The sequence below is a fragment of the Homalodisca vitripennis genome, chromosome 6, assembly GCF_021130785.1.
Source record: "Homalodisca vitripennis isolate AUS2020 chromosome 6, UT_GWSS_2.1, whole genome shotgun sequence".
Lineage (NCBI taxonomy): Eukaryota > Metazoa > Arthropoda > Insecta > Hemiptera > Cicadellidae > Homalodisca > Homalodisca vitripennis.
In genome coordinates this window covers 54,586,352-54,658,440 of record NC_060212.1, presented here as the reverse complement: position 1 = coordinate 54,658,440, position 72,089 = coordinate 54,586,352, and the positions used below count along the sequence as shown (strand labels likewise).

Sequence of the window (72,089 nt, the reverse complement as noted above, 5' to 3'; positions counted from 1 at the left end):
CATAACAAGAACAGTCTGGGCATGCCTGATGCTGATAAGATAAGACGTCGTCAAGGAAAACAAACAGTGTCTATCTAGTTTAGTACCTCCGTACTCATCTATGATCATAAATAGTTAAAACAATCAATTCCGTGGCTATAGTAGCGATTTAAAAACATGGGGTGAAATAACGGAACCTGACCGTTTATAATACTATATAACCCTAAGACACCGGATAGAACAGCCGAGAGGGATAAAATCCATGGTTCGAAAGAGAGAGGTAGTTTCGATGTTCAGCTCAGACCCGAATTAATGGAAAACCAAAAGCCGAGGCAAATACAGCACCGATGACCAACGGATCAACAGGCTTTCATCATTGCCGACTCGGAAACGAAAGAGAATAAAGGAAAGGCGTCATCATTTGCTTTAGGATGACTTTTCTCTTAACTAAACGTTCCCTAACACGACAGTGACTAGTTCAACTGAAGCTCGAAAATGAGGAACGCTGGTGCCAACGTTACGTCCCAACGACCCAACGGCCTCGAAAAGAAAGGTTAAACTAAATAAAGGATAAACTAAATTACGTCTAGTCCGAAGCTAAGGCACGCTGGTGTCAACGTACGTCAAGGGACCCAGCGCCCTCGAAAAGAAACGATAATCTAAATAAAAACTAAATGCGAGCACTAGTTGGCTGGAAATCGCGCCTAGCTCGATTTGTGCTCGGAACTAAGGAACACTGGTGCCAACGTACATCAAGCGACCCAGCAGCCTCGAAAATAAACGATAAACTAAATAAAAACTAATTATATCACGCCTAGTCCGAAACTAAGAAACGCTGGTGCCAACGTACGTCAAGCGACCCAGAGAACTCAAAAAGAAGCGATAAACTAAATAAAAACTAATTATATCACGCCTAGTCCGAAACTAAGGAACGCTGGTGCCAACGTACGTCAAGCGACCCAGCAGCCTCGAAAATAAACGATAAAACTAAATAAAAACTAATTATATCACGCCTAGTCCTAAACTAAGGAACGCTGGTGCCAACGTACGTCAAGCGACCTAGAGAACTCAAAAAGAAGCGATAAACTAAATAAAAACTCAATTCAAACTCCTCGCTGCTAGTAATAAAATGTTGTCCAATTTGTACTAATTTAATTTCTTGCTATATTTTATATCTAAAATAATATTCTATTGGCAGCTTAAGTATGTAATTTCATGTACTTGTCGTATCGTTAGTGACTAGGCAAGTGCAGACAAAAACGTGTTTTAGCAGATAAATAAGTACCTACTACGGCTAGGACTTACTTGCACCGTATCGCGTCGTATGTAGTCACTGAAACCAGACTGTAGTTATTATGCCTAGATCCTGGATTTTACATTGTAGAAGCTAACTGTAATAAAGAATAAAAAGTAATATCAATATTTAACGTACCTTTGACACTAGTTTGAAAATTGCATACAATTAATACAATCAGATTCGAGCACCTGGAAACATAAGTGTATAAAAGATTTAAGTTATTAGTTTTACTGTAATATAAATCCCTAAAAGTTTTTAAAAATCATTGCTTACTTTCTTGTAATCTCTGGACTAATGTAAAAATATAATTAAATTAAATCCTTAATCTTTAGTATATATTATATTATAAAATACAGCCGAATTTTTTCAAGATAAATGTAATATTTATAACACTTAAACTATTGTACTTACATAAATTATTGTCGACATTACAAACCCCAGAGTCTCAGAGTTAACCTCATGAGACCGGATTACCCACACCTGTTATGTGTGAAGCACGTTCAGTCCTGGTGACACAATCGTGGTGTTACGTGTATATTACACCGCTAGTATCGACGTCATCAAACAGTTGTGTCACGTAAGTACAATCTTTAATCCAGTTATTTTTGTAAAAATTTTTCTTACTTAGTAATATGCCAGATATTTTAGATACTAGCAGTTACCCGTGGCTTAGCAAGCAATATACTGCTGAGTAAAAGAAACACAAGGGGAACTTATTGAAATGCATAACAAACACTCCTGAGGTAAAGTGATGTTCACTTTATATTTATATCTCATTTTGTATTTTAAAATAATCTTTTCTTTGAAATTCCTCGAGTACCCCTAAAATATCCCATGACGTTTGACTATATAGCTCTTATTTTACATCGGTTTAGAAAAAATTTTACAGTTGAAGTTTTTAGATTTCTTAGTAAAATAACTTACACTGGAGCAGATTTAGTATTTTTAAACAGAGGTAAGCAAATTTCAGGTACATATTACTTTACTGCTAAGAGTTTTTGAGGTTAAGTAAAATTAAGACTGGTAGCAGTTTTTGGTTGATCTCATGTAGTAACACAGAGAATCGCTATTCCCTCGTTGATTTATTATTCCTAAAGAAAACTGCAATTGTGTCTGGTTCTTTGCTGTAATGATCACAATCACATTGCGCTCGTTATTTCCTCAAATTCTTTCTTTAGCGAATAGTTTATTAAGTCACATTATCCTCCCTTTCTTTTGTTATATTTGTTTTGCTAATGTAAATGTGTTGTTCCAAATGCTAATGGAACTCAATTCGAGTACCTTGCGTCAACACGTTCAAGTTTATTTTATTTACACGTTACAATTTCTACTTTACATCAGTGTTTAATTAAACACATATTCAGTTGGTTCTACCTCCTGCAGCTTCCATTATAATAATGAATTATAAACATATTTACATTTCTAATGATGTCACAATAATGGAATAACGCTTCCTAACGTCACAATATTACGGAACTTTAGAATGTAAATTTATAATTCATTAGAATAAATGGTTTACATTCGTACTGCGATCATCTATATTTATATCATAGTATATTTTAGTAATACATTGCTTTTGATATTGATATTTCTAGCACGGTGACTATTAATTTTGTGTTTAAAAACGTGTGCGGCACATTGCGTTTTTGAATAGTGTTAAAAATAATACAGCAGATAGCTTTTTAGCATTTTATATTTAGTAGAAGGTTCTTTGATATGAGAGGATATATTTTAGGGCATTCTTATTCTCAAATCAGTAACTGGCGAGCTTTCCAGTAACCCTTGTACCTATCGTCCGATTTAACCACCGTCTCTCGATGGACACCTCGGTTAAGCGGATCTGTCTGTCTGTCAGGCTACCATCCAGGAGCATCCCTTAGACGCCCGAACATTCAGTCTTACCGTAGGAGCCGTTCTGGAGATATGTCTGTCTGTCAGGCTACCATCCAGGAGCATCCCTTAGACGCCCGAACATTCAGTCTTACTGTAGGAGCCGTTCTGGAGATATGTCTGTCTGTCAGGCTACCATCCAGGAGCATCCCTTAGACGCCCGAACATTCAGTCTTACTGTAGGAGCCGTTCTGGAGATATGTCTGTCTGTCAGGCTACCATCCAGGAGCATCCCTTAGACGCCCGAACATTCAGTCTTACCGTAGGAGCCGTTCTGGAGATATGGTCCGGTCGTGTTCACTCACAAAGTCTCGCTTGTAATTCTCTTTTGGAAAGAGTAGTACCGTCTAGATGTCGATGCGCTGTTTTGTCATACTAGTTAGAAGTGAATTGCATATCGTTGGAGAAGGTATGAGCGGTCTTAGTAACTTCAAAGTCTCGCAATTTGTGTTTGTTGTAATCTCGTATTGGAGCTCCCCGCGTCGTTCTCTCTTGGGCAAAGTAGTGCCGTTTTGTGTTTTTTGGGCACTATATTTTGAACTCGTTGTATAGTGTATCGTGGGCCATGGGGGGATGACATGGCCAGGTTGCAGTAGCTCATCCCTTTGTTCTCGTGGTGATTGCTCTCAAAACTTGTTCCAAATCCGTTGCCAGTATCCATTTTCAGTGAAAGTAAGTAATGCGTTCTTCTATAAATTCTACTATAGCCCTGGAAGCGCTGGCCGAGCTAGAAGGCCACCCTCGAATGAAGCGAGGTATGAATCAAGATCAACATCAGTGGGTGGCAGTATCCTCAAATATACCCTTTATACTCGTAAATCATACTTCATCCCTCTTTCCGATATTGGATGTAATTCCAATTTTAATTTCGCCCAAATGTACAGTAAATAAATGTACTTTGATTGTATCTTCTGCCTATGTACACTAGGTGTTACTTTGTAATAATCGTAAGTAATCGTAATAATATCCAAATAATGAATTTTTCAAAGTAAAATTTAGTTTTAGAAAAATGTAATTATGTGGAAATAAATTAGTATGATTTATTGTGATATATTTAGTAGAATCAATAATCAATCGAGTAAAACTTTTGGCCGAGGAGGAGATGGAAGTTACAAAGAAACTCTAGAAAGTGTGTTTACTTTCGCCAATTGTTAAAGGGAATGTATCGGTGGCACCGCTAGGTCTATATGGTCTAGCCAATCTTTACAATTGTGTTTGAAGAAATTTTTTGGGATTCAGTCAATTACAGATTATTACAGATATTTAATTCGTTTAAAACTTTTACAACAGATTGAGTGCGAGCTATAGCTCATATTATATTTTGTAAGCTTTTATTGAGTAGATGTATATTGAATGAAGCGGTAAGCTCAGCGGGCGAACGGTTTATACTTCATGTATTCTTTTACAATGTGTCCTAATAAATCAACAATAAGTAATCATTTCCAAATATTTTCATCCATTTTTAAATACATAATATACATAAACCAAGTGTTATAGGCTCAATTCTCAAGAATTCCAAATTCAAACATAGGTGTGCATAATTTAAAATTCTTTGTATACAAAGTATGGTTTCAACAACAAAAAATTAAATTAATTCTTAAAATACTTTTTTTATAAATTGTTACAAAAAAGGTATAGAAAATATAAAGTTTTCGATATTTCTGACACTAAATTTTAAACACTATTCAAAGTAATATTTTTATATATCTTATTAATAGTTTAACAAGTAAATACTAATGTTAAACTTTTACAATTTTAAAAGGTATGTAAAAGGTGTTTTAAGTAAGGTTTTGTAGGAATCTCATTAAAAAAATTATTAATTTTACAAGTTGCTTTGTGGGGTGAAAGAGAAGGTTTATCTCGTACCCAAATATGCTATTTAATTCAACTAGTGAACAAGTTTGTATTTACTGTTTCTGGTGTATAAAAGAGAAACATATATTCTTATATTTAACGTAATTCTGTTAATAGTGTTAATATTGTATATTAACGTTTCTTGCAACAGATTGAACCATCAGTGTACTTATTTATGAAGACGTAATGCTCCTTACATCCAGCAAGGATGGCCAATACTCTGTTTAATGCTTTCAAAAAATGATGTCTCACGAATCACAGTTTAGTTCCCAAAAGCTATCCTTCTGTTTGTATTAAAACACATTAAAATTCATAATATGTCTCGAATACATAAATATAAACAACTAATATATTTAGAGCAGCTCACGTAACTTGAATCGCAACGGATAAATTTATTTATTTTATCAGTGAATTATAACATAGTCATCGAACAGTTTTTTACAAACTCATAAAGAAAACACTGGGAGAACTCATTACTTCGTTTTGGTAAAACCGTGGCTAACCAAAGATGTGGCGCTGCCTTTTCCTAAGAAACAGTTAGCTATTATTTTGTCTCTCGGATCTGAGTTTCTTCGAACCTATTTTTATATCGCAGATTTTTTTATTTATCATAGTCGTTTGTTGTTGCAAAATCCTCCTAGAGCTGGAAATACGTATAGAGCTCTGCTTTGTATATATATATATATATATATATATATATATATATATATATATATATATATACACAACATAGATACAAAATGGACACTTTTCCTTCTCAGACAGACGAGTGAGAAGTATATTCAGACTAAGACAAATTATAATGAAGTAAAGCAATTGACTTTACAACCAAACGGTTAGTGCTAAATCCTGATTATAATCAAAATCAAGTTTTTGCTGTTAAATATTTATGGCCAATATATATATATATATATACATGTTTTCATATATTTTGGTAAGATCTTTACGTTTTGATGGTGTTTATTTAACAAGGAAAACTAGATTTTTGTCTATTTTTTAGTACAAACATTATTTTACTCACAATTTCGCTATTTAAAAATGCAATCAAAATATAATAATTAGTGAAAGAAGCATATCAAATTAACATTTTGACATTGGAGGTTTAGGAGGTTGACTATATTGCAATTTGCGTGTCTCTAATGTGAGAATTAGAACCACCCCCTAATAGAACATTGAAACTCCTACTGGTATATAATGAGGATAGTCACAGCTAGGGCAGATGACAGTAATAGTCTCATTTTGCCAGCCGTTCTTGCAACAGATTGAACCATCAGTGTACTTATTTATGAAGACGTAATGCTCCTTACATCCAGCAAGGTTGGCCAATACTCTGTTTAATGCTTTCAAAAATGATGTCTCACGAATCACAGTTTAGTTCCCAAAAGCTATCCTTCTGTTTGTATTAAAACACATTAGAATTCATAGTATGTCTCGAATACATAAATATAAACAACTAATATATTTAGAGCAGCTCATGTAACTTGAATCGCAACGGATAAATTTATTTATTTTATCAGTGAATTATAACATAGTCATCGAACAGTTTTTTACAAACTCATAAAGAAAACATAGGGACAACTCATAACTTCGTTTTGGTAAAACCGTGGCTAACCAAAGATGTGGCGCTGCCTTTTCCTAAGAAATAGTTAGCTATTATTTGTCTCTCGGATCTGAGTTTCTTCGAACCTATTTTTATATCGCAGATTTTTTTATTTATCATAGTCGTTTGTTGTTGCACAATCCTCCTAGAGCTGGAAATACGTATAGAGCTCTGCTTTGTAACAGATCACATTTTCTTTTTAGAAACTTGACTGAAGCTACTGCATTAATTGTTTTCGTCATATTAACTTGGTATAATACAACGTTTTATGTTTTAATTATAAGTTAGCATCTTAAGGAGAGATTACATTTAATCGTAAATATAGACAAACATTGTACGAAAGTAATTCATAATTAATCTACATTAATCAATTCCAAAAAATATTAAGAAACAAGAAGAAGTTTTGTATTGTCTTTTAGAAAGATAAATAAGCAAACTAGGTTTTATTTTATCAGATGCAATAATATTTAAACAGCATTTATCTGTATTTGTCACACTTTTCAAATCGATCTCCACGTTTTATATAAAAACTAATATTATTTATAAATCATGTATAAAATAAAGAGATTAGAAAACAATTACTTTTAGTTTTAAAATCATGCTGAGTGTATTACTTGAAATTTTAATACATCAGCAGGCGTTAGTAATTAAAACACCAGTGATATAACAGCTATTTTTTTCAAAACAACAGTTCATTATCTTGTGCTTACAAAGAAACTTTTGTTAGGCTTGTTTGAAAAGTTAAACAGAAGAAGTCACCCGAAGTGAAAACACTTGAAGATTGCTTATGTTTCTAACAATAAACCCCAACTGTTCATCGGGCGTTCTCTTGTTCTGAATATTCTATAACAAGGATCATTCTTAGGCATGTATGAGTTGAATGTAAAGTGTAATAATTTTTTTATAAGCTGCTAGTTTATAGAATTAAAATAATCTATAAGAACGCTAGTTTGTCATAGTCAAAATATATTATGTCAAAAATAACATATAGGGATATCACAAAATAGAAACATAGTATAAGTAACATATTCCGTCAGAAAAAAGTTGGTTACAAAATGTTTTGACTTATTCATCTGACAATAATACTTTTTTAAGTGAATAAGTTTAAAATATGTTTTTTTAATTTTTATTTGTTTTTTATATAAAATGTAACAAAAGTAGAATAATTTAACGTACATTCTTAAAAATAAATTTTCTCCAGGAAACAACTTATACCATGGTTTGAAATAGCCGATGGTCTAAGAATTTAAAAATATATAAATAAATTTCATCGAACCAAATACCTTGTATAATTGAACTAAATGTAGAGTTAAATTGAATGATATGTACCAAAACAAGTGTATGTCCAGACGATCTTGGTTATACAGATGGTGTGTTTTACAAGATTAGATCAGTACTCGTCATATGCCAGGTTTAAGAAGGTATTCAAACTTGTGGTCTTTAATGCTTGAAAGTCAATGCTTTCCCTACCTGCTTAGTCCTATTTACTGGTGCTTGAGATAAAATGTGACGTTTTAATCCTTAAAAAATCCTGATAAGACGATTTATAGTAATGCAACTTAGTAGTGTATTTATACTAGTAACGTTTCGCGTTTCAAACCAGACTCGGGTTGACCTTTTTTAATATAATATTCACGTCCACACCAACACTTTCATTAAACCATTTGTCACTAAATTGAAAAAATTTTCAAGTATTAACCCTGCAAAAACTTAGTGTGTCTCTGATCTATTATATATCTTTGTGTTTTACTCTTTCCATTACATAAACTTTAAGAGTACTTTTGTGTTAAACAAAAAGTCAGCGTAATACAACGGTTTAATTTTATAACTTTACGTTTATATTATACCGTTGAAGGGATACATGATCGTTTATATATTCGAGTTCCACATAGTTGGATAGGTGGATGGACTTTGTGCAATGCTTTTGACTTTAATAGTAGTTTAAGCTTTGTTTTGTTATGAGTTGTTAAAACCATTATGTGGGCCATACAGGGAGCATTTGTTATTTATATAATTATCATAAGTATATTTAAAGGATTACTTTCAATAACTAGATTTTTTAATTAATGTTTGAAGATATGTAGAATCGTATTTTTAAGGTTTTTATTTAGTAAGGCTATTTATTTGTATAGGAGAGTATTGATAAATGTGATAAGACTTCACCGAGACCGACTCCACAAGACACTGGTCTGGGCATCACTTTGACAGGTAATCTATCTGTACCTCTCTCTCTCTCTCTGCATATTGCATGAACTTCCCATATTCCTTGATCGTTGCTCTACCTGTACTTCATACTTAGCTCATCTATTCGTAGATAAAATGTATAGCAAATTCTCGTATTGTACATTTGTTATTATCACAAATTTATTAACAGTTACAAGACATATGCCAAACTATTTTTAAGATAAAAAGTAAATATAATTGTTTTCAAGCTGATATTTTAATAGACTAAGTTTTGAATCACACGATCGTAGAGTTCTCGTTCCACGATTAGAGAAGTTACACACATTCTAGATATTGTTACGGAACAAACTTTACAATTTAATAATATATCTTTGCCTTGATACAAAATAGCTTATATGGATTGATACTTTTCAGTATTACATATTTAAGCAACAATAGACAATATTTATGACACAAAATCCAATGAGTAAACAAACAAATCCATGTACATTTTGTGCACAGAGATGGTGATTTTCTCAAAACCAATAACGTGCAATGAAGCGTGGTGACATATAGTTTGGACGATTTGACCGAGTCATTGTCAATAAATGTTTAAAATTTGTACTTTTGACCAACCTTGTCCCACATACTGTGTGAGTTTTCTTTATATGAATAAGAATTACTTCTTATGATTTCTAACGCCAAAACTTATTTTAAGTTTAATTGTTTGTTTATTAAATTTTATTAATATTAAAGTAGCCAGAGAGGAGAATGAAAGTAACACGAGAGAGAACCAACTGGTTCACTATTAGATTTAATGTTTTGAGAAATAAGTATTGACCGAACGACGAATAACTATATACCATTAATTGAATAACTATCTTGAGCTAAGTTAACAGAACTGGAGATATACTACTGGCTTACTCAGCACCTATAATTTCATTACTCCAACGGTCGCCAACTTCTCAAACTATATATCCGCTTGCAGATAGTTCCTGCACTGAATAATACACTTCCTTCCTATAAGTGTAACGGTTTAGTTTGCAGTATATTACTTTACAATTTCTAATTATTTGTGTAAATGTTTATTGAAGACAGGTCTTCATGTGTAAATACACTGATATGTTTGAAGTTTTACCAGGTAAGAACACATTAAGTTCTTGAACAATTCCCTAAATCAAAAAATAATAAGAAGTAGTTGTATAGATTTAAAAAGAACTTCTTATAAGACATAAGTCCCAACTATAAATTAAAAACCACAATTAATTCCTTAACCAATTGCTAGTAATTGCTTACCTTGAAAAGAATTGTGGTAAAAGATGAATCCAGAAAAAGCAATAAGGCAGGATTACAAGTTTCTTACTAATTTGCTCCTGTAAACTCAGCTAACTATCAACATTAAGTGCACTCATTCATCAAGTGTAATCCCTGTGATTTTATTTAAACGTTTCTAAGTATACACGATGTTATTCCTTTTACATCTAGGAACCAGAAAAATAGAAATAATATGAAATAATGCCAGTGAATATTTTTTCTCAAATGAAAGTGAAAGACCAACCTGTGTTGGTTTCACGTAGTAAAATTTATTTCTAAGGTGTATAACGGTACATTTAGAACGTAAAAAGAACCAATGGACCAAATCGAACTATCTAAAGGTTAAGAGATTTTTAATATCATAATGTCCTGAGTCCGTACAAAATTAGAAAATATCCATAATCGCAAGATCAAAATCTCCTTTCTCAGCTATATATACTTGTATAAATACAGCAATACATACTCGTTGAAAAAATGTAAACCGCCGATGTTGGCCAAATATTAAAATAACCATTAGCCTAAAAACATGTTTTGGGAACGAGTTAACGTAAGACACGAGCTGATATTTGTTATCAGATATAATCAGAAGATTTACCAACTTCGACAAGTGTGGAACATTTATCGGCATTTGTGAAAGCTATCCTTGACCTAGCTCTGGTGGTCATAAATTTCGGTATTAGTAAATTAAAATAATTTATGGCACCATTTCCATTAAGCTGGGAAGGATTTCAGTCCTTAATCTGTTTCCTCAGATTTTTCATTAATACTCGGTCGGTTTACCGTGGAATGAAATGTAAATGTATTCTTAACTTAGAAATCTAGAAATGGTTTTCGTAGTATTTTAATTCAGTTAATAGATCAGGGATATTTTTAGTGACATTAAAATTTCCTAAATAAGTATGTTGAGGAAATAAAATCATGTTGACTTGGTAAATATCATGAAATATCGTATCCAAAACAAATCGGTATCGTACTGTATAGTTATTGTGTCGTGTAAAACATATTTACGTCACAATAAATTTTAAAATGATGTCTATAAAAATAAATATAATTCATGTTATGTACTTTAGAAGATGTGCAATAAAAAGCTAAGGATTGTTTGTACTATCACATGTTTCTAGGTTATGTTATGAAGTTTGAGGCTGTCATTAACATAACAAGAACCTAAGTGAAGTTAAGAAAATAATGATGAAAATTGAACAGCAAAACTAACGTTATCACTTGAAGTAAGAGTTTCCCATATTCTACTTTGTTAAAACTCGTGACTGGAGATCACCATGACAATCGACTTTCAGATTATGGACAGCAAGATATAACATTGCATATACATGAATATTTTACACGTCTAGAAGGCTGTTACAGTCTTAAGGAGGGATTTTACTTTATAAGGAGGTTGTTTTGATTAATAATTTCTCCTAAACGTGGTCACTATTATTATTTTAATGAATACAGTGACTCATAACCGTACTATGTTTAGTAGTTGGAATTAAAATATTAAGTGAATGAGTAAATACACCAGCTATTACAATTATTTTACACATTAAGTAACATTTTCGTATTTACAAATGTAATACAAATTATTTATATTAAACATACTTTATTAAACAAAACATTATTTATATAAGGGGTCTGCCCTAATTCTATAATTTACTATGGATTTTTAATACACCTTGTGTACAATTTATATTTTATTTTCCAGCTATAACATGGATAATTTTGTCCCATTACAATATAACGGCAAGGGTTTATTTTCAAACACGCATTAAACAGGGTAAAGGTGGTGTAGTCTCATTAACGCAACTTTGCGTAATTATGATTATTTGTGTCAGGTACATCATGCAGCTAGCCTAGATAGATGATGCTCTATTTTTATGGTGTGTCTAAAATATCTCATCCTCTCATCCCTAGTTACAAGAAACAGTTCGATATATTCCTACCCTGGACTAGAAAGGCGGCATGAAAACACACTACATGCACTGTACAAAGTGTCTTTCTCAGTTACTAATATCAATATAACATTGGTGAGAAAAAAACGATTATGCACTAAATTGTTTCACAAATTTGATTATTAATATATTTGAAATTGCGTTTTAAATATAGGAACTCGTTTTAAAGAAGAAACAACTTGGAAGGAAATAAACAGCAACAAGACAACTTGAGAAATGATTTGATACAGTAACAAAACTTGACAATCCACATAACAAGACATACAACTCCACTACAGCTTTAACGATGTAAGGATGTGAAATGGTAGCGTATCTTCTGAAGAATCCGTCGACCAGAGTGAGGTTTCTTATATACACCTCATATGTTTTGAAATTTGAAAAATAAAATATTATTTTGGTTACCTTTATCCTACTAATGCGCTATCATAAGGAATTTATTAATAACAAAAATATTAATTTATTGTGCTAGTAATTTTCTACTTCGAGCTTTGTCCCATTTATCTCAATATGTGCTGGTAAAAATTATTTATTTAGAGTTACTATTGTTAATTTCACAACAGATTTTCAATATTATAAGAGTAAGTCTTGAAAAATTAAACAATATACGGTATGTTTAATGCATTTGAATTAAGGCAACCATGCTAGTACAAGTTCAGAAAAATAAACAGCAAAATATTACACTGGAATAGTAATTTTAACATGAAGTCAAGTAATAATCTCAAATTTGGTACTACAATGACAATATTAAGGGGTAATAAATAGTTATAAAGACATTTATAATTTTGTAATACAAATCGATTAATCCTTAAATTATTTAAATGTTTCTAGTAAACCTAATCTCCATGTTGTCTATTTCTCAATTCTTCCCTAGAAATATTAATATAAATATTGTTTTAAAATACTTCAACTACTTTGATTTATTGTTTAAGATGATAAAAATCCCATGTTACTGACTTATTAAACAAATATTACAAACAATATACTGTTATATTACAAGATTTTAGTAGTATATCTCCATGTTTTTAAATCAAACTACAATACAATTAAATTTTCTAGTTTCTATCCTCTTAGGCTTTCTCAGTTAGTTTATAAATTTATAATTCAATCATTTAGGAACGTCCCTAAGTTTAACAACAAGCTGTTGTAATAATATATGTATTTTGAATTTGTCTTAAACAAATGTAATATTTGTACGAGTATTTTAAAAGGATTTTAATCTGCATTAAAAATTTTGATGCCTTTGGGAAATGTTATAAGACTATATGTAAATGCACAGCTTTCACACCAATATTAAATTAATAAAATACGAAATAAAACATGATATATTGAGCATTAGCGTAGCCTATCGTTTGAGGAGATATACATACAACGTGTGTAGTTCTGCTATTACACTATAGCTATAACGAGAGGGCAGACATTTCGTATGACGTTTTATTTCTATGCGGCCTATATTAGGTTTAATTATGGAGTAAATCCATGGTTTAGACTGAGCATAGCTTATCGCTGAAGAAAATATCTACTGGTGTAGGAGGTTGAAAATTCTTATGTTTATGAATGTCAGACTATTCTTAAGACATATCAAAAATAAAATGAGCTATAGGAATGACATATTGCACACAATATCAGCAAAACCTCTTACACAACTCGTGTTATAAAAAACTCATATCTCGTTACAAAAGTGTTCGAATTAGACTCAATTATTATAAAGCAATTTAAAAACTCAAATCAAATAACTGTGACAACTGTCCCTCGAACGATATTACGAGGCCCTCATGAAATAAAAGGTTCGAACTTAGTAAACATACATATTTATACTATGGAAAGACCATTATTTATCTATTAGATTACTATTATAATAGAGCATACAAATCTGAATATAGTTCCATATGTACATGGGGTCCTAAGGATGTATATATAGAAGTAAAAAAACTAGTATAATGTAAATGATTATTTACCTGGGCAGTGGACAGTATTCAAAGCATTCTATTTAATAACTGGTAGAGGTTTGTATACTTTATTATCTGTTACGGGATGAACTATATCTAAAATTATCAGCAGATAAGATAGTCAGTTGAGAGTATTTAATGAACTATGACATCAGTTAAATGATTTGCAGTAGCTGAGGATTCAAAGCTTTGAGTATATTTGAATTCGGATGATTGAATGTTTGATAGTTTTGTTTATATATGTATTTAGCCTATAGCAATAATATATTATGCATTTATTTGCTAAATAAAGGTAAGTGTAAGCTGTGCTGTGAGAATAAAATGGAAGTAATAAATCGTTTCACTTTTGTATAAGCACAATGTTTATCTTCCTGAGTCCATAGTTTACGAGATACACGCGTTTCCCCTTAGACTGTTTTATAAACTATGATAGCCCACTCCAATTCTACGTTTAATACAATAAGTATTAGTATTACTTTGAAATATCTTCCTTAAAATCTTTAATTTTGTAGAAATATTATGATGATTTGTAGAGATTTAGATACACAATACATGGTATCCCCATACTCGTGTTAATTAAGGGTAAGGAAAGATAATTGTTTTGTAAAATATAACTTAAATCAGATGAAATTTAGTGTTAAGAAACAATCAGGTCGATTTGTATAAAAAATACATTGACAAGGGACCGATTGACCTCTGTGTTAGGTACTCAACTTAAAATATACCATAGTTTACTAATATGTAATTTTTAATATAATTTAGGTTAAATCACATTTATTCTTACTATAGAACATACTTAAAATAGAAAAAAATGATAACACTATATAAAAAAATGTGCATTAATTTACAATATATCGTGTTTGAAGCTAAGTGTGGCTAACTCAAAAAGTTTCTATTAATTTTGAAATGTGAAGTATGACTATAGTACTTAAAACGCCAAGTATTTTCAGAAGGCTCCATTTATCTAATGATGAATAGGGGAGTGGTTATAGAAAGAAGAAAAATACAAAAAAATATATGTTAAAAAGGTTTTGTGTGGTTTATGTGTCAAATAAGTAGTCCTGAGGTCGAATGAGTCACGTGAATTTATAAGTGTACCCCTGTAACTAAATATATATCCTTCAAAAGGTTTTTAGTGGAATCTTTACCATTATTTCTCTATTTATGGAGGAAACAGGAACATAGAGTGGACCATTAAGTGCTTAGTATATAGTCTGAAAGTTCAGCCCTCCACTCCCGCAGACCTCCGAAACATCTGGCTCTTCCCTTCTCAGTATTCTTTTGTTTCCGATAGTTTTCTGGCCACTGTGTTGTTTACTCTTTAAGACAATCAACTTACTCGCTGCTAGTAACTCATTATTAGGAGAGCATCTACTCTCTGCACAGCTACTTGTCTCTGTATCATTCGTCTGCATTGTGTTACATTTCACACATGTATAATAGCACAGAGTAAGAAATGATCAACAACCTCTTTCTTATCGCAGGGCCACCATTAATTATCATTTCGTGGCCCTAAATTAGGAATTAATAACTCCTTTGTTTCTTGGAGTTGATATCTTGCGTAAAGCCTCACAACAAAAGCAAATGTGAAATTTATTATTATTAATATATTCATAATTAGATTTTTGCTCGATTTTTCTGAATTTAGCTGTATTACCCATCAATGATATATGGCATATAATGAATAAATGACATAACACCGTCATAATGGTAAACAAAACCTTTCGATATAGATTAAACAAAAGGGAATTATAAACAGTAGTTATGTTAGTTTTTATAATGTTTTAATGAAATTTTTGGCGCGGCTGTTTACTATTTCTTGTTTTGTTGAAGTAAATGGCATTGTTAGTTCAAAATGTTTTTATCGTTTGTTTTCAATGAACGTTTTAGATCTGAAAAAGAAAATGGAAAACAATTAAACATTGCGTTATACGAAAAATTAATATAACATAGCATTAATATTTAACTACCGTTTAGAATTTTAAATTAACTTTTGACTTCAATAGTAAGTGATATTGTATTAATTTTACAATCAATAAATCAATATTCCGTTCTAAAGAAATTAAATAGTTAACTTTATTTCACTATTCAAACTATTCATCATTATAAATTGAGTTTTCATATCAACAAACAGATAGAGTAGATATTTCTCTACATTTACTTATAAATTTAAAAGCTTCTGTTAAACCACAGTGGTATCAATAAAAACTAATCACTTTGTTACTAATTATATTGGCGAATGAATAATCCCATAATCCAATTATAATTACTTTTAGATCTCCTTAATCAGTGAAATCAGAGAAAAGTCGTTATTAAATTTGCTCTTTGACAAGCTTTTGGTGTTTTTATATTTATTTTTCGCATTTAAATTAGTTTTAACTAATACCACGTTTTCTTAGATGCAACTGATGTAATGGAATTTTAATTATTCATACTATTAAATAGCCACCAAATTTAAAAAAATGTAGCTTTCAATATTTTTGAATGAAGGTTTACTGAATGTTATATACGTACACTACAGTCATTCAGATATTGTTTTTGTAATAAAATACAAACACAATCTATATAGAGTTATTGAACAAAATATTTAATTGATCAAAAATATGTCTTTTTACAAAGATAACCATTTATAACCTCTCAAATCAGGGAGTAAAGATGTAATTGATATTTACCGAGTAAATATCATCTTTATTAGGTCTTTCTTAGGTTATTAAGGAGATAAAAGTATTAATTTTTGAAGACACTTGTGCACAACTTTTGCAACACTTAATAATAAAAAAAAGGTTTTTTTATTTATTTTCTCACTTAGGAAAAACAACGCTAAGGAAAAGGAAGGGCATGTAAAGCAAGAGTAACAACCAGGAAGTAAATAAAATGGCAATAACATATGATAAGATATTTATCGACATTAAGAAATAACCAAAATTACAATAATAGGGCTTGTTAACAATAAAAAATTAATAATTCTACAAACATAAGTGATACACAGTTAAAGATATAAAAAAGGAAGCAGACAAAAATGGCAGTGCATTGGCCCCTGGAAGATCCTCATTGTTCAAGTAATATTATAAATGTTAAATTTTAATATAAAATAACGACAAATCTCAATTAACAATAACCAATAAAACAACAAATATAAAATTTTAAAAATAAAAAATTAACTAATTTAAATTTACAAGAAAATTAATAAGAACATACGCTTTGGATAAAAATAAGTTCGGTGACAAAGAATAGATAGCAAATAAGAAAAATCAAATATTACCATTAAAAACAGGCCTATTAAATTAAAAAAGAAACAGTTTCACAATCAAGAAATTCATCAACAGAATACATAGGATGTAGTTTAATCCAATTACACAGTCTGCAGATACAATTTTATTACATGTAACTTATATCAGGCAGATTGGAAGCTTATTTATACAACTTCACAGCAAGGGCATTATAATATTTTTGTGTTCTAGTCAATCTACATCTTGTTATATCAATTTTATTTCTAAACATAGTATTGTAGACATGAACATCAGACGAAATGACACATTGAAATTTCGCTGAACTGTGCATTTGAACTAATGTACGAATTCCACTTAATGTTCCAAAATAAACACTATCTTAGTTGTACAGAATTTTGCTGCTCTGATTGTAATATATATTTTATTGATCGGGAAACACGGGAAAATCAATTATGGAACAAAAAATAGTAAGAGCGGAGTAAATGATCATACATTGCACACTTGTTAACATATTTTATTAGTCCTTTTTATTAGGCAACAAGAACACTCAACTTTGGCATCAGAAATATAATTAAATCGAACCAGAAGTGCTCATACACGTACAAAACCTACAAAGTGAGTGCGATGCCACGGGTAACTGCTAGTCATTGATGTATTATAGAATGAGATATTTAATTAAATCATATATTATGTAGTTCATGTATTGTGGAATATAATATGAAGTGTACTTTACTAAGTTATATTCAGTAAATTAAGTAAGAAAGCTTCTGATTTAGTGTTTAAAAGAGAAAGGAGTATTTTCAGTCAGCAACGAAAAGCTTTTCATTTGTGTCTCCGATATGCTTCAGCGGATCCACATTCAAACTCATTATTTTTATTCCCACCGCCCATTCTAAAATAATATATTCATACCATTTCAGACAAAAATTGATATTGTTCGGATTTCGTGTGACAAGATACGGAAGTACGAAATGTTGTATTTGATTATATCAGAGAACGCAAACATAAGGACAAAATAATCCAGTATTGTTTCTAGTGGTATTTATATTGACTGAGAAACCCTTAAATGTATGACTGATGTCATATTTATGACTTTATGCCTAAGTTCCTATGTAGAAAATATCTGACCTTGGCGCTCAAACTCTCATTCATATGTGAATATATGACCTCTGGCCTGGCTCAGACTCGCTCGCGCAATTACCTGATATGACCTGCAAGCTTTATTTCTTTAGTAAACCTATAACACATAGATTTCAAAGAAATTGCTTTGTTAAAGACCATTTCAGAATTTTATTTTATAAATAAAAAATTGTGAATTATTGGAAAAAATCCATAAGAGTACAAGGAGCATACAATCTGTTCCATCAGCAACGAGAAGCTTAAGAATCACTCGTATCTGTGATCTTTCTCGACACATTAAATATTATATCCTGATAAATATACAAAGAGAAAATGTTTCAAAAGAACAAATGACCATACTGAATACCTTTAAAACCGATGTAAAGAAAATGTGGCGGAGCTTAGCCACCAATTGCGATGTGTATTATGTTTATGAGATAACCCAATAGAAACCAACGGTAATTATAAACCCTCTTAATGGAAGTGGCTTTAAGTCGGTAGAGTCTCTGACCTAATACATTCGTAACCAAGTAATTTTGTTGTTAATACAGTTCGCTATAGAAAGCAAAATACGTCAGGTTATAGAAAGTGAGGATTTTATGAGTTTTGTGTTACTTTTCTGTATGTGTAAGATTTATATGATCCATGTTTATATGATTACAGTAAATAACCACAAGAGGCAAACTGTTGTAATTTCTTTTGCACTATTTGCCTAAGTCTGTATTCAATTACAAAAATAAACGTGTTGGACATCAATTATGAAGAAACTTTTTGTTAGACAATTCAAACTAAAAATTAACTACCTCCATTTATATTTTCAGCAGACAAATACTCAGTTCATTAAGTAAGAGGATAATGTGTAAGGTGAAAGCATGACACTTGGAAGATAAGGATTGCACAGATACATTTTTCATAAGTTGTACAAAAATATATTTATTTAAATTTATAATATACACTAATAACATATGGAAATTCAAGATAAAACAATAAAACACCACCTTTCCTGTAGCAAACACAAACCTAACTATAAACAATTCTTCGTTTCTATGCAACCAAATTTCCAGAAACGGAACCAAATTATTTGTTCTTGGGTAATATTGTATTCACGCACGCTTTATTCCTTTAAAATTTGAGTTTTTCAGGAAGATTCTTACCATTCCGATCTCAAACTAGTACCTTACTTCTAAAACATAAAATGTAGTAGCATAAGTAACGGCGTTGTAGGTCTTGACATTTCGTAAATACAGTAGAAGATTAAAGTAATAAAATGTGTAGATTGCTAACTAATACATACTATAGTAAAAAGATGGGTTCTTTGTACGAAATACAAGACTTTACACCTTCATATTCAGATAAATCATGACCGTGATGACGGCAAAGAACGACGTGGTCTGAATATTAGGACAAGAAAGATCCTTTGCAAATGTACTCAAACTCAACTATCTGAGTGAGTAATGTACTACCGCTAAATAGTGTTGTGTATCTTTTATTGTGCTAAAAACTAGGGAAAGAATAACTAGAGCTACATATAGCTAAGAGTTTTTATTCAGGAATAAATGATAATACAATAAAAATATAATTATCGTTATGATATACTAGTCCTAACTCTTAAGAAGAGAAAGAGAGCAGTGGATGTTACACCACAAAATAGTAAGCACTAAAAAAAAGAAGTAAGTGGCAGATGCTGAGAGAGAAGAGGAAAATAACAACTGTTCTTAAGGGCAGTAAACTTAGAATGAGTAATTATTAATAAATAAATAAACTTTAAGGATAATTAAGATCAAAAGCAGCATCTACTCTAGGGATTCATTCATCATGAATACATCCGTTACGGTTGAGCCACATCAAATGGAATGCAAAATGAATCTCACTACATATAAAAGTGTGCAAATATCTCAAAAGGTTGTATGAAACTATTTCTCTAAACAGTTAATTTGGCTTTATTACGTTAATGAGTGTTAAACAAATGTGGTGTCGTATATAATTTTATGTGCTTTGGGACGTATGCTCTTATTTCAAATTTTCACTCGATTGTTATTTTGTGGGCTGTTAAATGGTATACAGAAAACTAATATATTTGTATCAAAATGTCGACATTTATGTAACGTTAAGAAGTTTTAATGCTTTATCTACAATTTTAAAATAAAGAAAGGCCGTTCTTATACTAACTAACCTGCTTTTCGCTTTTATGTTTTGTACTTACTTCGTATAAAATGTTTATGTTCAAAATTTGTTATTTTACACTATTTTATTACTAAAAATTATTTTAGTAATAAGAGAGTTTATTACTAAACATGGACATGATATTTTCACAATTATAAATAATATAATTATATTTTAGTATGTTTTATATTACTGACACAATAGTTCAATAACAGTAAGTTAGTTGAAAAGATGAACAAAGAGACAAAGTTTCAAAGTGTTTTTAACATCCAAATATTCCATAAATAAATATTAAAGCTGGCCCCACCTTAGAAGGCTTGAAGAAAGTATACCTTAAAGAAAGTTTGAAGTTAAAAAATTCCTTCTTTTATTATTATTAAAAGTATATTAAAAGGTATTTGTTACATTTAAATGGTGTGTAACAAAAGTAGTTAGGTGTAGGGAAGATTGGAGATCAAACCACTGATGTGATGGTAGAAAGAAAAGTGGCACTATGAACAGGTTTCCGAGCAGTCCCAATCCATCATGATTGTGTAAAGAAAACGTTTGGAAAATAAATACCAATGTAAGCTTTCAGTTATAAAATGTATGTTGCAAAATCACTCACATAAAGCTTTGCTTGATCAGTAACATACTGATGTAATGACATCCCTCAAGCAAGTAATAGACAAGGTGTACGAGTTTATTAGAGATAGAGATATAATCCGATTGCTGGTTACCTTTGTGTTGGGTATCTAGGTCAGAACTCTCCAAACAGTGTTTGACTTTATAATGTTTTAGTTTCCTAAAGTGACTTAATGTATGATTTAGAACTCACGCTTAATTCAACCCACAAATGTCGAGTATAAAAAGGAAAAAAATTAGTTAACGGGGTATTATTATATTGTTCTTAATTACTTTTATTTGAGTTCGGCGTGATTTCTTTTAAATTGTTAATATTTTTGGATATTTGCTCTTAAATTTTATTTAAGGTTACCTAAAGAGAGAGTATTTTTAAATACTAATTGTTTTTAAAACTCTTTTTAGTTATTTCTGTCACACGCTATGATGCAGAAACATATATTCGTTTCGTCTTTTTTTCGCAACAGTGTCAAACAAAACGATATATTGTATTAATGGAAGGTTGACTGTTTTCAAACTATATAAAGAGCCGGAATTGTTTTAATTACAGTTGACTGTTTAATTAAATATTAAGTTCCATTACTAGTCTCAAAATTGACTTAGTGAATGCTACGGAGACCCGCTATAGAAATTTCGTGACGAGTAATAAACTATAATTTTAATTACTATGCAAAAAAACAGAATAAGTATTTTAAAATATATTCTGACGTTTCATACTCTTGTTATTATTCTTAAAGAAGGAAACGTAACACTATTTTATAATTAATTTTAGTATTGAAATCAGCTGTTTGAATATGGGATTATAAAAAAATAACGGAATCATACTGATTGTTTATACAGGGAAAGAGATGTTTTACATAGGAAAAGAATTGTTTTTGACATAGTAATGTGTGGTAGATGGAAAATCAGCTGTTTAAATATAGGGCTTTTAAACAAATAACTGAATTGTTTATAGAGGGAAAGAAATATTTATATAAGAAAATAATTGTCTACATACGGAAAGTAGTGTTTTTGGAGAGGTAAAATTAACTGAATTAGCTACTAGGTTTAATTAGCTAAAAGATGACTTACGCAGATCTCAGCTATATTAAAAAGTAGCTCATGGCCGTACAGAGAAATGAAACATAATTTATTTAGAGGAAATATAAAGTTCTAAAGATAAGAGCGAAGAGCGAGCTAGTTTAGTATGTTGAAATACATACCTCATCGGCTGGATGATATTACAAACACATAGAAATAATTTAATTGTGGGCTATGAAATATGGGATATTAAAGTGAATGCCCAAAATATAATCACAAAATTCAGACACAGGTGGAACAGACCAAGGAAGCTGGGACACATTTGGAATTTATTGCTCAATCTTCCCACCGCGACCCCGCCTCGTATACCAAATCATATTTTACACTGTATAAAATTAAAACAGCAACAGTGTACAGTCACTTTTGGAATTTAAGTGTAGCGTGAATATCACAAACAATATATACGCCGAGAAGGTTATAACATGTATATTAACTTTGTGACTATTCAATAATATATAACTCGTTGGCAATTCGAATTAGAGGTCTTTTTTAGTAGAACACAAAGCCGCAAAACTGACCTTAAAATGTTTGCCCTTTGCAAAATGGCGGATATTAAGGATACACAATATCAATATCAATAGATGCGAGGAGTTCATTCTTGTGTGTTAGCAACAACGCTCACAACAATGGAATTTCCGACATAGTGTATTATTTTTGACAAGTCTTAACACACAAGAACTAATTCATTGTGCAATGAAGAAACTCGGTAAATATCTCCGGATATGTTAAAAAATACCGCCATTTTGGAAAGGATAACCCTTTTGAGAAGTAGTGTTGCGGCAATGGTCAACATTGCTTCTGCACCGTTGGCTTGCAAGCTTTTAGACAATTTTACACCATATCCTTTATTGAAGTTATTTTTGTTCTCAATTCCTAACGTTTCCCTTGGAATCTTGTCTTTCACTGGTCTCAAACTGGGTTATGATATTAAGTCTCCTTACTATCCTTCCTATTTGGTATTTAAATGTAAGGAAGAAAGGCTAGTTTTGTATTTTACTGTACACTTCGGGAGTCTACAAAATCCCGTGTGGCGGTGACTCAGTCTACATTTGAGCCTCTCTTAGACTAATTAGCGTTTACTCAGCTTGATGTGTATCCAACACTAGGATGAAGATGGCTTACAAACGTATTTTTCGAGACTAGTATTTTTGACACCAACATACAATTCATTTGTAAACTCTTTCATATTTACTCTTTTCACTCGCCAAAATATGTGACTTGCAGAGCATAGAAGAGGTTATGTTGTCTGTAGACATAATTAGTTTTATTTTTAATAACTTGTCAATTGAGCTTGAAGTAGGAACATGGCGTTTATTTAAGTGTACATTTGATTTTAAAATATTATGAAAGAGGGATTATCTTCTATTGATTGTATGCTATGTCGCTTAATCAGGTGCACCTCGCACAAAGGACCCTTTGTCCTGATTTCACACCCGAGCTCTACAGTTAATTGCCAACTGGCCCATCAAAAGGACATTACTCTCTAATTCTTCGATCACACTCCAACAGCGTGTTCATGATCCGATATTAACCTATTTTTACAGAAACGATTTACATGTTATCGTGTCTACAAAAGATCAAACGTACCTGGAAATTATTGTTGCAAACACAAGTAATTTATTTCAAATATGTTGATACGAGTTAACAAGGAAATTTGGTGACAATCACACATGGTTTTCTTTCAATCTTAAAATTAAATCAATTTCCGATGGGTTTTCGTATTATTTTTTCAGTGATCACGTAAATGTACCCGCCAGAGAAACTCCACACAAACTATGAGGATTAATTTAACATTGCAACTTTGTCAGAGCGTTAGCTCGAAGATAAAGTTTACACCGACACACGTCGAAAGCGATTTTTTCGCCACGGAGATACGGATACCATATGGTAACCAATATGTGTGTGACTGATATCTTCTCTCGAACTCATGTTTGTGGAAAGAAAATGGGGGGGGTGTCTAAACCCCCTATGGACTTGATCCTGTTTTCGTTCTATTCGGAACTCATCAGTATGGCGAAGTATAAGATATACTTTAGTGGAGGTTAGTAATGCCTTTAACTATAAACTATAAACAGTAGTGGACCCAGTAGCGAGCCCAGATGCTTATTTTATAGCCGGAGAAAAAGTTAACCCTGCAGTGTCACTGGCGGTGTTATATAGATATGTTGGGAAATGTACCAACCACTGTAGATATTATTGGTCACACTATGTTAGCAGCCACTTAACAAGTTACATAACTATTTAGTTTAAAGTTACGAGAAGTCAGTATTTATTACGCTCAATCGCAAAAACTATGCTAAGTCGTATTGTGCCATAGAATCTAAATCTTTACATCACAAATGAAACACAACCTTTAACATTGGTAATTTATAAGATTCTTGTATCATGAAAATTACAAACAAATTTTCTTTCACAAATAACACTTATACAAGATTTATCACTACTTTTCTTTTGTATGGTGAAAACCAAGTCGCTATCTTAATGGTGTTAGTAGTGTCTGAATTGAATACTGAGTTTCCGAAAATGATACGGCAGATTACAGATAAAAATGTTTGAGACATAATTTAAAGCCCCTTAGTTTTCCCTGTTAAATTTGTATTAGTATCCCTAGAAACAAAATTGTGATATCGCAAAATTCCATTTACCTATAATTCTTACGAAAAGAACAGTTTTTAAAATGCTTGAAGAAACAACATAATATTCAAGGACATTTATTGGTACTGAAGGGTAGCTTCATACTTGAATTAGTAGTACTGTGCTGTATGTTGAACATGTATGGATTAGTTAACATAAACACGCATAAATGCATGTGGACGAAATCCTACAGAGTAGGGTAACACGGAAAGAAAAGAAAGAAGGATGAGCTGCGCATGCGCGGCCCTGTCAATGCCACTTGTAGCGGGAAGATTTAATATATTATTAACGCTCCATTTGGAACTGTTCCATTGAATATTGGTTCTAAATCATATCTGCAGCGGAAGCGGTTATATTTTAAACTGATCTGAACTTGACAAGAAATTATCTCGGACAAAGTGGTAGTTATAAACTTGTTTTCGAAGTTTCTCCTTTACGAACTAAAATGTAATAAAAATGGAGTAATGAAAGATCTTTATCATATGCATAATGTGTATCCTGTTTATTTGGCAGGAAGAGTATATAAACCTTGACTTTAATATTATTATCTTTCTTTCTATAATAGAGTTAAACTTAATGGAATGATATAATTGATCCCTATTTTGTACATTTTTGGGCTTTGACAATAGAAAACTTGTTCTTATATTTTATGTAAATAATCATAACATATAACACTAGCGTGGAATACTTGTCTTTACGGGGTTGCCGATGGGCATGCACTGAACATGTAGGTCTGCATGAATAATCTCAACTTTAGACATTATAACTACTCGTATTGTCAATTTTTGAAACAAAAAGCCTTTAAGACTTCGATAATCTCAGATAGAATAAAAAGTCTGCCTATTGAATTTAAAACGTTTGCTACATTTCACCAGTTTGTACCTACAGCTGAATTATTGCAGAGCTAATAATACTTTTATTCAAGGTAGTTTTTATTGACAATACAAAACTGTGAACGTATTGTGTTTGCTTGGAGGCTTAAAACCCAATGGCAAGGACGAAAATATGCACTCAAACTAACTACGTCGCAACCATACAGTTGTTGCGTCCTTATCATAGAACGCGATAGAAACTTGCGCACTGTTTTCCTTACTTCTTTCACACACTTCCTGCCAATGACATGTCGATTTATAGAATGGCTTACAACAATAAAATAATCCAAGTATTAGCAAAGAATACAAAGTGACAATTATAGTGGATTTACAGAAACGCTAGGAATGCAAAAACCTAAACATTATTAATTCAAAGAATATCTAATAATACAAAATGCCACATATTATTGCTTTAGAAATGCAAAATTAATTATATTATTGCTTTACACAATTTCTGCTAATGCAAAATGCAAGATATTATTAAGTTACAGAATATATACTAATTCCAAATGCCATATTATTGTTTTACACAATATCTGCTAATGCTAAATGCAAGATATTATTAGTTTATAGAATATATACTAATGCCATATATTATTGATTTAAATTATATCTGAAAATGTAAAATGCTATATATTATTGTTTTAGAGAACATCTGCTAACACAAAATGCCATATATTATTGATTTTCAGAATATCTAAAAATAAAAATGCTTTATATTACCCTTTGAAGACTACATGCTAATTCAGTGTTGTAACTATAAGCAATTTAAAGAATAGCTGCAAATGTAAAATGGCAAAACCCATTTTCATAATGATTATAAATAGAGAACAGTTCCTACCAGTCATTTCAAGAATAACTACAAAACAACAATACTAGGTCTTTTCAGGTTTCTAAAGTCAAAATCATTATAAAAAAATGTTATTTCATACAAAAAAAGAATTGGTTCTCTAAAATTGGTGGATTTATTTACTAAAGTTTCAAACCCTCAATATTTATTTATCTTCTTAATACTTAATACTTGAAATACGAACACCATCCTCTCTTTGTTAACCGCTAATATACGAGTATTTGGACAATCCATCAAGTTTTCTAATCCAAGTTTCCCAAGAGTAGTCCACAGGAGATATTTTTATATTATGACCAAAGTTACTCGTCTCGTAATTGAATTCGCTCTCAGTTAGAGTTTTATCAAACTGCTTATTTCCATCTTGGAATTTATCTTTTCAATATCTAATTTAATTTCTTTTTAACTATTTGTAACAAAGTTATTACAAATTAAGTTGCCATATTGGTTAAAATTTGTCATAACATTGTACTAAGAATCCCACCTTGATGAACCAAACTGTGAATGTTTTGCACATAAGGTTATCAAGACTGGTTGGCACCCTTAAGAATTTTACCGTAGTTACATGAAATGCAAAGGGATGGCACACCGCTCCCCTTATATCACAAGCGACAGAAGTAGACGCAAACAGCAAAACGCTTTGAAAACTAAGTTGGATTCCAAAACCCACATACGTGTTTAGTGTCTTGGTGAGTGCAACAACATAAACTCAATTGTGGAACCGTAAATAAATTAGAGTGGAAGTGAACTATACGGTTGTATCCGACTCTTTTATACCGTAACTTTTCAGTTGTACGTAAGTTATAATTTTTTTAATAGGACAAAAAGCAAGTTATCACTATGGCACTTAAAAACATCTTAGACAAAGTAAACTAAAAGAGCCGAAAGTAGACGCTTTTTAATCGAAGATAGATTTTGTTGGTATATATTTTCTTGATCGGGGCACAACTATGAAACTTGAAAATACCTAGGATAAAAAATTAGAACTAAACAGACCTAAGTTGACACTTTTTAACCAAATTGGGTTTTCGATAATTATATGTTTATATTTATTCATACAACAATTCGGATTTACATTTTGAATCTCACCATGGAAACTGAAATAATATGTACCTGATATTTATACTTATGTTTTAAACAACTGTATGGCTCTAACATATTACATCATTTATGCTTTCACTAAGAAAGCTATAGCCTCTGAATTTGAAAATTGCGTGTTAAGCTGCGGGTATCTGCTAGTGTATATATTTTATGAATCAGAGAAACACGGCAAAATCAGCTATGGTAAAATTACTGCGTCTTGTTGGACTTAGAATTAGGTTTCCGTATCTTGAAGTGCCATTTGAGGACTTTGCTAATCATTTTGGACTCATGTCCTTATACAATAGAAGACGAATTCAGGATACCTCATATCTGTTCAAGCTTCTTAACAATTTTATGGACTCTCGTCATCTCCTCAGTCGGATCGATTTCTGCATCCCTCATAGACCTTGCTTTAGATATATCTTTGGTCACAGGCAAAATGATGGAAACCATGAGTATTTTGCTCCTCTGCCTCGAATCCAACCCTGGTATTTGAACCTTCCCCTAAGTTTGAGTGTCATCACTTTCATGATAAAGTTTCTTCAGATTTTGAATTGCGCATGATGAACATTCCTCCCTCATTTTGATCGTTTTTTTTTTGTTAGAGTTGTTATATGTTTGCCACTGGAGCTTATTGTGTTTCACATTGTTCTTGTTGTATTTAATATGTTAATAGTTTTTTATATTACTGCGAATAAAATGGTTGTAACGTCGATAAATAAATAAATAATATTGTTTAACTTTTCACCCATTTTTTATACTTAAGGAAAGTCATGAAGATCTAAATTAATTTTCACAAAATACAAAACAGTTCTGGTCTCGCCACTGTATGTGTTGCGCGTAACACGAAAATGCTGTTCGGTAAGTAGCAAAGTGAAGCGAGAAACCTCTCTCTAGATTGACTCGCGGGGTGGAAGATTTGTTTACGTCACCAATATAATTGATGGATTTCTGATAGAAAAAGAGCTGGAATATTTATGCTAATGTGGAAGCCAGGGAATGTTCCAGCCGTTAATGGCAGCAGTGGAGCAGCCCTTAGTACCAAAGGGATACAACACTAATGGCATTATTGTCAATATTTCTGCGGTTATAATATAGTAGGGTACCAGAAAATGTATTGCTATTATTAATACAACTCGCTCATTAAATATCAATCAGAGTACACTTTTTTTTAATAAAAATTGAAAAATAAAATTCATAACAAATTTGTCTCACGTGATTATAAGATAGCTGGCAAAAGGATATAACTGTATTTTACTATTAAATAAGAATTGTGTTGAATCATTCGTTTAAGACCGGACGGGAAATCTGAGGAAATATGGAAAATTCCCCATTTAATTTTACGTGGTAATATTGAAGATCAATTAACTTAAAATTTAGTGTTTCAAATATATAGGAATATACGTTTTCTTTTATAGTATAGTGATAAGGAGAGTAGATTCCACGCACAAAGATTCGAAGATGTATGAATTGTCGCATTGATTTACCTACTTATCAAAATAATGACAGTTGAGGCTTTCATGTCGCTGATTCTGACTCTTTTCACATCTCCAGATGACAATTCTCCGAGAATACTCGTTTAGGGAATGCTCTGGAGATGCTATAACGAAACTTGTCATCCAGAGATGTGAAAAGCGTCTAAATCATTGTTTAGATGAAAACGCTGAAACCAAGCGGAGCTTTCCAAAATCATTTTCCACATTCTACCCAGTTTGTACGATAAACAATTGAGGATTAAATTCCTAATCGGGACCCGTTATTAATTGTTGACTTGGTGTGAACAGAAGGACGTAGGAATATAATGGCTTTCCAAAGGAAACTTTTGTGAGCGGGTGTAAAGGTGTTGATACATTGCGTGATACATAATGTGAGCATACATAAGTCCTCGTGTGCAATGTTGGGTTCGAGTGATAAACTGAATGAAATAAAATTAAGATATTTCAACCTTACCACAAGGGCACTATTTAGTTGCAGACTCGGAGTAAATATGAGCTTTTGATAATTTATATTTCTGCCTAGTATATTCTACCAGTGCATCAACTAATACTCCTTGGAAGGATAACAGGAGTTAAGACATATGCTATTTTATATGTTACCAAACGTATAAAACAACGTTTTGAGGATTTAAATTCACCCTCTTCTTCAGGTGCGAAAGTAATTAGTACATAAACAGGAAAGAAAGACTGAAGAAAAATACGTCTTATGTGTGAATAAAATTAGTATAAGTACAGATTTGCATGAATCGGTGACTTCTCCCCACAAATTATGATTAGTAATTAAATATTTTTGTAAACAATGAAATGGTTTAAAACGTAATCGAAGAGCAGCTGCGAGCGCAACAATGGAACACCATTGTTTTATTTAACAACTACAGATTTAATTATTGTGGCGTATAAGCTACTTTCATGTACAATAATCTTTCCTTGGAAAACATTTTAGGGAAACAAAGAACTGTTTCTTTGTAAATGAAGTTAGTCTCAGATAAGGATTATTTTGAGAAGATTAACAGAGTTAGCGTAAGCACAAGGAGCGGGAAAGGCTTAACACAATTCGCAGATTCTTCTGCGAAACCGCAGTCTGTATAGTATTTAGCGTTGATAATCTCGGTCCGCCAGTTAGATCGCACAATTTCCGGTTTAAGATATATCGAATATGTTGGTTTAATAAGATTGCATGCAGTATATCACATGTATATGCAGTATATGAATTTAATAGACACAATAATATCTAATTAAGATTCTTTATAGTTATAAATGATATGGCTCATTTATTTAATATATATATATATATATATATATATATATATATATATATATAAAATACGAATTTAAGAGAAGATGTTTTAATGAACAAATTTACATAGCATTCTGTGTATTCTTTGAAAAGATTGTTTCAAAGCTGGGGAAAGTGGAAGTGGATTGTTTGCCAAACAAACCGGAAGTAATTAACTTGGAACGTTATCATTCATGAGTGTTTGCGGCAGATATAGCACACATTTGTGCTCTCTTATCAATTGATGTTATAACTTCATTTTGTGATTTTGTGTTAAGACACAGCAAATAAAAAAGTAATGAAAATAAACAAATGGGACATGAAACATAAACATGAGTGATACGTGACGTGGCGACTGGAAGTGTAATCTGTTATCACTCGATTAGTGATATCATATCAAACGAGAGGATCTGTAGACCCCTCAGTATACGATCCGGTCTGTGACTGCAACTCGGTTTTATTGTTTACACAAGTAAGTTTTAACGTTATTCATATAAATCTTTCGAATTCCTTTCCAATAAAACTATCAATCTATCTAAAATTAAGCTTTTAGTTTTATTAATGACAGTTATAGGTTACACATACAAAAGGTGAACGTACAACTATAGTTTGGGTATTAAATTCAACAAAATACATCTTAATGCAACTTATAAACAAGTCATTCAAAGTTTTATCAATATAACTGCATCACAACGACTAAAGTTCGTTATGTATGCTACGTAACATTAGTAATAACAGCACATATTTTGACTGTGAACGAGATAATGGAGACTTGTAACAACAATTCAATAAGTACAGGCACTGCTTTGTCGTTATGATTCCAATGATACTCAGTTCCCGTCATTGGGTAGAAAAAGCAATTTGTAATATTTGCATACACACTATAAGGAAAATAGTGTGGAACATACATATATAAAACATAGTTCAAGTATATATGTATCAATTAGAATTCTTAAAAGTAAAAACCGTCAGTTGGTAACCAAATTATCTGGAAAGAACGTAGGCTCACCCGATTAGGGAAAACATTTGAAATCGAATGAAATTGAGAAAACCAAAAGAAATTTAATAAAAAAATAAACATTCCTCGGGGATAGTGGATCTGTGATGTTGGCAACACTGATGAAGACGACGCCCCCTGAAGCTCGTGAGACCATGGAACCCAGTCAAGGCGTTAGTCCTCAGGTGTGAGATACCAGTACGTAATACTTAAACTAATTAATTATAATGGATACAGATGCTGGTTCGGGTGGTGATGTCTGTGATGTTGGCGACACTGGCGGAAACGCAGCTCCCCGATGCCAGTACACAAGACTTAAACTAATTAATTATAATGCATAGGGATGCTGGTTCGGATGGTGATGTCTGTGATGTTGGCGACACTGGTGAAGACGGAACCCCCTGACGCTTGTGAGACCATGGAACCCAGTCACGGCGGCAGTCCTCAGGTTTGAGATACCAGTACATAATTATTATTAAATTATAAATAATGTTTAAACCTTATTTACATAATGACATTAGTTGTTAAATATATTAACGATAACATTGTTAAATACCCACTGCAAAATACATTGCAAAATATATTCCAACCGTACAATTTTTCTTCCCGTGTTTACTATCTATTATTCAAAAATTGGTGTAAAAGTAATAATTGCGTATTCCTTCATATCGAAACTCACAGAACGCTTGGTCAGATAATCTCAGTCAACAACCATAACCCTCAGTTCTGTAGCTTTCTATATAAGAAAACTTGTGAATGGAAATCGTTCTTTGAATGGCCACGAAAATTAACCGCTATTTATCGTCCTGTGACAAGGACTCTTCATAAGACAGAGGCTCCATCTGAATAGATTTCGCAGAATACAAATTTGTGTAGCTCTTCCCGCGTAATGTTAGCTTAGAGTTAAACTTTCTCTGTATAATAAGATCAGACTATTTTTAAATAAAAAGTTTATTGAAAAAGACCATCGTGATCGATAGGAGGTACGCATTCGTTTTATCATTTTAAGTTTATATAAAAGACCTTTCAACGTCAAATATGCCTTCGTCACGTGAAAACTATATTTTCAGAATAGGTTTTCCCAAACCACTTCTCATTGGCTGTGATTTTAATTTGGGTTTCTCTCAAACAACCATATTTAGTTAGTTTAAACATTTATTGCTTTCTAAACAGTCAAGAGGTTCGGCCTCATGTCTGGATAATATTTTCATCAATTTATCGAGTCTCATTTTTGAAGGAATTTGAATTTTCTGACCAGTCAAAGCATACTACAAACAATGTAAAATCTCTGAATATAGACTCAAATCTTGCACCCAGGGAGAAAATAAAACACTCAGTCAACATTGTTCAAACATTTCATTGGACATAAAAGATTTCTGATCCCGTTAAAACCGCATATAGCTTCTAGTGCAAAGTTTCATAATTTTGTGTTCCTCTATTTTACACTTCCAAAATTTTAAAAGATTTGTTTTCCTGTTATTACAATATCCTACATTGTAGCACTACCACCTCTGGTTGTTTTTAGCGTCAACAAAAATTGTCAAATCAATTGTCAAAAAACGGTAGAGTGTATATTGCAATTAAATTAAGTTAAAACATCTGCAACATAAACATACATTTTCATTTAATTTGTCAACAGTGCAACTTAATGGGCTTTGGCAACACAAAATGAAATTCTGCTTATTGGCAAGGATATTGATGAATTAAGGAATTTGTGAAATTTCTTTTCAAATAAGAACGGTGACCACGGTGGCATAATGATAGAATAATTGTATGATACAAATAATAAAGTGTTCTTTTCGTTGTTCTAGGAGATTACTTTCTATTTAGTTGACCATCTGGCATGCTACAGGAAGGACCTCCGCCATTCACATTTTACCTGCACAAGGACACGATAGTGAGCCGGTTATCAGCGCACTTCGCTATCCTGAGCAGTGAGAGCCAGCACTTCACGGGGTTCATAGTGCAGGCGCGAGACGACGCCTCAGGGTTGCCGGTCGGGCAGTTCGACACAGGGTGTCTCGACATCAACACCATGAACTGCTTCGGCGGTTTCGCGGTACGTGTAATTATGTGGTCTTTATATGTTTGTATCACACACTGATAATATATGAGATGTCACTTACATTACATGTGTCTACACAGGTTATGAGAACGTACATTTGCAATAATAATATTCTCTTTCTTGTGTTACGACAACGTAAAAACTGTTATTGCGATCGAGAAATATTAGCTGTACATATATATGTGTACTTCACATAATGATTGTTTAATTTTTTTTTTACTATGAAAGGATTAAGAAGTAAACATGATTATTTCCGGGCGATTCCTATCTTTCAGTGATAAAATTTGCTCTACCTTTCGAGATCTATATTTTATATCTGCCACAGAGGGATAACCAACCTCACACAATACTACAATCTAGGAATCTGGGTTACAATAAACAAATCATACCAGAGCGTAAAAAAACTTATAAGTAAGGAATCACAACAAAGGTGTGTCAACTCCATGCACACTGTATCTAGAACAAGCAGCTACGAACCAAAAAGTTAATTATTGAAAACGAATAATATAGGTGACTCTAGTTTTGCGCTGAACGACCAACCATTAAATACTGAACAGAGAAAAAAAATATCTTCAAGGCGGCAAGTAAAGTAACTAGGTTGCATATTTTTTTATTTATGATTGTTTAGTATTCGTATGGAACAAATCAAAAAGAAAAAACAAACACACTGAATCCAAAATTCTGTATGTATAGTATAAAAGGTAGTCGTAACAGAGAAAACATATGCTATACAAAAGGACTATTACAAGGTAGGGAGAATCTTCAACAGAAAAGTAAAAAATATCAGATCATTGTTGATCTGAGAGTCATGAATTGGGATGAAGCCAAAATAATACATCTGGAAACTTATTTCTTTAAAAGGATTTTAATCGAAACTCCATGAATTTAATTAGGGGACCAATCAATCAGTGACCCATCAGTAGAAATTAGGCCGCTTTGGTTGCCAATCTGGGATAGCGTTTGGCGCCAATCAGAAAAAAATAACTAAGAAGAAAACCTTGTAGCAAAACGATTACAGATTGATAATAACCCAATGCGAATACACAGTATCTTCTGAGAAGTTCACTAGCAGTGGTTCCCAAGAACATTTTTTAAAGGACTCCCTCATTAGTCACTTTACTGACACAGACCCCCAAATTCTTAAAGTTAAATGGTAGATTACACTTATAATAATCTGAGTTGCATAAGTTAGTAAACAACTTATGGTTTGCCTACTCACTTACTTTAAGGGTTTCTTATACAAATTAATTTTGATGCTAGAACCTTTTTTATAGTTTATCCACAGCTGTTACATTAAAATATTATTGAAGAAACAAGAAGTAACCAATAATATGTCAGAATTCGAAAGTCTAGGCAAAGTTTAATACACTCTTTTAAGGTATTGGTGAAGTAAAAACAAGTATAACAAATCTGTTTCGATAAATATACAGAGAAAAAGTATTGATTTCGAATATTTAACTATAAGAAAATGAATAGTATAATTAAATCAGAATTTTTATGTATAAAAAAGCAATGGGATATTTAAATATATTTAAATATTTTCAGTGAGATACATTAAACCTGTCCTTGGAGGTCATGATTTCTGATACTCCATACTTGACACTTTAGTCTGGAATCATACTGCATATTAAACCGACACCTGTAATAATTTTTCATGAAGCACATAGTCGAGAATACCTGCTCACGTTGGAAGGTAGTTGGAAAAGGAAGTAGTAACATTTTTCATTGCTTTATGACTGAATATTTTGTAGTCCTTACGTGCTGTTGACAAAAATTGTACGGTAGTCTCACAATTAAAAATATTTTTCATTGTCCCACTGCTTTTCAGGTGTACAAGCTGATCTTGTTCCTCTTCTCAGAGACTTCCCATATTTTCTATTTCCGGGAAGTAAAACGGATTTCTAATGCAACCTTGATTAGGATCTGGCTCGGGATAGTATTTCCTAAATGTGGTTTCTAATCTTTGAAGTTGTTCAATGATGTTTTCCTTTATTTGATTTGTTACGAAGACTAAAATACTTTCAAAGTGGGGAAATTTATAATAAAGAATTGATTGACTCTTGTTGCCCACAGCTGACATCTTTTAACAATAGCATCAATTTTATCCTCAACTCTGAACATGTATATACGTCAAACTGTTCACGGACAATCTCTTGGGATCCACTGCTCTAATGAACCATGAATAAGCCCAACCCCGTCATCATACTACATCTTGTAACTAAGTGTTACTGTTTTCTTATATCTCGGAACAAAGGAAAGTCCGCAAAAATTAATTATTATAACATTATTTAGTCCTACGTATCCAGCCACACTGGGGCATATCATTAAATAAATTCCTGACTTCATCACAAGATCTCATTCGGTCTCCCTAACCTCGCATCACCAGAATTATAACACGCTCTTGTTCACTTAAACACTCCATTTAAACGTAAATTACCACAAAAACAGGTCATAAATGTAAATCAGGTTTGGGTTTGTAAGGAAAGTGGTTGTACATTGAAGTGGTTTATCTTCCCAATGTAGATGTTCATGTTTTGCTTCACTTAATTTTAAATTAACTTCAATGAGCTCTAATTATGTACTGAGTTGATATAAAAAGCTCTAGTTTATACTAATCTTCCTCTTTTATCAATATCTTGAAATGCGGTGTCGCTTAATGAGTCTTTACATTTACAAATTTTGAGCCACCTCCTCAAAATCTTATTTTGGGGAAATGGGTAAAGTTGTAACAGTGATTAAAAAGTTCACTTATATTTCCTAGAAAGTTTTTGCATATTCCCTCTCTTCACTTTATCCATAAAAACTACACAGAACGTATCCATACTTTTAACTCACACTGTGTATGACAAATTCAACAAAATAAACACAAGTTATATCCCATTATTTTGGCGAATTCATTGTAGAATTTGCCAACGGCACATCGTGAAACTCACACCATCAGAGCAGACGAGTTTAGTATCAGACGGCGTTTCACACGGGCATTGAACAGTTTCGAATTGTTTATATGTTTGAAGGCCTCAGGGAACCTGTTGATTAGTCTGACGCTAAGTTCTGACAAACGCACCCATACAAGCAGCCGATAGTGTTGAGTCGGTTCTTCCTAAATCTTACCCCGTAGTTGTGGTCGTTCTTACTTTGAATCATGTAATATTACAAGTTGCAGCACATGAACTACTAATACGTCGAGGCAAGGCAAAGACATTATTTATCCTTTGTTTAAAGTTTGTTTTTCACAAGAAAAGTTTGAGAAAGTTCCAGAGTTTTTCCAAATACTTGCCATTTTTGGGTAATACAAAACATCAGAAAACACTGCATTTCGAGATCTGCAATCAAATTTTTTTCTTCAATTAAATAAATGGCCTAAAACATAAATACAATCTAGGATGAAATAAATCAACGCACTTACGATGTTTAACGCATTTAATTACTGAACTGATATGCAATAACCAAGCAGCGTAAATAAGACCTCGGTTGTCTTTCGTTGGCTAATCAATCCTTCTTGTTTTCCTTACTAACTGATTAAAAGGATAATATGATTTTAGACATTGACTACTGTTATATGTTAAAAAGTAGAGAAATAAAAATAGTACATAGCTTTATTTAACATTTTAATTTTTAAAAGAACTTAGATGTTTCGTGTTTATATTTAATTTGTGAGACCAGTGTATTGTATATTTTAAATCAACCAATGACCCCATAACGAGTGATATAAGTTCTCATGAAGATGGTTTGTCATCGACATCGGTATCAAAAGACTATACGGATTGTTGAGATGAGTTATCGTATATCTCATCCTCATTGATGTATTGTGAATCAAATTCTTATTAACATTGAGACTTTTACCACAGTTAATCAATTATTAAAATGCTGTCGGTTATCATGTTAATTTTGCATTTTAAAGTGTAATAACTGATGAAAATAACTTTTAAATCAAGTTCAGACAAGTTGAATGTTTTCTTAATAGCCAATCTTTAGCTCCTCACACTACTGTAGAGCGTAAAAAAGAGTCCTGTTATATTATATTTCTTGTACAGTCCTGAATTCGATAATACGGAGAGAGCCTATAATGCGTAATATGGGTTAGTTTTGTCTGCATTGAGTTTTAGCCTGTTGCCTGCAGTACAAGTGCATCATGCACTTTTATGTTATTCTGTAGTGTGTATCTGAATGTCAAAGTCGTCGTTTTTTATAATCGATTGATGTCAGTGACAATGCATTGAGCATAAATTTCAAGATCCTCATATTTCATATTTCCTATTTTTTGTCAGTGCTGTGTTCATATCATTAATTTACCCAAATTACATCCCTGTAGGACACCACACGTGACAGGTTTGTTGTCGTCGGCAACGACGCACTGCTGTTCCCACTCATATATGATCTTATCCTTGGAAGGTAATGGACGGAAAGTAGTTTTAATTAACAACTTTTTTACAACAATGCAAAATTTTTCAAAACACTCATACAGAGCATGCAAAATGCTGAAAGGACTGTGGCTTGGAAAGTATTGGAAACTTTATTTAGAGGACGCATTACAGCAAAATACAGCCGGAGCTTAGCCAGGATATGATTGAAGTAAGGAAAGATATTATTATCCAATCCTGAAAGCAAATCAATGAAACGTAGGAATGTAGCCGTAGCTCCTTAAAGGCACACTAAAGAGTGTTATAGCTTTCTGTATAAGCGTAGACTTTTCGTCTACATGTAACTGTTGATAACTTGGAGCTAGGTCATAATTAGTAATTTTCGGTAATTTACTTGGTCAAATGTCGAGAAATTGGGGGAATAGGATACAAATCATCTTGTATATATCTTGGTATAAAATTGCCTTATAATTTCCATAAATACATATTTTACCGTTGTTGTTTAAAGAAACCACAATTAATTGGGGTTGACCTCTCTGATACCTGAACTGGTTCTTAAACGCGCTGTTTAACTTTATTGTTAATTCCTATTTTACAGGTGACTGTTAAGCAAAAGGTAATGGACGTGCTCTTCAATTAAATTAGCTTGTGATTCCCTTCAATTTTTAATTCAATTGGAATTTCCTTATAGCACTCTAATAAATATATAAAAAAATACGTTGAATAATTCATTTTTCAAATTGTGAACGTGCTTTAGAGCATTATTCAGACTGTCGGATATACTAAAGAACTCCAATAACCTCTATATTAGGATATTTGAGCCAGTCAATGTCAACTAAATCACGTTAACACAAAAAAAAACTTATGAAAGCTGAATTTGATATGGTTTTAAAACCTAAAACAGAATCAGAAGCTATATAGAATGATTTTCTAATAATATACCGGATTGGAGGAACTCTCGGCTCTAAAAGAGTCGGGTTTTACGAAGCTTTCAGACATTTTTAGTCACTGTTGTTATATATAACACACGCGTGGTATCATTATCCATCCCTCTCAGTTTTAAAAGATAATTTTGTGTAATATTTTCTAACCGACTTGCATTATATCGCATAATGACCTGGCCACTTAAACTTCAAATAAACAACATTTATAGAGGGAAAACTCTTCTATTACACGAAACTCAGGTAAAAATAAATTATTCCTTGGAAACAGAACTACTAAAACACATAATTGTTGTATTTTTACCTCGCTCGATTGTATTTATTAGTCTTTATTTTGCAGGGACTGAACTAACGCGTTCTCCCTACATTTAAATAACATCTTGTGTCAATACAGTTTAGTTAATATGTATCGTGAGTTTTAGTCTCTGTTTCGCCTTATCACCTTATCTGTTTATGAGGAGATAATGATTAATTTGTAAATCGTATCAGTATCGTATAAAACTATATTTTAAAATTCTTTCTGCTTCTTTGTGCTTACTTCAGGAAAAGCTTTTAAAAGAAGAGAATAATATCTGCTTGATATGTCATGATATAATATCATATCTTGTGATATATTATATCATATCGTCTCATATGATATAATGTTTTCTATTCAATTTTATCCTAGATTTCAGTTATGTGTTATGTTATTAGTTCACCTGAGGAAGGGATCAAATTATAGATCTCGAAACGTAGTGCTACTTATTTTGTATCACTGAAAGATGGCTAATGTCTAGGAAAATCCGATTTCCTTCAGGTGTTTTGAGTGCAGAAATCGCATCTGTGACGCAATTATGTTGTTTATAATAACAAAGTTGTTATACATCTGTAATATAGATTTTTAAAGAAAAACATTCTGATTCATTCACAATTCTTACGTAGTCAATAACATGCTTCAAAATAAGAATCATGTATTTATGTTTATATTGTATAACGTGTACCCTATAATTAACCTCTTTTAAATTTATTTAATTTAAACCATCAGAATATTTAACAGAAAATGTGTAAACCTAAATTTAATACTTATAAAAATCACAAATAAACTTTCCGTATTCACCATCAAATCTTCCAAATAATTTGTTAAATCTTTTCTTTAAGAAACTGATAAATGAGTTTTCTTCAACCAAATTAAAAATTAAAATTAACATTTTATTCATTGAGTTCTTAGAAGTCTATGGAACAAAAACGGTTTTCAACAGTAATTTTTAATATCAGTCTAATGTAAGCATGTAAACGGCAGTTTCTTCCAAGCATTTAAACGGCTAACAAAGCGCAGCTCTAAGAAAGGTAAAAAGTGATACGTCGCAGAGAGTTTTAATCTCAATCTGTCATCCGCAGTATATTTATATATGTGTGTGTGTGTCGGCGCGCGAATGCTTGTGTGGGTGTTTTTTTTGCGTAATAGTTGCTGGTTTACATAAGTTTAAATATAATCTGGCGATTAGTTAAAAAATACCCAAAAAATTTTAACATATAGTCAACCAAAACAAATAAAATCGATAAAAAGTTATATATATATATATATATATATACATAATGCTATTGAATGTAATCAAATACGTAACACTTAATTAAATAGTTTTGCTCAAAATCCCATAATAATACACATCCCTCATATAGTAAAACAATTAAAATAATTTCTGAAAGAGAGAAAAAATAGAGAAATATTTCGGCGCCATTTATTTATTACAAAAAGTTACTAACAGCTTTTTACACGAGTTCCTTTTTAATTAAATATTAAATAACACGCCTCATAGTAGGTGGTGGTCACTAAAATATATTCCAATATCCTGAAAAATTTCAAAATAGTTGGGCTTCAAATTTAAAGACCATGTTAGGGCACTGAAGTTGAAGAGTTAAACTGTCTTATGACTATTAATGAAATACGAAAGTTTTTCTAGAATATTCCAAGTGTTTTAGTGATTAGCTGTAAGAATATTACTAATACTAATAGCACTAATGCTTATTCAACCCCTAAGTTAATCTGCACGAAAAATCTTGTTTGTTTTTGTTTAGTTTATAAGTGTTAAGTATAGTGTGTGTCCAATTTCATCTTTTTAGGACATCGGAAAGTAGAAAAAACAGCAAAAATTCTTTTAGATTTGCAACCCTATTTCAACCCTTTATGGGTGGTGGATCTTGATTAAAATTTTGCCTTTTTTAGGATATTGAAAAGTTGGAAAATCTATAGTCCACGTAAACTACTATGAATGTTTCATCTTCATGCAAATGCTTTAGTTTTTAAATTTAAGCCATGCCGCATACTCATGCCTATTACCAACTTTTTGAGGTATCAAAAAGCGGGAGAGTCTGTGATGAGAGTTAATTAAGGCTCTGCCTATTATGTATAGAGATATTTGTTTTTAAAGACGTAGGAGGCAGATCAAACAATGTCATCTTACCCTGATTCAGGAATCCAGCATAGCTTAATCCGATAATTGGCACATTGTTAGAAATTAAAGTTTAGTTTCCACAGGAACATTTTCAGAATCTTGTATAACTGTATACAGCAATCTAATGTAACTTTTGCAGAACACTGCTGTCCACCTCGGTTCGGAGCCTAAGTCTGACGCTCACATGCGCTGGCTTCCAGATCTGGACTTTGTTGGGAACGTCACTTTCTTGTGAGTTCAATTTTTGCAGAAACAAACTATCTTAATAAGGTTCTAGTTACTATAAGACCAAGTTTATTGTTTACAGGCTTAAAGGGAACTTTTGTAAATATATAACATTATCTTATACATGCGCCTTCAGTCTCGCAGGTTCCTATCTTATAGTATTTGGAATTTGTTTTATGCAAAAAAGATCTTATGAAATTATTTATGAAATTTTCGGGTTCGAAACAATCTGTTTCATGGAACTTCAAGTATTTAAATTAAACTAACTCTTAAACTCTCAAAGGTTTCCCGGCTCATGATACCTTTCAGCCTGGCTTGTAGACTGTGCCAACGAAATTTGGAAGATCACAGTTTCTGGCAGCTTCCGGCATCTGGAGTGAGTCTTCTAGGCCTTTTGGAAATCATAGCCTTTTGTATTGTTAGGCATCTCTCAGCACCCGGCCTCTAAGTTCTCCCGGTCTGGAAGAGATCCTTGTCTCTGGCAGTATCCGGCCTTGGAGGGAGTCTGCCAGGTCTTTTTGTTACAAGAGCCTTTGGTAATTCCCGGTATCAACCATCTCCCGGCCTATAAATAATCCCGGTCTCAGAGAGATCTCAGTTTATGTCTGCTTCTAAGTTGTGGCTTCTCCTGGCCTTTGAAAGCTCCTAGTCTATTCCTTTTTCATTATTAGTTCTATAGAATATGCTTGTCAATTTAATGTTAAAGTCTACCCATCTACAAGATGTCTACTCCTATAATAGTTGTGTGGTTTCTTATCCTGTGACTCCACCCCTTTTGTTCTGATTGACCCCGTCATCGCACTTATCATTGCCATGCTCTTGTAGAACATAATTACGAAGTTTCGTAAAGATGCGTTATCATTTGTACCTGTAATCACCATTAGCTACCAATTACGTAAATTGTCCTCCAGTGTTATCATCGGCGTAATTACCGATGACGGATACTACCCTTCTCGAAAGTTCGAAATTTTGTAGCCGAAAAATATTCCTGATATCGATTATTTGAGCATTGTTCTATTGTTGTACTGTTATTAAGATACTTTGTTCAAATAGAACTTGCTTGATTTTTAAGCTGGTCGACTCTCGAAGTCGATTGTTGTTTACAGTTCATCTGTTGATTGTTTCTTTTCATTAGTTGCCGTTTAAAATAGCATTGCTGCAAGATCGTATTCTTTTTTAAGTTTTAGCAACTATGTGGAGAGCAAATTTAATGAAAGTAAACATGAAGTCAGTGATAGTTATTTTGATGAAGAACATTTGAGTGAAATTGACGTTGAAGAAATTAAAGAAAGTATGTGCAAAAGCCTAAAATTTAAATTTGGGAGTGGCCAAGGCAAGATTAGCCAACAATTACTAGTAGACCTGGAGCATATTTAATTGTTGCTAAGCAACTAAATACTTTAAATATGTGGTAATACAATACAATTTATACAACATTTCATATGGAAGTTTGATATATTAAAATTGAACCTAAGCACTCAAACAAGGATTACTTTAAAAAATTAATACGGAACTTGAGGGTAAAAATATTTGTATTTTATTTTTTAACCAACGAATGGTGCGTAGAGAATGTAAAAACACACCCATTGCAAGTGATCCACATAATTCTTTTTACTAGTAGACCTGAAGCATATCTAATTGTTGCTAGGTAACAAAATACTTAAAAAAATAAGGTAATAAAATACAATTTTATCGTTTTATATGGTTTTTTGATGTATTAAAATTGACTCTAAGCACCCAAACAACGATTATCATAAAAAATAATACGGTACTTGAGGGTAAAAGTATATGTATTTTATTTGTTAATCAATGGATGACACATAGAGAATGCAAAAACGTTTGCAAATTGCCATAATTGGATTAGAAATCTACCTTCATCGCTACCGTAGAATAAAGTATTAAGGAAGAAAACATTCTGAAGAGTAGCTTGCCAAGGCAATGTACAGAAAAAGCAATGTTTTGCGGGCTTCTGTGATATAAATACTCTGACATTATACACACTCAAGTGTTTATGGGTTTGATTAAAAAAAAGGAGAACTATACCAGTCATATTTTATCACTAAAGAATTATCTTTTAGAGATGTGGCATCTCATAAAGGTCGTCAACTTTTTACAGAGAAGAGGTAAAGTAGAGCTTTGTTAAGATAATTGGTACAGCTTGTCAATGTGGTGAAACCGCAACCGAGTCTTTGAAACACAAATCCAACTCTTGAATTCTCTTCGGTGAAATGGAGTCTGCTAAAAATATCAAAATAAATAAAGATGTTGAAGATATGAGTGTAGCTTTGAATGCTGTATTTAAACATTTTACCGGGTATTTATAATTGAAGTAAAACGTTTTATTTATGGAATGGAGCATTACAAAGTTATCAGGATAACATTGGTGAGATGATAAGGTTCGGTTTTGGAAACAAGATTAATACTACTCACTAATTCTACGTATAGTAAAAATAAATAAATGAAAATGATTAAATAGAATTATATTTTTTAATTATATTCTATTATAGTTGTAATTAATAACAATTGTCAATGTCATACAAGTGTAATCGCTGTCGTGTGAAAGTAAGTGGCAACTGTAGAACATAGCCTTACAACATCTTCAATTGAAATTATTTATTTTTATAGGCTATAGAAAAATAGTTAAATGTTATAATAAAGAATTGTTTTTTTATCATTAAATGTAACTACATGGGACAATACTGACGGTTAACATTAATTAAGTACTAAGTTATTACCACTCCTTAAAAGCCACTTTTCCCTGCGTTTAAGAGTTTCTTCTTTTGGTATTAAAGTACTTAATGTATTTTAGTTTACCCCCATTTCAGAAAATATTTCCCGAAAAAGGGAAGTTTTGTGTTAGAGGGAACTTGATAAACTTTCTTCCCGATAACAAATATTTACTTTGTGGAGACAAAAACATATGGAAAATGACGGATAAATCTTATTTATTATTTTATATTCTAAATAAGGAGAAAACATAGATATTACTGTATAAGAAATTAGTTCTCATAAGTTTTTGTGTTGCAGTGTAACGGTGGCCCAGTCCAGGAAAGTCTTCTGGGTGAGGCATCCTGCGAGAAAATTGCAAGTCATCCTTGACGTCGCCTGATCGTCACTTAGTCCTTAATCTGCAATAATACCTTTGTTTCATTTATACAAACTAATTTAAAATACTTTAAACGTACATTGTAAAGTATTAAAAGCTCTTATTATATAACATAACATATATTATGGTTATAAGGCTTTAGTATAAGTGGGAGGGGGTGGAAGAAATATGGTAGGTACATGACAGCAACTTATTACATAAAATAATAAATAGGTTGCAATTGTAAATACAGGGTGAGTTACATAAGTTTTCCTCAGATATATTAAGAGAACGGTTGGATCAATAATAGAGAAGAAACAAAATACAACCTCCTCAAAAATACATGGACTATATATCAGTAATTAAATTCAAATTTGAGAAAAAAATATGTGCCGGAAATAGAGGTCCCTTATTTGATTATGTAATTAGTATTTCAAAACACGAAACTGTCACCTACCGCCTAGTGCAGTGTGTGGAATCTGACACCTTTACTGATTGACTCCTGCAATCATTACTCCACAACTGCCAGAAGAGATCAATAAAAAGCCATAAAAGTGATAATGAGGTTCAAAACGAACTCCTTGAATTTTTTCGACACTAGATACACAAAGGATACAAAAGAGCTCAGTCTATTTGCCCAGCAGCTATTCAATGTAGTCTAAATGAAGAGATATTCTCATTGTCTCATCAGTTGCACAACTCGTTACAAGAAGACGTTTTAGACACCATATTTTGATTTGGCACGGCGAGGTAACAAAGAAGAGGGATCATAGTTTCACATTTACTTGAAATACATGAAGTAACGTGTTATTATAGTTCAATTCGCACGGTGCGGCGCTGCGAGATTTAATCAATGGCGAGGGAGCATATTTCCGCATTCACGTGAAATACAACAATTTCGTACTGTTGCTTTGTTATGTGTGAAAAATACGAGCACTGCCGCTTCTAGTGGTTTGCGTTTGTGCAGTTCTTTCCAAACTATTGTAATTAGAACAAATTTTATTATTTTAATATAAATGTTACAACATTTTTTATAAATTTTACACATAATGGTATTTAGCCAATAAAGGGTTAATGAACCTCAAGGATTCATTGGCCCTGAAATGCAGGGTACAAACAATGTCATTGTAAGGTTTCAATGATCCCAGTTTCCCTCGGGCTCTGAAATACTCCCAAGGGCTCTCGGGCTTCCCGAATTTCTTCCTGATGTGTTTGGACTGTTTCTGGATGACATTATTTAAAAATCAAACTTTGTAAACTTCTTAGTGAAAGATGTTTGATAGAGACCTTTGAAATTTAACAAAATATTAGGCATATATCTGGCATGTACTATTTGGTGTCCATGGTTAAGAAATGTACGCATATCAAGTACGAATAAATTACATTTATGTTACTCCCATGAAGAAAATATATACATATGCAGGTCTTGAAACCTACTTTGGTCCAGTTCAATACGTTGATTTTTTCTTGTTGTTCTGATAAAGGAAATATCCAAATATATTGGGTTTCAAGGCATATTTCAGCCAATAGACTTCTACTACCGGAACTTTTTTTTAGTCTAACATTAGTCTAACAAGTGCCATAGTTTTTGTTTGCTTTTTTATAAGCAATGAAAAAAATATACATACTTACGTATGAAAAAATACTACAGTAAAAAAACGTTTTTTTTTTTCTCGGCAATTCACTTTCAGTCTAATTTATTTACGGTTCCACAGTTGAGATTACGTTATTGCCCGACCAAAAATGTGTATGTTTCGAAAACAAATTAATTTAAAATATTTTTTACGAGTTGTTGTACGATATTTCTAGTGCTATAATTGATTTTGATTGTTTATCCGGATCAGGATACTATATACTCACGCAAGCTTATAAAACTGCTAAGATTAAAAAGCATTCACTTTCCATCGCTTGTGTTCTGCTTCTGGCCTAAGGGGATGAGTGGAAAATCCTTGAAACTAGCGTCGATCAACATTTCAAAACAATCCTTTGTTATAAGCTTTATTTAATAGGAATCTAGTTGTTTATTGCATTGTATGCCGAAAGGCCTTGTGTGAAAACAATTAAAATTATTGGATAGTTGTGAGTTTTCTTTTATAAATATAATATACAATATATTTGTATAATCAACTGATAGTGCCATAAGTAAGAGTTGATAACATGAAATGTACCATTGAAGACTTTAAAACATCTAATGCATTGGAAATATGTCAACACTCGTAAACCCCCCCCCCCCCCATAATCGATAAAGGTGTGAAAATTTGCACATATGGTAAAATGGTTGGCTTCATCGAGATCCTTACGCATAAGTTTTACTATGGCTTAAGGCAAAATAGAAGAATAAAAATTAACGTGCCTTAATGAGCCATTCTTTCCCTGACTACAGTCCTAAAGGCATCACGACTTATACTGGGTGCATTTTAAAATTAATGCACATCTTCTAAGAAAAATAGATTTATTCATCCAATTGTAAAACATTTTTCATATGGAGCCAATTCGGGCTTTAAGAACGCTGGGTCACCACGGGAGTCTTGTTCTGGATCAGGTAGAGGGTGACGACAAAGGCCGTGATGCCGTGGAAATTTTTGTGGTGAAGCTTGAAGATTTCAGGCCTGACGCGCGCTACTCGTCGACTCAGTCTCTTGAGCACCTCCAGGCAAAAGGCTGCGTTGTCAGTTTGTCCTTACGATGCAAACTCAAAATAGACAATCTTCGGACATGAAAGAAGACAATCAGAACTGTTTTAATACGAGATTTGCCCATGCATGCTCTTTGGGGTTTGGGAGAAGACTGTGTGTGCCACCTTTCGTAATGAGATCTCCAAATCCATTCCTCCTCAAAGGCCTCTTGAAGAATTTGATGAGTTCCCAATAAATTCTTTCCAAACCGCACACAAAACTTGATCGCGCACTGATGTTCCAGCGAGCGCTCTATCGCGCCACGACACATTCGAAAAACAGACTTCGTTCAAAGATACGTCCTATCCCTCTTACTGCTTGGAGCGAACTGAGACTGGAAGAGAAGAGAAGAACACTCTCCACATTATCCGACTGGTCCGAGCGCGCTGCGATAAATAGTCGCGTCACAATAAAATCATGTCAATTACTTTCTTAACACACCTTGCATAACGCAATACATATTATAAATCACTATTCGAAAATGTTGCATAAACTTAGTAAGATTTCGCTCTTATATCGAAAGTAGCGCTTCCTGATCTTAGTAGGTTTCTCAGCTCTATGCATATTTCCTTCGACTGAATAAAATAAATCAATTATGGCATTGAAGATAGCCTATCTTACACTAAAAATACATTGCAAGAGCCGGTAATAGACGCTTTTCGACTTCAGTAGGTTTTCTGAGAATTTTTATACTTATTATTAACTTTATTTATACAATTCTAGATCAGAATAATGATCATATAAACCTATTTTAATGTTTTCCTGATCTTGTTATCAAGACAAACTCAGTTACGGATTCATTGGAATGTGGATACTCCTACAGGTGCAAAACCTGATATAAGAGCCAGTTGCAATTTCTCTTAACCTCTGATCCTCTTAACTAAGAATCCTGAAATAATATGTTTCTGATGCATCTACACGCTTTTGAAAAATATTGTTGGCTTCGTGATCTTAGATAATAATCGCCGTACTGTTACTAAGTGTATCGATGTTAAACATTGCCTATAAGCTAGTTATTTGCAAAAAAATATTATATTTAAATAACAGAGAGGTTTGTTCATTATAATAGTTGGGCGAGGTATATGAGACAAACAAAACGGTATTCAGGAGCAGTTGGGGCACTAAACAAAGCCAGCCACTACAGTTGTCGGGATTCACATTTTTCACACCAAAACAAAGCAACAGCACGGCATTGTTATTGTATATCATGTGAATGTGAAAATACTCGCCCGCGGCTCTGTCACCTCGCCAAGGCGTACCTTATTGTGTCACACCGCGCGAGCCGAGAGTTAACTGTTTACGAGAGTATTTCTGGAACCGATTCTACAAAAAACAATTCCAAATTAATTCGTCTAAAACAACACATTAACTAAAATGCTAATTGGCGTAGTCTTTGTACTCCAGTGTATATATTGTTGCTCACCTCAGCGGAAAGTGAAGTGGAGATGAACTCAACATTCCACTCACATTGTCATTTTTCTTAGCCATATTGAAAAAATATATGTAAAGTTAAATATTATTGCTTTTCTTGTACTATTCTTTTAATATCTTTGATCGTTGCTTATAAGAATTTACTTTTCAAATAAACTTTAAACATTATGGAAGATAGAAGTGATATCAAAATGCAAAATATAGAGATATAGTGGGATTAGATAACAACATTTTATTGTAAATGTAGACTATAATTTATTCCATAATGGTATATATATATATATATATATATATATATATATATATATATATATATATATATATATATATATATATATATATATATATATATATCTGATTTCCGAATTTCAATATTGAATACAGTTGAGGAATACGTACATGAGTACATAACATTGATTATCTTTCACTTACTATGTGGATGAACAGTTATTGAAGAAACTACCAATTGAATGGCTTTTATTTTTTAACATTAGCCTGTTATCTTTTGCAATATCGGTAATAATAATATTCATAATAATAATAAAATAATAAAACAATAATATTTGTTGTAGAATCATAATAAATTTAACCGTGCCCATGCGCTGAATAAGCACCCTCTTTAAACCGGAGGGTTACTCAGCATCTTGACCATGTCCATGCGCTGAATAAGCATCCTTTTAAACCGGAGGGTCAAATCAAATCAAATCGTTTAATTGCAGTTGACAATATACATTGCATAGCAAACGTCAATTTTCATGTCTAAATTTTTTCCATTCATCCCACATCAAGGCCACATTTAAACTTACAACATTCAAACATTCACTCCCCATTCATTCCATGCCAATTACGCCCACTTTCGGCGCTGGAGTCAGTTTCCTCATCGCGTGGTCTCCCAGTTGAATGCCAGAAACTCATCAACACTGTAGAAAGCGTTTGACGCCAGGCAGAGTTTGATACGAGTTTTTAACACCTTGGGCGTTGAGGCATTTTTAATTTTGTTTGGCAATCTGTTTATAAAATGAACACCTGCCTGCGAAGGCAAATGTTCATAAACCACCGTTCTGTGCATTCCCGAACGGTAGTTATCTCTGCCTCTTGTCTCATATTCATGTATGTCTCGTCCTCTGGTTAAGGCACATTTAGACAAACAATATAAGGTTGTTTCTAAGATGTAGAGACATGGCAAAGTTAACAGTTGCAAATTTTTAAACGCTGTCCTGCACGACTCTCTGAAGTTTAAATTAGCGATAATGCGAATTGCTTTTTTTTGTAATTTGAAAACTCTCATAAAATGGTTGTTTGCACAGGCTCCCCACAAAACGATTCCATACGAAAGGTGGGGATAAATTAGCCCGTAGTACGCCGTAATCAGTACCTGACTTGGGCAGTATTTTGCCAAAGATCTTAGGACATAAACTCCTGAGGATAATTTGGCACAAACATAATCAATGTGATTTTTCCATGTCAACCCTCGATCAAGGTGTATTCCAAGGAACTTTGAAGAATAGACTTCTTCCAATAATGTATCTGCAACCATAACAGCAGGACCTCTTTCAATATCTATAGAGCGCATTGAAAAGTTTAGGAAATTTGATTTTGATGAGTTTATTTGAAGATTGAGGCTATTGAAATGTTGGACACAATTGTTAAGGTCAACAAAGGTCTGTATTTCTAAATTTTGTTTTGTACCTCCTCTAAAACAGAGAGTCGTGTCATCTGCGTACTGCACAAGCTTTCCATGCAGTAGTGATGATTCAATGTCATTAACATATATCAGGAAAAGAATTGGACTGAGTATTGATCCCTGGGGAACTCCATATCTCAGTGCAGTAGGTTTTGAAATTTGATTCGAAATTTGGACGACCTGTGTTCTATGGTTTAGGAATGAACTAATCCATAAAAGTGGCACGCCTCGAATGCCGTGGGATTCTAATTTGTCAAGCAGTGTTTTGTGGTCAACACAGTCAAATGCTTTTGAAAGGTCAATAAATACACTTAATGTGTGATTATGACCTTCAATTCCCTCTACAACCATATCGACAAGATTCACTATAGCGTCAATTGTCGACTTTCCCTTTCTGAAACCAAATTGGTCGTCTGAAAGTTGGTTGTGTTTGTTTAAAAAATTTAGCATTCTTGACAAAAAAAGTTTTTCGAATATTTTGCTCAATACAGGCAAAATAGAGACAGGCCGATAGTTATTTACTGAATTGGGGTTATCTTTCTTATGAATTGGATGCACTTTTGCCAATTTTAGGAGAGAGGGAAAGACTCCTGTTAGAAACGATAGATTAACTAATTTGGTCAGTGGCTTCACTATATGCTTTGAGCATTTTTTTATGAGCCACATTGACATAACATTAATGTCATTAGACTTTTTGTTTGGAAGTTGTTGAATTATTTGATTAATCTCTTCCTCAAACACAGGAGCCAGCACCAATGAGGTTGCTGGGCTCTGTCTACGCCTGGGGTTTCCTTGTGGAAGTGATGAACGAGGATCTCGCCCACCAGCAACAGATGCAAAAAATCTATTAAACTCGCTAGCGACCTCTGAGGCATCACTCACAAGTCTATCCCCTATTTGGACTTTTATTTGATTATTTTCGCGACTTTTGTTGTTTATAATGTCCCAGACAATTTTGGAAATATTTTTGGAAAAAAGAATTAATTTAGAAACATTATATGCTTTCGCAGCAATGATTACTTTCCTATAAGTTCTTTTGTAAACTCGAAAAAAGGCTTTAAATTGTTCGTTGGTCGTGGTTCTATTGATTTCTGAAAAAAACTTAAGTTTTTCCCTTGAAACAAGGATGCCTTTTGTAATCCAAGTATTTTGCGTCTTTTTTTGTACCGATTTTAACTGTTTTAGTAGGACAACAGGTGTTGAAATGGAAATTTAAATATTCATTAAAAGTTTTAAACTGCTGTTCTACCGGTTGTATCGAATTTAGAAAATCCCATTTTTCTTTAGAAAGGGAGGCGTTGAGGAGAGCAATATTTCCAGGCCTTGTGTCTCTTATTGTTTTGGGAATTTTCGGTTCTTTTTTGAATAGTTTACCTCTGATAATAGCCTCTTGGCCATAGTGGTCAGAGATTGCTGTATTGACCACAGTCACTGCGACATCAGAGATATTAGTAATAATGTTGTCTATAGCCGATTGAGTATTAGTGGTTACTCTCGTTGGAGATTTCACCAACAGTTCAAGATCAAATGATCTTAGCAAATCGACTAAACGCTTGGTAGATGGGTGATTGTTGTTTAGTGCATCAACATTAAAATCACCCATCAGAATGTAATTTTTTTGTTTACCCAGGTCCGGAAGTAAAGCTTCTAAACTATAAAAAGAAAACGTCTTCATTTCCTCCAGGAGACCTGTATATGCCTACGACGACTAATTTTGATTTGTTTGTTTCAAGTTTGACCCCGACTGCTTCAAAATGTTTTTCAGACGTTTCTTTTATTGTAAAGTTTGTGAAGATACAATTTTGTTTTAAGAAAATAGCAACACCGCCTCCCTTAGAGACCTGTCTGCAGTATGAGTTTGCCAATTTATAATTTTGAATTTTGCACAGACCAATATTTTCACAGTTAAAACCGTTTTCGGTTACAACGAGAATATCTGTTTTCAGTTCTTCAGCCATAAGTTGAAGTTCTTCCAATTTGTTAGTTGCTAATTGGGCATTTTGATGAAGCAGTCGTAATGAATTATTATTGTGTATTTTTTGTTTACACCGATTTGAGTTGGCTAACTTAGCCCTTTGCCGAAAAGTGGGCTCCCTAAAAAAGTCGATTGCGAGTCAGTCTGTCGTATAGTTGGCGATATGTACTCGGAGGCCTCTGTGGCACCAGCAAGAACCCCGCCTCCGGGCGACATCGAAGCAGCCTCAGCTCCGCTGACTCCCCGTGGCACGGCCGCAGCAGATCCGGACTTATCGTCACTGTCCAGCACAGGGTATTTCCTCAGAGCTTCAGCGTATGAAATGTGCTGCAGTCTTCCGGAGTGTTGGTGCTGAGGGTTGACAACAGCTGGCACCTGGCTAATGGTGGGAGAGGAGGAGACAGTTGGAATCGCCAGGCCCGGTGCACCGGCAGTCTTGAGAGGTCTCTCCGATGCGATCCTCACAATCATCCTAGCCAGCAGCCGCTTGCCCCTCATTGTGAGGTGTTGTCCGTGCCTAGTGAAGAACTATCGGCCGATCCCCCCCAAGTTTAGCACTCTGGCATTATATCGGGCAGCCAGTTCCTCGATATAAGCATTGACGAGGACGGTCTCATCGTGGATAGGAAGGTCTGGGTGCAGATCATGACGGTGCGGCAGGGTGGCAATGACGAACTTGGCATCGGCTTGTCGGGCAGCAATAAATCCTTCTAGGTGGCGGTATATATTTCTATGGGCACCGACTGCCAAATCATTTGTGCCGGCAATCAGTACCTCACATCGAGGTCCAGGTCCAGGTCCAGGGGATGACTGGTTCAGCTTGATTATGTCCAACAGTCGGGCACCAGGCATGCACACGCCGCCAATCGAGGTCGCAGAGTCGGTCAACTCCCGTACAAGTCCCGTGATATGCCGGGTGTGACTGTTGCCATTAATAATTATTGTTTTACTGTTGGGAATGGATGTCTTAAAGGAATGTCTATTTTTGTTATTAATTTTATGCCTTCTTTCTGTAGTTATTATTGTAGGGACATTTGTTTCTATATATTTGTGGGCCGGTAGACTATTAATTTTGTTTGGTGATTGCAATGACGATTTGTTTTGAATATTTCCAGGATATGCCGGTTTCTTTGTTTTAACTTGTGACCACATCTGAGAACAACTAGATACCATGCACTCACAAGTTTGCAGTTGATTTTTTATGCACTGGTTTTCAGCTTCCAGTACTTCTATTGTGGTTTTAAATTCACTTAGAAGCTCAGTGCTGTCTGCACACCTGCACACCACAGAAGAAACAGGGTTTTGTGACAGGTCACACTGTGCACCGAAGTCTACAGCGGGAGATGCGGGCTCCAACGGTGGGTCGAGGGTTCCTCAGCATCTTGACCGTGTCCATGCACTGAATAAGCATCCTCTTTAAACCGAAGGATTAGTCAGCATATTGACCGTGTCCATGCACTGAATAAGCATCCTCTTTAAACCGAAGGATTAGTCAGCATCTTGACCGTGTCCATGCGCTGAATAAGCATCCTCTTTAAACCGAAGGATTAGTCAGCATCTTGACCGTGTCCATGCACTGAATAAGCATCCTCTTTAAACTGGAGGGTTACTCAGCATCTTGACCGTATCCATGAGCTGAATAAGCATCCTCTTTAAACCGGAGGGTTACTCAGCATCTTGACCGTGTCCATGCGCTGAATAAGCACCCTCTTTAAACCGGAGGGCTACTCAGCATCTTGACCGTGTCCATGCGCTGAATAAGCATCCTCTTTAAACCGGAGGGTTACTCAGCATCTTGACCGTGTCCATGCGCTGAATAAGCACCCTCTTTAAACCGGAGGGCTACTTAGCATCTTGACCGTGTCCATGCGCTGAATAAGCACCCTCTTTAAACCGGAGGGCTACTCAGCATCTTGACCGTGTCCATGCGCTGAATAAGCATCCTCTTTAAACCGGAGGGTTACACAGCATCTTGACCACGTCCCTGCGCTAAATAAGCACCACCAAGTGTGATGTCAGAGCTCCGAGGATGATAAACCAGCGATCCCGCTGTATGTGCAGCCTATCCTGATAGTTCGTAATGAAGCATCGAGACGCGCACATTTCGTAACTGATGTTGTAATTAAAAGAAGAGTACAAGAACCTGTGTAAGAGGTAGATGTAATGGTAAATGCTGGATATTATATTTAATATTTATATCCAGAAATGAGCCGGACCACTGTAAAATTATCTGATTGCAGGCCACAGACACTTACAACGCTATGAATCTGGCTAGTTGTAAAGGTTTTACGTTTTGTGTCTATAATTACTACATGTTCTAAACAGGTTGGTAATAAAATAACAGTAATGGTTAACGATTATGTCTGTGAAAAATACTTCTTAGAATCTGTCAGCATTGCGGGGTAGTAGGTGGAAAGTTAGATCTGAAATTGTGTCGACAGCTGCAATGTCTTTTAAACGGCCAAATGTTATCGATATTTATCGCGTCATAGCCGATATTAATCAAGTACATGACTATGTTCTGTGTAAGTACTGCCCTTACAACTGTGTCAATAGGCTCTTACGGGTTAAGATATATATATATATATATATATATATATACATATACTCGTCAATGTAATTTACATATGTAAAGTACATTATGATGATATGTAAGAATTAACCTACAATTTTAAATACTCAATAACTAGTAGCCTAAGAATACCGTGGAGTTAGTGAGCGAGGATCGAGCTAATAAATGTTATAAGTGAGGCAATATTTCAACGTAAAGCAATTTCATGTCGGCCATTTGTCAACCTAGAGACCTTATCAGATGTTATAATCCTTATTTGTGGTAATCCTGTACCAAACTTTATGCGGTAAAAGTTACAAATTATTGCATGAGAAATAAAAAAAAAATTATATATATATATATATTATTCTTTTAAGAACATGGGCGTGGAAGACGAGTATTATTTATATAAAAAGTAAGTTTTAATTCATCATTGTTGTCTTAAAGCTCATTTATCGACTGTACTTTTCCTTAACAAATGAAACATTACATTTACAGTTCACACTTTTGTAATATTACGGGTGTCCAAAAGAAGAGTATCAATTTAAGGTTTATAAAACCGCAAAAAGAAATTCTAAAAGACAATTTTAGTTTAATCTACATAATTCTAAGTTAATGAATCACTAAATGTGTTCCTAAGCGCTAATCTCCAGAACAGGTGAACCAATTCGGGTAATTCGTCAGTACAATATTCGTTGAAGTCCGAGCAAGGTTTTATAAAGGGAAAATTTCGAAAACATTCTTTGAATGTTTTGTAAATTTTAAAATATAATGATAAAGTTAATCCCTGCCCGAATAGGAATTATTTTTCAAATTGTACTAATATTATATATTTATCTATCGTAAAACACAAAAATACTGATTTGATTTCCATCCTTGTAGTTGACATTCATATTAGTGTATCATATGCAAAACAAGCCTACGCAAGGATAGCACTTGACTTTAGCTTTATTATGAATAATGGAGCACTACTAACATTCCTTCTCATATTTTATTAACACATTAAAAAAAAGTTGGATGAAGCTTTCAATAACTTCAAATAAAAATTTATCCAGTCCTCTTAAATATTGCAATAAGCACAGGGAAGACACTGTAAAGCGATCTAATGAACAGTAACATACCGCCAGCTTCAATAGGCAGCGTGTCGAAGACTACAGTCGTGCTCTTTGTGTCTCTCCTCTCGTAATTATCATTGCTCTCTCGCTCATTACTAACTGTTCATATTCTTGACAAATCTGCATAAACGCAATCTCTATATCTCTATCATTGTTGTCAATTGTGTTTTTCATACTAACAATGCATAACCTTAAAGGAATTTACTACTATATTTTAATAAACAATAAACTCAAAAATGAAATGAAACATCATTGGTGTCTAAAGCGAGTTGGACAATGATATGAAAACAAAAAGCTATTATGTTAATAACATGCAGTCTCCAAGAGTTTCACACTCAAATTATATTTGCAAAAGAGGTAAGCTATGGTTTTCCAAACAATATAAATAATGGTCACTGAAAGATGTTCCAACCATCTGTTCTATTTTAGATTAAAATTTAAATTAAACTATTTCATGTGCTGAGAAATCGTAAGTCTAAAGGGAGGCTAAAATCAAAGTCATTAGCTTATGATATATTTAATTATAACAGTATTTAAAATGCGAATAAAAACAGACGTAAACAAAGAATAGTTTCTGCAGCTAACACGACATTTGTATAGTGTAACTGACTTTGACAGATGAATAACATAAACATTTACTAAAACATGTCTAATTTGTATTCACCCTGCATAATCTATTATACTTATTATTGTTGACTTGTACACATATACTATCTGCTGACTAAGCCAAGTCCATAAATATAATGGATAACGGAATGTTAAGTGAGTTTTCAAGGCCAGTGAGGGTTTCGAAATAAGAATTGCATATATGTTGACCAGGGTCCCTAAGAGTGTCAATGTACAATTTAAGTACAAAAGGTCCATTAGTTTTTACGTGATTGAGTCACACACAAGAACACACAAATATTAGCAATTGGATTTGTGTATAAAACTACAGATTTTAGTCTAAAACGACATATCTGATAAAATTATGAAAAACTGTTGTTTTGAAAGAAAAACATGTTTCGACCCAGGCAGAGTTTTTATATAAACAAATGCATATGTAAATTAAACTAAGATCAAACGATCGTTTTTTAATAAATTTAACATATTTAAACTTTAACCTCAATTGTTACTATAAACCATTAACTTATTATATTACTATATTTTATGTAGGCTAATGTTATCATCCTACATAGACCTGAAATAGTTGTCTACCTCTAAAACAAAACATAATTTAAAAGAAAGTTAAACATTACATGGGAAAACCCAGAATCGACTTTGTAACTTAGGAAGTACAGAATAACATTCTCTGTCATCTTTCTCTCCTTCCCCCACCCCCTCCTCACAACCGTCTCCCTGTAATAAACAAGTTTCTGAAACCACAGTTTTTGTCGGTGTTGACATAGCTAACAATAAAGTTGTAAGTCGTGTCTTTCTATCTTGTCAAACTATTAAACTACTGTACCTTATTAATGTAGCTGTAATATAGGAAGTTTAGCTACTGCCAAATAAACGTTCAGACTACATGCAGTTAAGCCATTTATATTACATGAGCAACAAACACATAAATTAAATTTTGTATTATTTCAACACTCATTAAAACCAAGGGTAGTTAATTTAAACCTCTAGTATATTGCAAGAATTAATACGTGAAATCTCAAGATTTTTTAACCATGATTTAAAATATAGTAAGAAACTAAAATACATATGTTCAATTAAGGGGTCAATACTACAATTTAGTAGAATACATTTTATTATGATTGCATGTATTATGATGTATTATGAAGAGTTCATCCCTAGTCATAGGATGCTCTTACGACCAACAATGGTGTACAGAGTTCCACTCTTCTATTGACCCCTTCTCGTGTTTTCTTGAAATTCTTTCCTATAGTGCATATGTGTGTTGTAAGACATAGGTGGAAACCGTAAAAAGTTCTTTGTCTTATTTCCTTACAATCTGATTACTATGTTTCAAAAGTAAGCAAATGAGGCTTTATTTTTGAAATGGTGTTAGAAATCTATATGAAAGAACTCATGTACCAGATGTACTGAGTAGCATTTAGAATTTAATATATAATACGCTCTAAAAATTGTGTTTTTCTTTTAACATAAAATTTATTATTTTATACATTGAAGAAAACTAGTGATTATAATAAGAAGACCATCATAACACTTTTTTAGTGGTAGGAACTATTGGAACGTCTAAAAAATAACTCAGCCCGTTATTAGGGTGTTTGAAGATATTTTCTAATTTTCAAAATACTCATCTTGAAAACTACATATCTCATACTATACAAAATGTTGCACATTATATATTGGGGTGTAAAAGTTTTGGATTTGAGGTGAAATTATAACACAATTTAAGTTTTCAATTTATTGCGATTTGTCAAAGTTCCCAAATAAACTACCTCTCAGATAATCATGGAAATTGTTTTCATTGTTATTTACTTCTATTGAAAATTTGAAACTAACTTAAACAGTTCTTTTCTGTAATCATTAAACTAAACAACTGGACATTACGACATTAAAGATCACCCTATGCACTGAGTCGCAGTATAACCTTTGGTACAGTATACATTTAACACCTTGTTATAATAAATATAATTATATAAAAAAATTGGTTGTATATACTATTAATACTCCGGACGGACAGACACTTCAGGATAATGACCTAAGCCCACTGGTCTTATAAATTAAATGGTTAATATCAGATTTTTATTCGACTTCACTAATTCTTTGTACTGAGCTCTATAAATTTAGAATTGACCTCAAATATTTACAAGTATTTCCTGAGAAGAAAATATTTTATCTAATAATCTATAGGCAATTTCCTCCTGATAGCAGGTGGTTTCCTTGGTGATTCCTTGCTAAAAACAGGAGAAAGACAGATTTCCATTATGTACCATCAAATACTACACTAATTTTTTATCTGGAACTTATGACTGAATTAAAAATATAATTAAAGCTTGGCTTACCACTATACCAATAAGTATGATGGTAAAAAAATTATGACTGCAGTAACAACCCACTTTTGTTAGTTATTTTAGAAACAAATTGTCTCTTACTGAAAAGTTTTTTGTTATGAATTCAATATTTTCAACAATTCATTGTAGAAAGTACTTTTTAAAAAGAATTGTTGTTTCGTTGCTCAAACTGAAACATATCCTCTTAGGATTTTATAAATGTAGACCTTTCCTAATGGCTTTTAGATCGTTGAAAACCTCATTTAAAAATTATAAAGGGAATACTAATACCGAGTTTGAAAACATTGTCTTAAAAATTTGTCTGTAAATAATGTATGTGCGTATGTGAAAACATATACACCTAAACACATACATACAAGTAACCACATTTCGGTGATCTAGAGACAGGGTTCAGCATAAATTTCAAATCCCCCTGTAAGGCTCGAATGATACTTCGTGTGTGAATTTTTTCATAATGGAATTGTGTAATTAGTGAACTATAATCGTATTTTAAAATATACTTTCTACAATCTGTTTTGAATAATTAAAATAAAAAAACCAAACAAATAAGTAAAAACTAAGTTTATAAATACCACACAGTTGTGTAATTTAACAAACTGTACGAGAGCTTAGAATACAGTGTTTGTTTTTCACATCTAGCCCATGTATAAATATTAGTTTTTTGTTCACACGGGGTTGTTTTATTCTGTATGGTTCCAATATATAAGTTATTTACGTTTCAAAACAAAGGCTGGATTTTCTCTGTTGTGTTTGCAATACAGCAAAGCGATCTGTTGTATTCAATAACTTGTTCAATTTATCTTCTGTAACTGTGCAAGAGGATTAAAACATCATAAACACTTATTAATGTTCTATAACAGGAATATATTTAAATATATATATAAGGAAAAGGTTTATAATATAAATCAATTTTTTAGAAACAATGGAACTGTTTGTAAGCAATATCCCACGGATACGCTTCTTTGTTTAAATGCTATTCTATTAAAAATAGTAATTTTAATAATAATTTTTTTTAAATAATGGGGATCCTCTAATGATATTAAATATACTGAAACACAATAATATCTATATTCATATTAAATATAGAGAATAGGTATATATTCTCTTGTTTTTGAAATGACTCTGAAATAATAATTTTTAATTTATTTTGGCCATTTTTGTGCAGCTTACGCACTTTTAGTCTGTTTTGTTTATAAAACTTGTACCCCAGTTCCTATTCTGGATTCCTCGTGAAGGTGTGGAAAGTGACTCACGGTGTTGGTGGTAACTAAAGTGGTGGTGGTGATCCATGGTGGTGGTAACTCATGGTGTTGCTGTTGGTGATTCTTGCTGGTCGTGGTGACCATGGTGGTGATTCAAAGTGTTGGTAGGGGGCGGGTGAGTCATGGTGTTGGTGACGACTAATGTTGGTCGTATTTACTGGGCCTGTAAAGGGTTAGACGAGTATATGTATTATTAAAATAATGTAAAAATAAATAAATGAGTAACAAAATAAAAATGCTTAAATTAATACAGCAGAAACACAAAACTGTTTCAAACTGTTATTCTCGATTGTGTCTCAACTGACTCACAAACAGTTTGATAATTCTCTTACAAAATATTCTATTAATTAAGTTTATCTTGCATAAATTACTGTGGAAAAGTATTTGTCATAAAATGATAAGCTAAACATATATGCCATACTTGGGGTGTGCATAATACACCGTTGACATATTTCCCGTATTTATCTGTTATTTTCTAAATAATAAATTCCCCAACTTTAAATATTGAGTGAGATTTCCGGCGATATTTCAATGGATACAAATTTCTTTTCTTTTTAAACCTAATAAAGTATGTTATGTTTTCCCCAAATTTGAAAAAAATGTTGTATTAGTTGCTTGTATTATAATTTATGTAAGCGATGGAGTGAGGAAATATTTATGGCACTTATGTAAATTTTACATAATAGAAGTATACTCTACACTCTTATAAATTACATTTCTAGGGGTTAAGACAATCCAGTATCTATTATTACTCTAATACAGTGAGGCATACCTATCAATTGCATGGTTGTCGGTCATAGATCGCTGTGGAGTTATCTCATACTTATGTATGTACACATAATTATTAAGACAGATATTGCCTACAGGTATGTACCTCCGAAACGATACATCACTCTAAGGTATTAAAAATGTTTACCCTGAACTATAAGAGTTTGCAGACTATTCATTCCCAGACTATTATTCATAAGATAAAATATATAAAAAATCTAAAATATTATACATCGTACAGTGTCAATTTTCTTTTCATTGTTTTTATCAAACAAGATCCATAAATACATTATTTAAAATAAAGACCAGCAATGAATTTGTAATTTAATTAACTAAAGATTAGTCATTCAGCATTAATATTTAAAGTATATTTTATAAAATTCGAAATTATTAAGTCGAGGAAAATGTTTAGAAATAGATTTTTATTATCTTAGTGTTATAGGAAATTAAATCCTTTTGTAAATCTATATCTGAGGCAGTTAAACTTGAATTAGTAAATACTAATTTTCAAGGAGTGCCTCTACTAGCTCATTTTAGATCTTAAACTCTCTAGTTTTGCTACTACTTCTCAAGCTACTATTTTCCAGAAATGGTTGGAAAATAGAAACTCATTTCAAATTATTCTTAACCAATTAGTTTACATGTTCAGTACTAAACTAAACAAGCCAAACAATAACTAGATAACCTAAAAACGTCAGAATCAACTGAACGAGGGAGGGTACAGCTAATAAATGTTATAAGTGTCACAATATTTCAACGTAAAGCAATTTCATGTATGTCCGTTTGTCAACCTCGAGACCTTATCCTACATTATCCACTTTATTTGTGTCAGTACTTTACCAATATTAACTCAGTAAAAACCACAAATTACTGTATGAGAACATTTTTTTAACAGATAATAAAAATTTATATGCTTAAATACGGCATTTTGTGACCTAATATCTTGTAATAATCGGTATAATAACTGAATTATGGACCTTAGTTCTTATACATACACGGCCAGTGTATTAACTACATACTAATTTCTCGGACATACAGTGTGTTTCAAAATTTATGCACACTGAAGAGATTTTTTTAAATTATAAGGGATACAGCAAAGATAAAGTAGACAGTTGTGCACAATAACAGGATCAATAAATTAATGAGCTCAAGTCGATTATTTGTTGCGTCGTTCACTCGGTGCGTTAAAAAAAACTCGATGCACTCAGTTTTTTTTTATATTTTCCGACTGTCACAGCTCTCTCATTAGAAACTGTATTGATATCCAGATGAAATGTCCTCTAGTTTTTAAATATTATAATAAAACAAATTTCAAGACCAGAAAGCAAGAGGCGTAGGGTTCGAGTTCATTTTTTTAATCAACAACTCTTTTTTTAGTAAGTAAACTCTTCTAGATTACCATATATGTTATACTTTCTTGATGGGTTTCATGAAATAAAAGACAAAAATCCGTTTTTGTAAAGCTTGTGTGAAGGGAATTTTTATTCCACTGCAGTTCGTAAAACTGAATGATACATCACTGAACACAGTATTAAAATCTGCTGTTTAGTAAAATAGAAATTATATGATATGGTCAGTCTAAAATTGACTGTAACTTATATTCCACATTGTACGATGTGTAATTAATATTGTTTTCTTTGCTTTATAATTGTTTAAAAGTATATTAAAATATATTAATGTAAATTGTGTACGGACGATATCCTTTGATTAAAAATAATACAAATAGTAAAAATATTCGGTATTGTAGAGTAATATAAAACAATCCTAACGTGCGTAAATATTACATTTATTAATTATTTATGTAATAATAGTTGCATAAATACTGAATTATTAGTCGTTTTAAATTCGCATTATAAGCAGAATGCCAATGATTAGAATTTTCGTACAATATTATAATATCTATAATAATATATCGCAAATGTATATATAGCACGAAAATAGTATTTTCTGGTAGGACAATGGCGGTTTTAGTAAGTATTACTGTTGATTACATACCTATATCAATTAGTGGTGTAATAATTCAGAACAAAACTTCACCACGTATTGTTCAAATGACTGATTTCACGTTCTGAGCTAGTCAAAAAGTTGGAGCCAATATTCTCTGCCCGCACAAGTGCTCTCCATCAGCTGCCAAAACCTTCAGTTCACTGACTCTGCTGATTGAGCATAGCTCGACGTGAACCCTTCCTTCTTCCAAAAATATTCACAAAATATAATATTTGTATATTATATATACTCTCTCCTTAGTGTAGATTGTTCTAACTTGTCCATATTTACAAAATGTGGTCGGTACATAACTGTATCTCAATTGTATTCTAATTCTCATATTAGGGTATACCTAGTGAATAAGTAAGTCCTATACGTTTTGATAGTGGTTTCCGTATCGTATTCCAACCATTAGTTATTGTGATAGCTGAGATAATAATTATCTCATTATTGTAATTAGAATAAGTTTCATTGATTTAATCCTTTAAGTCTAAAAAGTCAGAATTTCTGCAGAGGCAAAAATAACAATGTTTTTTTGGGTACTGCGTTGGATGCATGTATTTCATTTAATCGAGGATAAAATCATGTTTGTTATTTAAAATTCTTCGATTTATTTCCATTATTTTCCGGATGAATGTTGAAACATAAAGTCATCACTCAGACTTGAGACGTGCTGTTGGATATTCATTATGAAAAGTGAAGATGTTCTGTATGCATATTTGTGTAGTGTATTGGCAGGAGCACGGACTTCTGTGCCCACCAGATGTCGCGGCCGGCTCTGCAGATATTGCGGTGATTGCCAATATCGACGAAAATTGCTTTCGCGGCGCTAATAAATAACAATTTACTTTCATGACGTCGAGACGTTCCTTGAATCCATTTTATATTTAATGATTCTGAGCGAAGATATCCGTTATCACTTTCAGAGAGTGAGTGTGTTTTGTGATAAATATAAACGTTGATAGGTACGTTCTCATAGTAGTCCCAACCATTTTCCATCATACAATATAGGTATCAGAAAATACATCACATTTGTATAATGTTTTATTGCAGAAGACTTTATTAGGAAGATGTAAAGCAGTTTAATATAACTTTGCTTTGTTGGCTGTTACTGATACACATTCGTGTATCTTTAAATATGTATGAAACTTTAATTTTGTAGTATAGTTTATATATAATATTTATTTTTATTTTATTATATGTTATACAATATATTCATCATACGAGAAACAAAACAAGAAAAGTATTCTAAACTGAAACAATGATCATTCAATTAGCACTGTATCGATAAGTTGCTGAAATCAGGTTTTGACAATGTAACTTAGCCTTTTACCATCTACTTTTGGACATTTGTAACATTTAGTTTGCAAAAAAATACCAAGTTAAAGATTCTTTTTAAATAAAGAGCTAACTCGTCTAACGATCTCCTATTAACAAAATACTGTGTAACATAAAGGTTCCGTAGTGAATATGCTATTAAAAATATGCTGTTGGAAAGATAAAATTAATTAAAATTTTTGTGTCTTAAATTTATTTTAAACGATGGTGCATAAAATATATCATACAAAAAAATTAAATACTAGTAATTAAATAAAAAAAATTATGGTTGCCTGTAAAGTCGGTTTTACGGGCGAAGATTTTACGTGACTACTTCTTTTTCTCGGTAGAATATTTATTGATATGAATATTATTAAATTGCACAATAGGAACAAGGAATTGAATGAAAATAAGAATTGCACAAATTTTAACTATAGAAATATATTTTGTTTACTAAAACATTGTACATAATTTGAAATTAATTAAAATTTGTTATTGTAAATGGTAAAGTTGAATAAAACATTTACTAAAATTGGAATTTGAAATTCTTGCTAAACACAGTTAAATTCTAACACCGCGCGTGGTGATTGGTCGGTTTAGTTCGTTTGTTTGGTTGCACTGTTATGACAGGTTAGAGGTTATAATTTGTTATTTTAAATGTTTGACTAGCAATACGCGCTGTTTCTTCTCAATCGTCTGAATTACGATTGATTGCAGAGTGATTTAAACTAATAATTTACTTAACACTATCAACATTTGTCAATAGTATGACATAACCTATAAACTCAGTTTCTCAACTTTTGTGTCAATCTAACAATTAATCAATCAATCATAGTTTACGATAATGAAATATCAGTGTGCAATTATTTACCTTTATTGTTGTAGTTGTTGTAAATGACAAATCTAAGCACTCCACATTTTCACGAATAAACATAGATATCTGCTTTTATCCCGTGCGGCGGACCCACAGTTATCTGCTTTAATAATCCCGTGCGGATCCCGTGCGGCGGACCCATTGGACGGGCATCGTAACGTTACCGGGCGTTACACATGAGTGACTCCGAGCCGCAACCTAATTTAAGACGTTGTCACGTCAAAATTTGTTGCACACTTCTGGTTTTCGTGTAGACAGAAATCTCCTTTATCTTCCTGAGGGTAATGTGTGCAGCCAGGGGTAAACAATATAAGGGATATGGTGGAAATGAAAAGTTGATGAAATGTGTAACCGGGGAATGAATTCAATTATGGGAGTAACTTTGATCATAATATAAATATCTCCTGTGGGTCACTCTAGGAAACTGAGATTAGAAAACTTGGGACTGCCCATGTAAAGTATGGAAGTGCTTGGTTATGAACAAAGTTTTACACTCTCAGTGTTTATTTTTTATTTATTATCCTAATTTGTAACTGAAAAACAAAATTTTTAATAATATTTATATTCAAATTAAATTTTTATATTTCTACAGGGCGCAATTTGTGACTATAATCTAAATAATAAGGTAATTAACTCTAAAAGAAAAAATTTGCATGATTTTATGTCTAATAAGAAGTTAAGTGATGACTAGGGGACACCCTGTCCTCTTCGTAATGTATTTGACCTCAGCTCGCTGCTTTCGTGTTTTATGCCTGATACTGAAATGTTTATAAAATTTATTGATAAAAAATCACTTATACTCGTATGTTCAAAATTTAAACGTAGGCTACTAGTTTTTGTTAAAATAAATAATTCAATTCTCAATTAATCAACACTACTCCCATAAATTAAGTTAATTGACTACCTTGAAATGGTATTGGTTTTCTATATTACCCAATAATACAGTAAGTGTATCTGAGACCAATTCAATGCATAGGCTATACAGTTTATTCGGATGCACAACACAAATTTCCCACAACACGTTTTAAATGCAATTGTCTACTTTAATTTTAAAACAATTTAACAGAAATATACAACTGTATTTTTGCCAACAATAGCTTGTTTGCTTAAAAATTCATAAACCAAAAATTGTTTAACTTGCTGATTAGTACATTTATATTAACAGTGTTAACAATTATAATTGATCAACCTAATATAAAAGCAAATCTAATAATTTAAAACAATTGACCAAAAAGAGAGCTAAGCAGAATACTAAAAAATGAAAACATTGTTAATAGATGTTTTCGTATTATAGTGTCCAGTTTCAAAATTTAATTGTTTTTTGATATATTTGATTTCCTTTATAAACTTAAAACTAAGCAAAATTTACAGCTGTGGAAAATTTATTTCAGGATATATGCCAATGCGAGAATATTTATAAGTTATTTGGATGCCTCACTATTAATATATTCCCGAATATAACAGTATATACGATCTATATTTGTGCTTCTCTATCAGTAACGAACAATGTAAACGATACTGATGCCAAATTTAGCAAATTTCTACCAAACATACATCATGCTAAAGTGTTTGGTCAAATCAACTGGCGCCCCAATCACAGTCTGCACTGCTTATTACATCATGCATGGATACAAATGTATAGCGAACACAGTTATATGTAACGAACAATGTTTTCCCACAGTGATGATGGATGAAATCTCTCAATAGTGCCATGAAACTGGAGTTAAGTCACAAGTTCTAGATGCATAGTTTCTCGTATTGATTGCCATAACTAATCCCTATCCTGTAATTGAGAGCAGATGATAAAGTATTGGATTCATTCCTGAACACTAAAGAACTATTTGTATTGTGCTACAAATTAGGATGAATCATAAAATTTAGATTCAATTAGGACCACAGTTTCCAGCTTCAAGTACAGCAACAACGTCATCAGCTGTGGTCGAATCGTGACATACTTTGTCATTTTAAACAACTATGCTGACATTCTGAAGGTGTTCAGGTGAATAATTCCTTCGCATCTGTCTAGAAATGTTGAAATTGAGCGTATGGAATATATTACTCTAACATATTAAACAATTATGCTAGGTAGTTAGAGTACAAATTTTATTTTTCTTTCAGAAAACTATGTTGCCTATTCAGTGACAAAACGGAAGTCTGGGCAAAGCAGCAAATGTTTGCAATAATTTTTAAGAATTTTATATTATGCCTAATATTGTCATTAGCCCTTACAGGTAACCGCAAATAAATGTCAAAATATATTATATTTCATCTAAGGTTTCTTAAACTGAGTACTTGTCAATTAAAAAATCTGTAATAAACTCTTAGTTTTTTATCGTGACAGCACTCAGTAAAAGAACTAATCATGTTTATTTTCCCAACAGGCACTTGTATTAGACCAATAAATCTCGTGAACTACTTTCAGAATTTATTTCAGTTTTAATATATGACCAGTTTCTCAAAATTATCGAAATCTAAAGGTTGCATAATATGATGGGAAATCCATTAGATTTAATCTCATCAATATTCTATTTAATTTTTGCTTTCTTCAAATATTTTAAGTTATTTATCGTAAAACCTGGTTATGATTTTAAATAATATAAAGCATTACGACAAAAACATTGTGTCACCCTTTTTATGTAGGCCTAATGCCAAAAAATGGATATTTATGTTAATGTTTCAATCAGAAATGATATGATTATAATTTACCTGTATATACCGAACTGGCTTACCTGTAGTATGGAACGGAAGTAAAATCTTTGCATTAGATAGAATCAAAGGTAAAACTTGTTTATTTGTTAGTTGATTGCCCGTATTTTACTGAATAAACTACAGTTTTATAATCAAATATATTTCCATGTTATAAGGATAAACATAGTATGCATAAGTTTACAGAAAACTAAATTTTAAGGGCTTGAATGAATCCATGAGTGCTTTAGAATTACAATATTGGGTATTAAAAAATACTTCACAAATACAACACTTAAAGACCATTTATAGACACTTTAATCGTTCAAGTATGTCCATAAATAACGGAAGAGTCCTGTTTACAAAAAATGCTTTATGGAATAAAATATAAAACACACACACATATCTACATTCATTAAGTTTGTATAAATAGCAATAGCTTTATTTAATTTCAATAAACATTGAATCACAAAAAGTAGCCTACTTGTTCCGCCGCGCCGGACTCGAACCCGGATCTCTCACATGCCGGGTGAGTGCGCTACCTTTACAGCACAGAGCCTAACTTTTACGATTCGATTATTTTGTATTTGGCCGTTTATGTCACATATGAATCTACATAACCAAACCAACATATGATCGGAAGACCAAATACCTGTAAAACAACTTTCATTGAAGTTTATTACATTTTTATAAATGGCAATATCCTTATTTAATATAATATTTAATTAGGCCTAATATAACATTTTCTTGTATTCGAAAAATAGTAGCTTTTATTGGATCATAAAATTAATCGTTTGAACCTAAGTTAACTTAAAAGTGTATAAATTAAAAGCAAAACTACCTACTCTTTTGATATTTAACATCTATCTTCAAAACACAAATTTCTTGGTAGAGTGAACTTAAAAAAATTGATAACAACAGAAATTGCGACAACACAAAACAATGTAAATTAATAATACAGTTTTCCGAGGATCTGAAATAAAGCTGAAGCTGGTGGGAGGGGGTGGTGCCAGTAAGGCAACTAAATATTTCCTTATCCTATTTCCTTGAAAGCATTCTCATGTGATTCGCTAAATTTGTAAATGAAGTAGACGTCTACAATTCCATATCATTCTCAGATAAACATAAATAATCCATACAGCTCTGTCTGAACATTTGACACATTCTTTTTATCTATCTATATCACAATATAATGATCTTATATAAATATATGTTTTAGTTAAAACTAGAATTCAGTCAAAAACTGGTATTGACCGGTAAAAATTGGTTTTAACCAAATATCATGTACAAATTCAATTGTGACAATAATTAAAAACCACCAAGCTAGGCAGTTAAACTTGACTAGGATTGTCCAGTTAGTATTGACTGGTAAAGACTGAAATATCGGTTTTGGGCAAGTTATTTAGTCCAAACTAAGTTTGGAAAAACACAGTTATACCAACAAAATACAGTTGAAAACCGTTTTGGAGTCCTTAATTTTGGTAAATAATTAGTTTAAAGTTTCCTTATTGCTCAGAACTAATTTTTACTATTACGTTTTGGTCAAAACTAACGTTTCCGTTGTCGTAGAATCCCAAATATATTTCAAATTATATTATTATTTGCCTCTGTAATGAAAGCATTCTATTTCATCATCTATTAATCAACCTTCTCTGCTTTCTTATTTTCTCTTCTTTACTCTCTTTTTTCAATTTTTGTTTAGGCAATTTAAGTAAAATAGTATAATTTAAAACAGATCCAATAATAGAAATCAGTGTTTTAATTTTTAATTTCATTAACATGTTGTTATTACATTATCTCGTTATTAAACAAGACACTCCACTAAATATTTGTATAATATAGTTCATTGAGCTAATTTGTACAATATAAAGATGTTTGATGGGACACTGAATTGTAAAATATTTTATTCTTCTGCAAATTGCATTTTTAAAGCCACATTTAAAATATAAATGTCCCGTTCAACAACGTTCTTTGTAGTTCACTGTGAGATATCCCCGTTCTCTTAACACTCACCAAGGTAGAGGAATTTCGCAGTTACATTTCCTGCCCTTGATATGTCAGTATAGATAACTGAAATATCTTAACATCAGCCCTAGTACTCACCAAAATACTTGCAGTTCGCAGTGATTATTTCTTCTCCTTGTTAATATGTCAGTATAGACAACTCAAATATCTTAACATCAGCCCTGGTACTCACCTAAAATACGTGCAGTTTGCAGTGATTTTTTCTTCTCCTTGTTAATATGTCAGTATAGACAATTAAAATATATTAACATCAGCCCTGATACTCACCTAAATACGTGCAGTTCGCAGTGATTTTTTTTCTTGTCCTTGTTAATATGTCAGTATAGACAACTAAAATATGTTCAAATCAGCCCTGATAGTCACCTAAATACGTGCAGGCGGTGGCAACAGATTTGTCAAAGGCTTTTGACTTAGCAAATTATAAAATAATGATTAAGAAATTGAGTGATATAGGGATAAGAAATAAACTATTAAACTTATTTAGGAATTATTTTGAAGAAAGAAAATTAGCGGTGGACATAGGTCAGCACATCAGTGATAGTTATGTCCAGAGCTGTGGGCTCATACAGGGTAGTATTTTATCACCCACCCTATTTAATATCTATGTAAATGATTTGGCTAGTTTGAAGTTTAACAGCTCAATTTTACAATATGCGGATGATAATATTCTTTATGTGACTCACAAAGATGCGGAAATGTGTAATACACTTATGCAGGAAGATTTAAATTTGATTACTAAATACTTTTTTAATAACTCTATAAAAATAAATGGGAAAAAAACTAAAGCTATTATTTTTAGAAATCCAAGAGTTGTAGTTAATGTCAATATTCGTAGAGGTCTCTTATTGTATTGTCATAAAAAAGACTGTTTATTGAATAATGATCAATGTCAATGTCAAAAACTAGAGTTTGATAACAGTTTAAAACATCTTGGAATGTATTTAGATCATAGTATGAAATTTAGCAAACATATCGAGACACTCACTAATAAACTTAGATATATCTTGTTTATATGCCAGAAAATTCGTTTGGATTTTCCAGTTGTAACTAAAAGAATGATCTACTTTTCCTTGGTGCAAAGTCACTTTTATTATGGAATTAATCTATATTACTTAGCTCCAGAATATATTTTAAGCCCTTTGAAAAAGATTATTGTTAGGATACAAAAAACTCTGTTTTATGATATGGAAATGGAAATGCTTGGTATAATGTCATTTAACTCTTTAGGAGAATTTTACAGATTTAAGAAGACACTATATTGAGGATGAATTTAGAACTTTGTTGGATGTTGATTATAATTTAAGGCATAGAAACTTTCGGGTTCAACGTCACGAAAATAGATATGGCAAAGTAATACCTGAATACAGAATACCAAATTTAATAAATTCATTACCAAGAGAGTTACAACTCCTTCAGAACGAATATCAAATAGATAAATGGCTAAAAAGCTATTTCATTTCAAGGTAGTGTATAGATACTTTTGTAATATTCTCAAGAAAATAAAATAAGAAAACAACAAAAAACATACCATCAAGTAATCCAGAAATGCACTTTTAAATTCACTACACTGATACACTAGTAACACAACACACATAGAACTTCATACAGTACTCACTCAACCACCACCCATACTGGACTGAGGCCCTCCCAAGTTTGTTCAGTATACCTAACTCACAAACAAATTCAAACAAAGCCAAGAAGGAACAATATATATGACACAGCAATAACCCTCAATTTCAGGCTTTTACCTTATCATCAAAATCTTCAGTCCCAGACTTTCCAAACAATCAAACAAAGGACACTGATAAGACCACACTGCCCCAGAGTCAACTTTCTCTTCCATATATAGACATTCAATAAATTCATTCATATTAGACTTCAAAACATATTTCCACCCTTCCAAATTCAAATATACCGAAACATCGAAAACAATAACAGTTTCTATTTACATTTTTAAACTATTAATTTTATATTAACTTTCTACACTTTTTAAGACGATGAAATTTGTATACTATTGATTTAAGCTAATTTAATATACGAGTTTAATCATAATATTTACTATATACTCCATATTTATATTGATTTAATTACTATGCATGTTGGTAAAGTGAATATTTATTGTAACTAATATAAATTGTATCTTTTGATCTATTCTTCTCCCTCGATTAGAGGGTTAGATGTAGTTATTTATACACTGTAATTGTAAATCATGATGATGAAATAAAAGAATTTTGAATTTGAATTTTGAAAGTTCGCAGT

At 32.4% G+C, this 72,089-nt stretch overlaps 1 protein-coding gene across 1 annotated transcript; it reads left to right on the top strand.

Moving 5' to 3' along the window:
- Nucleotides 1-30,776: 30,776 nt before the first annotated feature.
- LOC124365189 (putative ferric-chelate reductase 1) lies at nt 30,777-46,748 on the top strand. The gene is made up of 5 exons (XM_046821144.1): nt 30,777-30,882; nt 31,749-31,855; nt 33,260-33,466; nt 41,346-41,437; nt 44,459-46,748. The coding sequence occupies exons 2-5, from the start codon at nt 31,751-31,753 to the stop codon at nt 44,538-44,540; spliced, it is 486 nt and encodes a 161-aa protein (XP_046677100.1). The 5' UTR covers nt 30,777-30,882; nt 31,749-31,750; the 3' UTR covers nt 44,541-46,748.
- Nucleotides 46,749-72,089: the final 25,341 nt, after the last annotated feature.

Coding starts and splice junctions, on each gene's coding strand:
- LOC124365189 (XM_046821144.1), top strand. CDS start 31,751: ATGCTGGTTCGGATGGTGATGTCTGTGATGTTGGCGACACTGGTGAAG. Junction 31,856..33,259: donor GTCACGGCGGCAGTCCTCAG/GTTTGAGATACC, acceptor GGCATGCTACAG/GAAGGACCTCCGCCATTCAC. Junction 33,467..41,345: donor ACTGCTTCGGCGGTTTCGCG/GTACGTGTAATT, acceptor TAACTTTTGCAG/AACACTGCTGTCCACCTCGG.